This window comes from Dreissena polymorpha, chromosome 9, assembly GCF_020536995.1.
Source record: "Dreissena polymorpha isolate Duluth1 chromosome 9, UMN_Dpol_1.0, whole genome shotgun sequence".
NCBI lineage: Eukaryota > Metazoa > Mollusca > Bivalvia > Myida > Dreissenidae > Dreissena > Dreissena polymorpha.
In genome coordinates, this window is record NC_068363.1 from 79,959,890 (window position 1) to 80,031,978 (window position 72,089).

General features: G+C 35.3%; 4 protein-coding genes and 1 long non-coding RNA gene across 16 annotated transcripts in view; 2 read left to right on the forward strand and 3 right to left on the reverse strand.

Moving 5' to 3' along the window:
• Positions 1-2,735: 2,735 nt before the first annotated feature.
• Positions 2,736-35,150, reverse strand: LOC127844443 (unconventional prefoldin RPB5 interactor-like). 2 transcript variants are annotated; one of them, XM_052374650.1, is made up of 10 exons: positions 34,990-35,150; positions 31,738-31,816; positions 30,782-30,917; positions 29,088-29,179; positions 11,680-11,740; positions 8,042-8,125; positions 7,011-7,092; positions 4,929-5,280; positions 4,043-4,213; positions 2,736-3,287 (listed from the first exon to the last, which is right to left on the reverse strand). In XM_052374650.1, exons 1-10 carry the CDS (start codon positions 35,091-35,093, stop codon positions 3,000-3,002), a joined length of 1,449 nt encoding a protein of 482 aa, XP_052230610.1. In that variant the 5' UTR covers positions 35,094-35,150; the 3' UTR covers positions 2,736-2,999. The 2 variants fall into 2 exon arrangements, with proteins under 2 accessions (XP_052230610.1, XP_052230609.1); XM_052374649.1 differs by having other exon boundaries at positions 4,043-4,222.
• LOC127844446 (uncharacterized) lies at positions 14,477-19,437 on the forward strand. 7 transcript variants are annotated; one of them, XR_008032739.1, is made up of 3 exons: positions 14,477-15,086; positions 15,579-16,582; positions 16,892-17,907. XR_008032739.1 is itself a non-coding variant. In XM_052374652.1 (3 exons), the coding sequence occupies exons 2-3, from the start codon at positions 16,111-16,113 to the stop codon at positions 19,381-19,383; spliced, it is 825 nt and encodes a 274-aa protein (XP_052230612.1). In that variant the 5' UTR covers positions 14,482-15,086; positions 15,579-16,110; the 3' UTR covers positions 19,384-19,437. The 7 variants fall into 7 exon arrangements, 1 of the variants encoding a protein (XP_052230612.1); XR_008032740.1 differs by having other exon boundaries at positions 16,985-17,907; XR_008032741.1 differs by having other exon boundaries at positions 17,078-17,907.
• Positions 17,759-19,172, reverse strand: LOC127844447 (uncharacterized). The gene is made up of 3 exons (XR_008032745.1): positions 18,719-19,172; positions 18,068-18,625; positions 17,759-17,881 (listed from the first exon to the last, which is right to left on the reverse strand). It is a non-coding gene; the product is annotated as an uncharacterized LOC127844447 (long non-coding RNA).
• Positions 35,151-35,261: 111 nt separating the features above from the next.
• Positions 35,262-46,982, forward strand: LOC127844444 (39S ribosomal protein L3, mitochondrial-like). The gene is made up of 9 exons (XM_052374651.1): positions 35,262-35,405; positions 37,546-37,764; positions 39,127-39,217; positions 39,655-39,786; positions 40,221-40,320; positions 42,703-42,763; positions 44,292-44,400; positions 45,748-45,825; positions 46,622-46,982. Exons 1-9 carry the CDS (start codon positions 35,317-35,319, stop codon positions 46,877-46,879), a joined length of 1,137 nt encoding a protein of 378 aa, XP_052230611.1. The 5' UTR covers positions 35,262-35,316; the 3' UTR covers positions 46,880-46,982.
• Positions 46,983-65,540: 18,558 nt separating this feature from the next.
• The window catches only part of LOC127845307 (phospholipase A2 group XV-like), a 62,317-nt gene continuing 55,768 nt past the window's right edge, over positions 65,541-72,089 (reverse strand). For 3 of the 5 annotated variants that reach the window (XM_052376136.1, XM_052376138.1, XM_052376135.1), the window contains exons 3-7: positions 71,075-71,193; positions 70,584-70,682; positions 69,426-69,653; positions 67,672-67,863; positions 65,541-66,150 (exon numbers count right to left, since the gene is read on the reverse strand). In XM_052376136.1, coding sequence (XP_052232096.1) covers positions 65,825-66,150; positions 67,672-67,863; positions 69,426-69,653; positions 70,584-70,682; positions 71,075-71,193 — 964 coding nt within the window. In that variant the 3' untranslated portion in view covers positions 65,541-65,824. The remainder of the gene's footprint in view (positions 66,151-67,671; positions 67,864-69,425; positions 69,654-70,583; positions 70,683-71,074; positions 71,194-72,089) is intronic. The other 2 variants (XM_052376140.1, XM_052376139.1) reach the window with 2 other exon arrangements.

Genomic DNA, 72,089 nt, shown 5'->3' on the forward strand with positions numbered 1-72,089 from the left:
TCTCCCACAGTCATGTTGACAAATGACAACTGAAAACCATTTAACAAGGGTTTTACGTTTTTAAGTTCAGTGACCGTGAAAACGAAATTAATGACAGTTTTAGGGATAAAAAAAATTATAATTGAATGCATGCTAAAAAATTATTTAACATATATTTATCAGATTCAATAGTTTTCCTTGCAACGTACGACTTATATGTTGTCAATCATATTTTTGCAATTTATGAAGGTTTTTTTTTTATTAAAGATTTAGGGAATAGCAAAGGATTTTAAACAGCCCCTGAAGGATTCTCAGTTACTCTTAGAGAGGATGACATTGTAATTATTTTGGCATTATTTTATTGGTTGGTAGTCTATTATTAAAGAGCTTTTATAAATTACTTCATTATTTCATGATAAAATCTCAATTCTTAAAAAAAGGAAAATTTGACCATTGGAATTGTGAAAAGGTCATGACCCCAAGGTCAAGCCCTATTGCGCGGATGAGAACAATAACAATTTTTAGAAACGGAGCCCAAAAAGATAAGCATGCTGATTTGTTATTGCTTGGTTTGTAAACATTGCAATATTTCTATTTTGGTCCTGCAGCTTGCTTCAGTGTTCTTGATGGCAGTTGTGTTATTGATATTTTATGCTTATTGTGGCTGCTGTTAATTTTTGTATGTGATTAAAATATCAATTTAATTACAGATTGTCTATATTGATTTTATTGTTGAATCGACATTGTTTATTAAGTAAAACGTTTGATACTTATAGCTTTATCCTGGTTTAGTTGTCATGCATTTTGCAACATTTTCATCTCAATCAAATTGTTATTTTATCATGCCTTTCGGCTTACATGAGAACCAAGTGCTGGAGAGCATAGAATAGCGAACATACACAGGTCATTATTCTGACTCAATGTTGAGTGTTATATATCCTCAGTTTTTGGGATGACATCATGCCCAACTTGTTGATCACACATGTTTTGTTTAGTTTTACTCAATCCTAAGTTTGAGCAAGAATATATGATTATTAATATAACTTAGTGTAGAGATTTTTCGTGAGCTTACCGATATTCTACGGTGATAAAACTAAGTGGAAACTTAAACTCATATGAGACGAGCCACACAACTGCGAATGTTCTTAATACTATGTCATGGTGAGCTTTTCTGTTCCCCTAATGTCCAGCGTCCTGGATTGTCTATCTTCAAAATTTAGCTTTTTAAAACTCAAGAGGTAACATGTTCTTATTCAATCTTAATAACTCTTACTCAGAATATTTATCTTGACAATGTTGAGGCAGTAATCGAATCTAAGTCAAGTGCATCAAATATAAGGTAACAAGGTCATATCTTAGAAAACCCTTTTTACCACTCTAGAAACCACATGAATGACTTAATCTTGATGAAATATTGCCAAAATGATAATCTTAGCAATATCTAGGAAGACTTTGAATTTTGGTAACGTGCATCCAAAAACTAGTTCACGAGGTCAATGATATTTTTTGGAAGACACTCAAGAGGACATATTTATGACTCAATCTGCAACTAGGTCAGAATGTTTATCTTTAAAATACCAAGGCCAAATATGTATTATGGTTACATGCGTCTAAACTAGATCAAAAGCCAAGTTTTAGAAAAACCTTGATACCTCTCTAAAAGCCACATTTATAACTCAATCCAGATGAAACTTGCTTTCAATGTTTCTCTTGAAAATATCTATACCAAGCTTGAATTTGGGTCAGATGCGTCCAAAAACTAGGTTACCAGGTCAAACTAAATTTTTCTGTACATTTAATGCCATTTATACGACTGAAACTTGATGAAACTTTGTCAGAATCTTTATCTTGACAATATCAATGCCATATTTAAATCTGGGTAAAGTGGGGTTAAAAACTAGATCATTATGAGATCTCCTATGCAAGGTATGCATAAGCAACCTACACATACATAATTTCAATTCAATATCTCTATCAAAATTCCAGTTATTTACTGGAAAAAATGTATATTTTGACAACAGTTACCTTGACCTGACAGGCCTCAAATGAATTCCAAAGCTTGATCTGTGTGTATACGACCTAAACACAATTTTCAGTGCAATACATGCATCCAAACTGAAGTTATGAAGGGTAAGCCATATTTCAATTTTTTATGAAAGTGACCTCCACCAGACCAGCCCAAAATACAATCCTAAGCTAGGTCTTCATGTGTGTCGTGTTCTAAGAAAACTGTGCATAATGCATGTGCGTAAAGTGTCGTCCCAGATAAGCCTGTGCAGTCCGCACAGGCTAATCAGGGATGACACTTTCCGCTTGAACTAGATTTTCGGTAAAAAGGGACTTCCTTTAAACGAAAAATACCATTAAAGCGGAAAGTGTCGTCCCTGATTAGCCTGTGCATACTGCACAGGCTAATCTGGGATGACAATTTACGCACATGCATTTTGCCCAAATTCACAGAACACGACACATGTAAACATCAACACACGTAATATCAAACTTATTAAGCCGAAAATGTTTCTATTCTTCGTAATGTCAACCTTGACCCAATGCTCAAAATAAAACCTCAAGCTAGATCCCCATGCTTACTATATCACAAGTTTCACTAAAATCAGTTAATGCAAACTTAAAAGTTATAGACCGCAAACTATTTGTTTGACGCCGCTTTCCTCAGGTACCATTATCTAACATGATTTTAACATGCGTTGAAAACTTGGTTACAAATATGTTAATAGTCAGAGTAGAACAAAACCTGGTGAAAAATGTGTGAATAGTTTTGATGAGGAAGTATACTACTTTACAACTAACAGTACAATTACATGCCAGAAAATTTGAGTTTAATATGCACAGCAGGGAAGAATGTTGCTGAATTTGTTCACACTTTTTCATACTAATATTTGTATTATTGAATTCGAGATGAAGTTCAGCTACATAACAGTTTTTATCAGAGTACAATACCAGGACTATCAATTTGTATGTTAATGAAATAAGTAGGAAATAAGAAGTTTATGTTCACAGATTCAAGATTTATTTAATCTCTGAGCTTTGAATCTTGACACTGGTTTTGTATTTGCTTGTGATGATGGAACAGAAACGCTGACACTTGCAAACTGATCAGTCACTGACTTAACGGAGTCTGAATTTTCATTTAAAAACTGGGTCACAGTTGATTCAGAGGAATGGGTGTTGGTGGTACCATGTTCGGCTGCTCCAGAGGGGAGTTTAAATTGTTCAGTCGTCTGTCGCTCTAGCACTGCACTGGTGAAAGCTGGACGATTTTTTAACTGCATGTCTGATGTTGCCAAATTCTGAAAAAAGAAAGATTAAAATGTTTTTGACTACATAAACTGCCCGAGTTACAAGAACACAATTATCTCAGTTTCTGCTTAACTTCCTCAAAAGTTCTGTCCGATTTTCGCAAACTTATGATGGACTTGTTAAAAAGTTTAGTGAAACATGGATATGAGTTCCATTAATCTTAAGCCTACGTTTGCATAACAGCTAAAACAAGAAACCGTCGGAGACGGGTGATGCTACCCAAAGGTTTTTTTTGTCACAATATTGCACTATATATTCAGATAAAAGGAAACGTCTTGAGGGCACAGTAGTTGGGGGGGACAAGAATTTTTTATAGAAAATTGCAAAGGGCCATAACTCTGTGAAAATCATCCGACCAGAACCCGCTGATAATATGCACATCTCCTCTTGGTAGTGAAGCTTCCATAAAGTTTCATTGAATTCCGGTCATTAGTTGCTGAGAAATAGCCCGGACAAGAATTGCACTATATGTACAGTTAATGGAAAATTTCATAAATTTCAAAGGGCCATAACTCTGAAAAATCATCCCACCAGAACCCGCTGATACTATGCACATCTCCTCTTGGTAGTGAAGCTTCCCATAAAGTTTCATTGAATTCCGGTCATAAGTTGCTGTGAATAGCCCGGACAAAAATTTTGCACGGACAGACAGACGAAGCGGCGACTATATGCTCCCCCCAAAATAAATTTACGGGGAGCATAATAAATAGAATTAAAAAGTGTAAAAGCAATAATTAAAACACACTTTGTGAACTCTGTCCTCATCTGATTCAGTATCAAATGATACTCTGCTGTGATTGGTTGATTTCTTTTTTGTGAGCCGTTTCTGCGGTGGTGATTTCTTAAGTATTGACTTGGGCCGGTACATCCGCCGGTAGATATTGCCTGGAGTGAGCTGGTCTTCCGAATTGCCTTCCTGTGAAGGCTCAAAGAAAAAGACACATGGAAATCAAGGTAAGATCCATAAAGGAGCCTTGTACTGGAGACATGGGCTTAAAGTGTGGCCTCAGATTAGCCTAGGCAGTCTGCATAGGACCTTGAGCCTAAGTTGGCTTTTCGTTTATGAGAGACTTGCTTTAAACAAAAATCCCTAAATAGCTTTAAGTTTTGTCCCTGATTATCCCGTGCAAGGCGCACAGGCTATTCTGGAATGACATTTAACACAAAGGCATTAAGCCCAGTTTTCCCAGGACAAGGCTCAGTGAAACAACAGGTCCTGGCGCCCTGTTTGTTTCTGGACCCACAATCTGCCCCTTTATGCTCTGCCTGGATTGACAGACAGACAGACATAATGCAAACTTATATCCCCATGTGTTAACCAAGTTTCATAATTATACCTTACACGTAATATTATTTTCATTAGTTATTAAATATTAGGTTAAGTTCAATTTTAAGTAAGAGTCACATTGCCCTTTAACCCCTGATGTAAACCATGGGCTTTCATTATCCTCACATTGACCTATATAAGTAAACCAACATTATTCCAAAAACATCTGTACTCTTTGAGAAATCACACAATTTAGTTTCACCAACAAACAGAAAAACATGATGGACATAGGTTTAACCTAGACAAAAAGAAAACTTCAATGCTCATACATGTTTATTTAGGTAAATGAATTTTATACATTTACCTGCGGTTGGATAAGTGTGTGTGAAAACTGTATAATCTGTCCTTTTCCTCTGCATACATCAGCCTCATCATCCTCATCATCACTTTCACTGTATTCCTCCACTTCAATCTCGTCTTCATCATCTAATTCATCATCGTCAGAATCTAGCACATCTGATTCACTGTCTTCCTGATCTTCTGTAGTCTCCTGCTGATTTGCCGGTACCGGTACAATCTGATTTTGTTGTTGAAGACTTTCCCAGGATCCGTCCTCCCGCCGCTGATAAGCCAGTGGCTGTTCTTCATTATGCGTTGATGATGAGGGGACCCAGTCGGGCAATTGCTGCGATTCTAACTTGGACTCTGCATTTGTTCTGAAAAAATATCATATATATTACTGTTTAAAAAAGATATAACTGTTGTATATATATTTTCCTTTCAACCTTAATGCAAAGAAGTGGTGCCAACAAAAAAGAAAGATTGAGATAACACTAAGTACTATGAAATCATTTATTCGACAACAAGAAATTTCATGTGTTTATCTTCAATAAATGACTTTTGTGGACATCAACAAAATCAACAAAAGTAATGATCCACGGTTAAAAATGATTTTTGAGTACTTCATACACTTTAACACTTTGTCTTACATTCTTTAGACTATGAGCAAAAAAATGAACACAATCTTATAACAAGGGCAATGTTTGTGAAACCCCTCTGCACTTTTAAGAGAACATTTCACTGCTCAAAACTTCGTCAGATATCAACGGACCAGAACAACACTAAATCTGAAATTCATGTTGGCAGACTCACAAACCAAAAATCAGGAGAGAATAGGAGAGCGTTCCAGAAATTTTAAAGAAAATTGTTTAGCCCAAGGCCACTTACTTCTCCAAAAACTATGACTGGAAGATAACAAGAACCTAATCTTTACATGTATGTCATGTAGGTCGGTAAATATCTGAAACGGATGCCAGGCAAACGGACAGACAAACCGATGGACTTACAAAGCGACTATTAAATGCCAGCCTACCAAGGGAATAAAAATATTTTACATTTTGAATATACTGATCATTATGTATGATTGCAATAAAGTAGGTTAACACCTATGATAATGCATCAAATCTTCTAGAACAGCACATTTAAAGACAAATTTAATAAAGTATCCAATAAACAAAAATCTTCTTGCGTCTCTCTCTGGGAAAACCAAGCTTAATCCTTTCAGTGCGGGAACCGAATTTTGAAGGCCTTTGCAAACAGTTTGGATCCAGATGAGACGCCACAGAACGTGGCATCTCATCAGGATCCAAACTGTTTGCTATTCTGATAGTATTCTTTGAAAAAAATCGAAGAAAATGCTATTTTTGAAATTCAGCAGACAACATTTTAGCAGACGACAAATTTCCCAGCATGCAAAGGGTTAATGCATATGTCTCGTAGCTGATAAGCCTCTGCTGTCTAATCAGTTAAAAAAAAATCTGTCAAAACTTAAAGAGACTTACTTTAAAACAAGAGCACCGCATAGCGGGTGCCAACCCTCGGCTGCGGGTGCAGTTTTAAATAAATGAAAGCTTGTCAGAAGAATATTAGAGGTTGCAGTGACCTTGACCTTAAACCTAGTGACCCAAAAATGGGTGCTGCGTGCAGAACTCATCAAGGTGCAGCTACATTATGAAGTTTCAATGTTGTAGGTGGAAGCACTTTTAGATGTTAAGGTTTTAGCACGACGCAGACGGCGGACAAGCTGGCTATGACAATACCTCGGAGTTTCTCCGAAAACAGCCGAGGGTAAAAAAAAGACCATTAGCGCGGAAAGTGTTGTCCTTGATTGACCTGTGCAGGCTTATCTGGGAGGATACTTAACCCTTTGCATGCTGGGAAATTTGTCATCTGCTAAAATGTCGTCTGCTGAATTTTCTTCGATTTTTTTTCATAGGATACTATCAGAATAGCAAACAGTTTGGATCCTGATTAGACGCCACGTTCTGTGACGTCTCATCTGGATCCAAACTGTTTGCAAAGGCCTTTAATGTTCGGTTCCCCCACTGAAAGGGTTAATGCACATGCATTAAGGCCTGTTTTCACAGATCGAGGATCACTTATTTACCCAATTTTTGCAAGCTCATGTCTTCTGGACTCGATCTCTTCTAACTGATCAAGTCTTTGCCATAAATCTGCATCAGTGTTATCTGAAACACATTAATAAACCGATACTTAATCAAGAAATATTGACACAACAATATTTAGTTAGACTTTGGACAATTATTTGTATAAACAAATACATTTTCTCTTAATGATAAATCCCTTTCATATTCATATGGGCAAATAAATTCTATGAATTAGTCTAATGATAATTGTTGTGCAAAACTTTTGTTTCGATTGATAGCATATTTTCCTGAAATCATCTAGATTTGTATTATTTCAAATGAGAAACCAATTCAAAGCCTTATAAAAAGATAAGTTCCAACTTTAATAAATGAATGAATATGTAATAAGTATATTGTATAAGAGCAGCTTTATTGGGCTGTCCCTAAGCAAGCTCTTCAAATATATCCCATTAAACAAGATGTGTTTGTGAAACACAATGTCCCCCTATATGATGTTTGACCTTGTAGGATGACCTTGACCTTGTGAAGGATGACCTTGACCTTGACCTTTCACTACTCAAAATGTGCAGCTCCATGAGATACACATGCATGCCAAATATCAAGTTGCTATCTTAAATATTGCAAAAGTATTCATAAAATAAGCGATTTGGGCCACATATATTTGACCCCTGACCTTGAAGGATGACCTTGACCTTTCACCACTCAAAATGTGCAGCTCCATGAGATGCACATGCATGCCAAATATCAAGTTGCTATCTTCAATATTGCAAAAGTATTTATAAAATAAGTGATTTTGGCCACATATATTTGACCTCTGACCTTGAAGGATGACCTTGACCTTTCACCACTCAAAATGTGCAGCTCCATGAGATACACATGCATGCCAAATATGAAGGTTGCTATCTTCAATATAGCAAAAGTTATTGCAAAATGTTAAAGTTGGCGCAAACAGACCAACAGACCGACCAACAGACAGGGCAAAAACAATATGTCCCCCACTACTATAGTGGGGGACATAAAAAAGTCAAACCTTTGGTAGTCACAGGGGTGTTACTTTGCTCTGCCTCTGCCTTCAATTTATGTCTGTAGGCCTGAACATTTTTCTTGTGTTGGACTGAAATGAAATATGAAATTAAATGGGGCACGAGGGCCAGATTCAAACATCACCTTGAACTTGTCAAGATAAAAATTCTCACAAAGTTTCACAAAAATTGAGTTATACATCAGGGGGCTGTTTCAATAACGATAGTACGGCAATTTTAACTTACGAGAGAATTTTGTAATCTTAATAAGTAGACAAACTAGCTCGCCATGCTCGTCAAATATATACGGCGCTTGAGATGCAAATGTAATTAATTAAGTACTGAATATTTATAATCATATGATATGAACTTTAGCAATTATGTATCTTCGAAAAATGTATCGTATCGTAAATGTGTAATACGATGTTTATTGAAACGGTCCCCTGGCCTCTAGTGTGGTAATATGGGTATCCAAGATTTGACCTGGTGATTTTATTTGTAGGACACATGTCACCTGGATTCAAACTTGGTGCATACCAGTATACTGTCATGATAAACATTTTGACCAAGTTTTGGTTTGTAGAGTGGTAACAAGATTTTTCCACCTTTTATCTAGTGCCCTACTTTTTGACCCAGAATAAATCTCTGACTATATAACAGTATGACAAAGTTTAATACATATTGCCTTAAGAATGGTAACAACGTGTTTCTATGATTGTACATGGTAACCTAGCTTTTGAACACAAGTGACAAAGATTGGAACTCAGCCTAGATGTTGTCAAGATAAGAGGGCCAAGATGGCCCTAGTTCGCTCACCTGAGAGGAGTCGATTTATTTAATCTTTACCAAATGTCAAACTTTACCTAGATATTGTCCAGACAAACATCCTGGTCAAGTTTCATCATTATTGAACCAAAAAACTGGCGTATGGAGTGTTTTTGTTTTTTGTAAGATTTGACCTGGTTACCTATATTTTGAGTTGACCCCCTTTACCAAACATCAAAATTTTCTTACAAAAATAAATATTATGACCAAGATTCATAAAATCTGAAACAAAATTGTGACCTCTAGAGTGTTTACTAGGATTTTGTATAATATAATGAAAATTTGAACAATCTAAGGGCAATAATTATGGCAAAAATTATTTGATTTTGCTCATTATCAAACTTGACGGAGATCTTTCAGCAACTTTAATAAAGAATGCTTGAGAAATGTGAATGCTAGAGTGTTTACGGACAGCGGACAAAGACCAATCCTAAAACCTCACCTGAGCAATCAGATGAGCTTAAAAGTGTGTTTCACCGATTTGAGCCATTCTCCAACTTGTGCAAGAAATCAATAAAACCAATGTATTGACTAAGTTTCACGATGATTTGGCAAAAAATGTGACTTCTTAAGTGTTCGATCACAAGGTTTCTCTCTAGTCACATAAGAAAAACTGTCGGCCATGTTTTTCATCGGACCGAAACCACTTTTGAACTCAACCATTATATCATTAAGGAAAGCATTTTAACCAAATTTCATGAAAATTGGGCCAAAAATGTGACTTCTAGAGTGTTCACATGTTTTCACTATATACATATAGAGAACAATGCCCCGCCCTCTGGCGGCCATGTTTTTTCACCAATCTGGACTATTTTCGAACTCGTCCGAGATATCAATAAAACCAATGATGATTGGGCAAAAATTGTGACTTCTAGAGTGTTTACAAGGTTTCTCTATAGCCAAATAAGGAAAACTGCCCTGCCCACTGGCGGCCATGTTTTTCAACGTACTGGAACCACTTTTGAACTCAACTAACATATCATTAAGGCAAACATTTTGACACGGTTACATGAAGATTGGGCATGAAATGTGACTTCTACAGTGTTTACAAGGTTTTTCTTTTTTTTTTACCTAGTGACCTAGTTTTTGACCCAGCATGACCCAGTTTCAAACTCAATCGAGATATCATTGGGACAAATCTTCTGACCAAGTTTCATGAAGATCGGACAATAAATGTGGCCTCTAGAGTGTTTACGAACAAATGTGGACGGACGACGGACTGACGACGGACAAAGACTGGTCACAAAAGCTCACCTGAGCAATCAGGTGAGCTAATAAAAATTCTAACCAAGTTTCATCAAGAAAGGGTCATCTATGTGGCCTCAAATGTTCTAACAAGGTTTAAATAAGATTTTACCCGGTGACCAGTTTTTGGAGTCAGGTGAGCCAGATTCACACTCGGCCTAGATATTTTCAAGATAAACTTTATAACAAAGTGTCTTCAAGATTAAGTCATAAATAAATTGGTGGGGATGACAATGCGTTCCTTTTTTCCACAACCTTCTGTATCTGTTGAAAATGCTTTCAGGAAATTCAACAAGAGGGCCATCATTCATGGACCTGAAACACTCACCTGCATTCAATGTGCACAAATAGTCAAAGACTTTAACGGGTGACATAGATTTCGACCCTGATAAAAGCATGCCATTGCCTTGATAAACATTCTGAAAATGTTTAATTAAGATTGAGTCATTAATGTGGCCTCTAAAGTGGTCATAAAGGATTTGTAAGATTTAAATTGGTGACTTATTTTTCGGATATATGTGATCAAAAATCAAACTTTGCCTAGCTATTGTAACGAACCATTCTTACCTCATGCTATCCAGGCTAAGTTACAAATGTGGCTTATACAGTTGGAAAAATAGTTTTCTAAGATATGACCTTCTTACTCAGCCTTGATATTGTTAAGATAAAAATTCTGACCAAGTTTCATAAAAATGTATGCATTTATATCTAAAATTTGGCCTGCTAACCTAGTTTGTTAATGACCGTGACCCAGATTGGTTCCTGGTCTATTGTTCAAATATACAGTCTGACTAAGTTTCATTAAGATAAGAGTCATTAATGTAGCCTCTAGAATGGTAAAAAGGTTTTTCTCAGATTAGACCAAGTTTTTGAATGCATATCAACCAGTGACCCAGATGCATACTCATCCTAGATATTTTCAATATAAACATTCATTAAAAATTTCTTTCAGAATAAGCCATTAACCCTTTCAGTGCGGGAACTGAATTTTGAAGGCCTGTGCAAACAGTTTAGATCCAGATGAGATGCCACAAAACGTGGCGTCTCATCAGGATCCAAACTGTTTGCTATTCTGATAGTATTTTTTGAAAAAAATCGAAGAAAATGCTAATTTTTTAAATTTAGCAGACAACATTTTAGCAGACAACAAATTTCCCAGCATGCAATGTGGCCTCTAAAGTTGTAATAAGGAGGTTTCTCATAAAAAGGTTAGAACTGGTGACTTAGTTTTAGTACAAACATGACCCATATTGAAACATAGCCTAAATATTGCCAAGATAAACAGTCTGGCCAGTTTTCATCAAGATTGGATGAAAAGTGACAGTTTTAAAATTGCTTGCTTTAATCAATGACATACAAGTGTCAATTATTTTGATACAGTTTTTTATGACTTGCAAATAAAAACATGATTACAAAAAAATAAATACATACCAGTGTATAAGGTAAAATACTGTACATTATATTAGTATTTTATTTTTAATTATAAAGTAATCACTTCTTTAGCAAAAAAAACTTCCGAATAACCAATCCTCCGTACTAACAGTGAAAACAATCCCCCATCCTTTTCAAGTCGTACCTTTCCAGGTCTTTTCCTTTTCTTCATCATACTCTTCTCTAATATCCTGCACTTCTCTATCCTGTATAATAACAATAAGTATCGTGCTGGGATAACTGAGCTTAATGCATGTGCAAAAAGTGATGTCCGCAGATTAGCCTGTGCGGAAGACACTTTCAACTTTTATAGAATTTTTTGTTTAAAAGGACATACTTCTAACCGAAAAACCAGTCTATAGCGGAAATTGTTGTCCCTAGTCAGCTTGTGTGGCTGCACAATCTTACGTGGGACAAACTTAACACACATGCATTATGTCCACTTCTTCCTCAACGAGGCTTGCAATAAACACAAAATAGTCATCTTCAGAGGTACCAGTACTAGCATACGAACGCTAGTGCAATAGCTGCATATATGTGTCTTGTTCTGTGAAAATTGGGAAAAATGCATGTGCGTAAAGTGTCGTCCCAGATTAGCCTGTGCAGTTCGCACAGGCTAATCAGGGACGACACTTTCCACTTTAATTGTATTTTTGGTTTAAAGGAAGTCCCTTTTTACTGAAAATCTAGTTTAAGCGGAAAGTGTCGTCCCTGATTAGCCTGTGCATACTGCACAGGCTAATCTGGGACGACACTTTATGCACATGCATTATGCCCAGTTTTCTCAGAAGACATGTACGATGGATATAGCGTCATTCTTACATGATAGATTGATCTTGCTAAATTTTCAAATAGATCGAAATAGAAATGGGCATTTTTTTCCACAGAACAGAAACAAAACAAGGGACAAAATTGTCACAAAACCAGATTTTCAACTCAAAGTGTGACCTTGACCTTGGAGATATCAACGTAATTCTTTCGCGCGACACCGTCCAATGATGGTGTATAAATGTGCCAAATGATTTTTAAATTTCACAATCAACGACATAGTTATGGCCCGGACAAGCTTGTTCTGCCTGCCCGCCGACATTCACCAATCTAATGACCAGTTTTTTCCTTCGGACAACCTGGTTAACAATTATGGTATTGGGTTGGCTTAACTTTGTTTAAATACTTTTTTACAAGTCCAACCTTTAATAAGAATATACAGAGACAAGCATTAGTGTTTCCACTTTATCTTTTACAATATCTTTTCTGTAATTTTTTTTTATTAAAAGAAAATTTATCAAATATGATCAAATGTTACAACAATTATTGCAAACACAATTATTAATAACTTGAATAATATGAATTATTTTTTTAGCACAAGTCATTGAAAACTCAACCTTACGTTGCGTAATATTCCTTTCATTTTATAAACTCATACATTTTTATTTTCTGAAAATTCTGTCATGTTCAATTTGGAATTAATAATGAGTCTATCAAAAACAACAGCAAATTTGTTGATTTGATATCCACCACCAAATAGATTTTGCTTATGGATGGTTGCAGAACTATAAGGAACAAAGGGAAACAACTATTATTTAAGAAAGCATGGCACTTATACTCGTTGATGTTTATACACCAATGAAGTTGCATGTTTAAATCTTGTATCGTACCTAAGATATTACCCTTAAACATCATACATGAACAATAAAGGCCAATAACTCTTATTTAAAAAAGTGCAGGGTTATGGTTCTTGTGCACTTCTCCTAATTGATATCTCTATACTTATGAAGCTTCATGAATATCTCTGATAATTTCTGAGATTTAGCCCTTAACAAAATTGTGACAGATGGACAGACAGGCAGACCTTTGGCGAAGGATAACAGTAAACTCCTCGAAAAGTTGCCTGCAAGTAAGGAAATACCGTATCGCGAAACCAGCGAATGGTATAGTAGGTTTTTGTCTATTTATATGTATTTCACTGATAAATCAGGCCTGTATTTTTTGCAAGATTTTACACATGGTCATAATAAATTGGAGTTTCCATTGCAGTTGCAAAATAAGTGGTTAACAAGTTCATTCCTATATGCCCCCCTAAACTTTGCTTGTGGGGGTATAATTACTCACTGGGCGCTAAATTTTATGCTCAATTAATTAATTTAATTCACATACCCTAAATACATGTAAACCTTTAAATATACCTTGTAACATAGGTACACCTACCTTAAAGCAACATACACGTTTCTTTTCCTTATTTTTGGTTGTTGTGTTTCTATCCATATATTTATGTACTTTTGTAATTTTATTCCATGTTGGTGAACCTTTAAACATATTTATTCACACCACCCATAGTCTTCATAGATGCTTTGCACCATAATTATAACGAAAACAAATGTTAAACGCCAATTAAAAGGGAACATGTTAAACAATCAGTAATATATTGAATATCATGTAATTTTACACATGACATAATTTATTTTCCACACAAGTAAAATAGCAGCCGTGCCTTAATAGAAATGGATAATTTTTATGCATAATTATCAAGCGATTTATTTTGTAACTTTAAAGAGTGTTTGTAATACCTTTACCAAACATTTGAAAAATGTGTATATAACTAACGTGCTGTTTGAATTTTGTTGCAAAGCATTAAAGCCTCAGTAGTGTTGTTGAAGCATGTTAGATTTTGCTTCCTTAATCCTGGGCACAGCAATATTTTGTATCAACCTTTTTTTACTTGCTCTTTTAATAAGTTAAGACAATTGCTGATATTATATTTTTTAATAAGTTAAGACTATTCATGATATTATATTCTTAATATTAGACAATTGTTAAAATTTACATTAAACAACCTTTTGTTTCAATTTAAAAATCTGCAAACGAGTACCTTTAAGTGAATGAAAGTAGTAAGTTTAAACCATTTTCTGAAAATGGTTTATACCAATGTTATCTGCAAAACAAATGTTATCTATGTAAAAGATCGTTTTGTGACTTGACTATGGACATTGTACTTAAGTGTGTATTTAAAGTGGGTTGTTAACTTAGCTTAAACAGCCAACATAAAGCCTTTACGCGTTTAAATTTCAGGACATTGTGAATAATACTTACTTAAACCTTTGCCTGTCAATTTGCAACACATTCTGGTTTTGATATAGCTAATTGTATTTCATAAAAGTAGTCAAAAAAATAGTGAATTCACAACTTTTAAATAGAAGACAGTTCTCAATGCCCTTTGAAAATGGCAACTTCTGTAGATTCAGTTCATAAATCTTCAGATTCAGTGAAGGACTATTTTTGTAACCCTTGCGAAAGTAAAAATAATATAGAAGCAAGTGCTGAAATTTTTTGTGAAACATGTTTGAAGTGTTTTTGTGAAGAATGCCTTCATCATCATGATCATATATTTGTAAACCATTTTAAATATGGAAGAGGAGAAACACACAAATGGCCTTTAACAAAGACAATGGAGGATTTGCTACTGAAATGTGATTTTCACAACAAAAAACTGAAAATGTTTTGCCAGGACCACAGTCAGCTGTGCTGCTCTGATTGTGTTTTACTGAATCACAGGTAAGTGAAACTGGGAACTAAAGTTACCCTAATAACTCTAAGTTTTCGGACACACTAAATTTTTAGACAACCCTCTTTTTAGCCCAAATAATTATTTTTTTCTGACTCTAAATTTGTGGACATTAGGGTTTTCGTCCATAATTAATAACTTTAAATTTTTTAACATTAAATTGTATAGCGCCATTTTATAAGATTATTGCCCTGTTTTCACATATCTGGTGACCCTTCGACCATGTTTTTTTACAGTGGGATTAAGGGGATAAACCTGGCATATGAATGCCTAAGCGCAATTGACCATTACATTTATGTCTTTGGTTAAATTGCCATGAACACCAGTAATAAATAATTGTTTTATCCAAACAGCATTTAAAATGATATCATATTAAGGAAGCAGTAAGTTTTAAATTTTTTAATACCATTTAAGGTAAGAGATTGCAAAGATGTGAACTTCATTTATTTATTTCAAAGCAGAGATGTATGTTGCTATTTCAGACAGTGTACCATTTTGGCTCTAATTTCTGAATCAGCAAAAAAGCTGTCAGTGGATATGAAGCAGTTGTCGATCAAAATTCAAACCATTCTTGCTGAAATAAATAAGTTAAAGAGAACACAATAGAACAGCATACAGTCCGTGCAGGGATCATATAGTGAAAAACTAGAAGATATCAGAGACCTGCGTAAGAAATTAGATGCTGCTTTGGATGAACTCGAACAATCTACTTTGAAAGAATTGGATAAAATTAGGACCACATTGCAAATCTCTCTTAAGAAAGATGTTGACAACTGCAGCAGACTTAAGGATGAATTTCAACAACTCAGTGAAGCTGTACAGGGCCTTTGTGATAAGAGCAAGAAAGAAATAGAGTTCATAGCCAGCAGGAAATGTCTGGACAAAATACAGGAATCTGAGACATATCTACGAGAGAACCATGTGAAGGTTAAGAGTTCCCTGATATTCCAGGCAAACACTGACATTGAGCTGTACCTATCCCAACAGTCGAGTCTAGGGAGGATTGTAGACAGTATGCAGTCTCTCACACTCAAAAAGATACCCGATAAGGTGATGACTGTGAAGAGGAAGATCGAGTATAATGTGAAAATACCAAGTGACGTAAGTCAGATTTGCTCTATCATTGGCATTTGCAGCCTTCCTAGTGGTGAGGTCATTGTTACAGATTTCCTAAATAACAAAGTGAAGCTGTTGGACAGGCATTACCATGTGTCCAGTCACTGTGATGTGTCTGGTTCTCCAAGGGACATTTACCAAATAACATCCAGTAAGGTGGCTGTAACTGTTAATAAAGATGTGCAGTTTGTGTCTGTGAGCAATAGGCAGCTGGTGAATGGGAGGAAGTTACCGTTACCACATCAAGCGGTAGGCATTGCCCACCATCAGGGAGCATTGTATATCACCTCTTGGACTGCTCTCTACCACTACACCCTGACTGGGACACTTGTGAAAAAGCTTTATGAGGATACAGGAGGTACAAATACAGGTAAATGTATTGTACATATATTTAAATATTGAAGACATGAACATTTACTACACATTTATATATCATTATTTAAACATAAAATATTATAATTGTTGTACTGTGGATATTAAAACAATAAAGAACTTTCATGTCATTGACATTATTTTTAGATTTTTAAAAAGTGTTTATGTCATTATTTCTTACCTGATAGTATCTAACATGTTTTATGTTTTATAGTGTTCAAATGTGCACTAAGTCCTGATGGTGAACGGATCTTTGTCACTATCTTAACATTACCTGATAGTATCTAACATGTTTTATGTTTTGTAGTGTTCAAATGTGCACTAAGTCCTGATGGTGAACGGATCTTTGTCACTATCTTAACATTACCTGATAGTATCTAACATGTTTTATGTTTTGTAGTGTTCAAATGTGCACTAAGTCCTGATGGTGAACGGATCTTTGTCACTATCTTAACATTACCTGATAGTATCTAACATGTTTTATGTTTTGTAGTGTTCAAATGTGCACTAAGTCCTGATGGTGAACGGATCTTTGTCACTATCTTAACATTACCTGATAGTATCTAACATGTTTTATGTTTTGTAGTGTTCAAATGTGCACTAAGTCCTGATGGTGAACGGATCTTTGTCACTATCTTAACATTACCTGATAGTATCTAACATGTTTTATGTTTTGTAGTGTTCAAATGTGCACTAAGTCCTGATGGTGAACGGATCTTTGTCACTATCTTAACATTACCTGATAGTATCTAACATGTTTTATGTTTTGTAGTGTTCAAATGTGCACTAAGTCCTGATGGTGAACGGATCTTTGTCACTATCTTAACATTACCTGATAGTATCTAACATGTTTTATGTTTTGTAGTGTTCAAATGTGCACTAAGTCCTGATGGTGAACGGATCTTTGTCACTATCTTAACATTACCTGATAGTATCTAACATGTTTTATGTTTTGTAGTGTTCAAATGTGCACTAAGTCCTGATGGTGAACGGATCTTTGTCACTATCTTAACATTACCTGATAGTATCTAACATGTTTTATGTTTTGTAGTGTTCAAATGTGCACTAAGTCCTGATGGTGAACGGATCTTTGTCACTATCTTAACATTACCTGATAGTATCTAACATGTTTTATGTTTTGTAGTGTTCAAATGTGCACTAAGTCCTGATGGTGAACGGATCTTTGTCACTATCTTAACATTACCTGATAGTATCTAACATGTTTTATGTTTTGTAGTGTTCAAATGTGCACTAAGTCCTGATGGTGAACGGATCTTTGTCACTATCTTAACATTACCTGATAGTATCTAACATGTTTTATGTTTTGTAGTGTTCAAATGTGCACTAAGTCGTGATGGTGAACGGATCTTTGTCACTATCTTAACATTACCTGATAGTATCTAACATGTTTTATGTTTTGTAGTGTTCAAATGTGCACTAAGTCGTGATGGTGAACGGATCTTTGTCACTATCTTAACATTACCTGATAGTATCTAACATGTTTTATGTTTTGTAGTGTTCAAATGTGCACTAAGTCCTGATGGTGAACGGATCTTTGTCACTATCTTAACATTACCTGATAGTATCTAACATGTTTTATGTTTTGTAGTGTTCAAATGTGCACTAAGTCCTGATGGTGAACGGATCTTTGTCACTATCTTAACATTACCTGATAGTATCTAACATGTTTTATGTTTTGTAGTGTTCAAATGTGCACTAAGTCCTGATGGTGAACGGATCTTTGTCACTATCTTAACATTACCTGATAGTATCTAACATGTTTTATGTTTTGTAGTGTTCAAATGTGCACTAAGTCCTGATGGTGAACGGATCTTTGTCACTATCTTAACATTACCTGATAGTATCTAACATGTTTTATGTTTTGTAGTGTTCAAATGTGCACTAAGTCCTGATGGTGAACGGATCTTTGTCACTATCTTAACATTACCTGATAGTATCTAACATGTTTTATGTTTTGTAGTGTTCAAATGTGCACTAAGTCCTGATGGTGAACGGATCTTTGTCACTATCTTAACATTACCTGATAGTATCTAACATGTTTTATGTTTTGTAGTGTTCAAATGTGCACTAAGTCGTGATGGTGAACGGATCTTTGTCACTATCTTAACATTACCTGATAGTATCTAACATGTTTTATGTTTTGTAGTGTTCAAATGTGCACTAAGTCCTGATGGTGAACGGATCTTTGTCACTATCTTAACATTACCTGATAGTATCTAACATGTTTTATGTTTTGTAGTGTTCAAATGTGCACTAAGTCCTGATGGTGAACGGATCTTTGTCACTATCTTAACATTACCTGATAGTATCTAACATGTTTTATGTTTTGTAGTGTTCAAATGTGCACTAAGTCCTGATGGTGAACGGATCTTTGTCACTATCTTAACATTACCTGATAGTATCTAACATGTTTTATGTTTTGTAGTGTTCAAATGTGCACTAAGTCCTGATGGTGAACGGATCTTTGTCACTAACTTAACAAACAACAAGCTTCTCACTCTGGCCAAAGATGGAGCCCTACTGTCGACCTTCACTGACTCTGATCTACAGAAGCCACATGGTCTACATGTAACACCTGCTGGACAGGTCCTTGTTTGCGCACAAAGCTCCAATACTGTGATACAAGTGGATCATGAGGGAAGAAATAAGCTAGCAACTCTGGCTTCAAATAAAGATGGAGAGAGCGGACCATTGTCTGTCTGCTACAATACCAACACTGACGAGATCATTGTGGGAGATAGTAATAACAATACAATTATTGTTATGGACTTGCAATAGCTCTTCAAGTGGAAAAGAACACATTAATATAAACATAATACAAAAGAAATATTTCCATTTTTTCTGTGCATTGTTCATTTAGTCAAGTCATTTTATATCTAGGGAACAAAAAGGGCACAATCATCAGGGGAAGATCCAGGATTTCTGGTTAGGGGGGGCCGTATTTTGAAAGATTTACTGGGGGTCCAGGGGGACCGCTAGGGCCCCTGGTGGGTTTGCCCTGCAAGGGGGTCCAGGGGGGCGAAGCACCCTCGGAAGCTCCACGATGTTAGTAATTTTGAAGGCTAAAAAGAGGGATACATCAGAATCGCAAAGTTCGACTTGAAACAAGAGCACCGCCTTGCGGGTGCAGACCGCTCATCTATTTTCTTTTTAAAGGTGAAGGGACTCTCATTTTCAATCACAAAGGAGGGAGGAGTGGAGTGAAGAGGGGTGTATAGTGTGGGGTTGTGGACATTTATTACATTATCTTCCAAAAAAGCGAAAAAAAAAAATAATAATAAAAAAATCGGGGGGGGGGGGTATAGTGTGAGGGTGTGGTGATAATTTGTGAGATGATCTTAAAAAAAAAAAAAAAAAAAAAAAAAAAATCAAAAAAAAAATTTGGGGGGGGGGGGGGTGGGGGGGGTGGGGTGGGGGTATAGTGTGAGGGTGTGGTGGTCATTTGTGAGATGATCTTATAAAAAAAAAAAAAAAAAAAAAAAAAATAGGGGGGGGGGGGGAGGGGGGAGGGGGGGGGAGGGCACGGGGGATGGTTTGGGTGAAGTCTATTGTGGTATGTCAGGTAAGAGTAGTTTCATCAAAGTATCAATCAAATCTAATCATAAATAAAGAAGTTATGGCAATTTTAGCAAAATTTAATAATTTGACCTTGAGAGTCAAGGTCATTCAAAGGTCAAAGTAAAATTCAAGTTGCCAGGTACAGTAACCTCATGATAGCATGTAAGTATTTGAAGTTTGAAAGCAATAGCCTTGATACTTCGAGTGGATCGAAACACAAAATTTAACCATATATTAAAAGTTACTAAGTCAAAAAAGGGCCATAATTCCGTAACAATGACAACCAGAGTTATGCAACTTGTCCTTTTACTGTACCCTTATGATAGTTTGTGAGTGTTCCAAGTATGAAAGCAATATCTATGATACTTTAGGGGTAAAGTGACCAAAACATAAATCTTAACCAAATTTTCAATTTTCTAAGTATAAAGGGCCCATAATTCCGTCCAAATGCCAGTCAGAGTTACATAACTTTGCCTGCACCGTCCCCTTATGATAGTTCATAAATCTTGCAAGTATGAAAGCAATAGCTTTGATACTGTAGGAATAAAGTGGACCTAAACACAAAACTTAATCAAATTTTCAATTTTCTAAGTATAAAAAGGGCACATAATTCTGTCAAAATGCCAGTCAGAGTTACATTACTTTGCCTGCACAGTCCCCTTATGATAGTTAGTAAGTGTTGCAAGTATGAAAGCAATAGCTTTGATGCTTAAGGAATAAAATGGACCTAAACACAAAACTTAACCAAAATTGTCAATTTTCTAAGTATAAAAAGGGCACATAATTCTGTCAAAATGCATGCCAGAGTTATCTAACTTTGCCTGCCCAGTCCCCTCATGATAGTAAGTAAGTGTACCAAGTTTGAATGCAATAGCATTGATACTTACTGAGAAAAGTGGAACTAAACGCAAAACTTAACCAAAATTTTCAATTTTTTAAGTATAAAAAGGGCACATAATTCTGTCAAAATGCACGCCAGAGTTATCTAACTTTGCCTGCCTAGTCCCCTCATGATAGTAAGTAAGTGTACCAAGTTTGAATGCAATAGCATTGATACTTTCTGAGAAAAGTGGACCTAAACGCAAAACTTAACCGGACGCCGACGCCAACGCCAACGCCGACGCCGACGCCGACGCCGACGCCGACGCCAAGGTGATGACAATAGCTCATAATTTTTTTTCAAAAAATAGATGAGCTAAAAATGGGCGACAGAGAGTCTAAAGTTAAAACATTTAGCGATTGTCTGTGATTAATGGGAAATGTCGTGTACAAAAGAAGAAAAATGAGTTTAAATAGGTGATTTAAATCTAGCAAGTGTGAAACATCAAATGAATTGACTTTACTTTGGCGATTTTAGGTGGGGCGTATGCCGCGTCCACCCCCCTTGGATTCGCCTATGTTCATAGAGTTTATCTTTTATAATTAACATTTTAATAAAACTTTTTTTGAAAATAAGATATTTTAATGCACCTAAGATAACACCATTTAAAACAAGCATGTATGACATCTATCTATGTTAATGCATATTAGTAGTTTTGTCTGGCTTCATGTTTGTGCTGTTTATCACAAAACAATTGCTATAATTACAGTAACATATAACATGTATTATGATAATTAATTATTAAGATGTATTAATATTCCAGTATTTGTGTCATTATCGTATGTGCGCCAATCATAAACCTATTGCAGTGATTTTTTTCACCCAATTGGGAACAGGCCGGTACCCATGCCATTGGGAATTTTTCGCGTCGTGAAATCACCAAATTGGGAAAAAAAACGAGCCGCTAAACCTTCCAATTGGGAAAATACAATTTGTAAATTGTACAAATTGAAGAATGGTATTTTAATGACTTTGATTAACTTTTGTCAGCTTTAAATGACACAGGAAAGAAACATCAATTTTTATTCACAGTCTTGCATAAACAACAACATGCTATCGGAACACAGATTGTTACAGACAGAGTTCTCTGTTTGTGTCTTCTTTAAATATATCAAGAATGGCGTCTTTCTGGGCTGATGAGAGTCCAGACACCCCAGGCTGCATAGCCTTATCAGAGCACTAAGTGTGCCTTGTCCGAGTCTGTTTTGTTTGTCTGTGCAGACTGATGAACTTTTTACGAAGCCAAAATCTCTTAACGATTTGCTTTTCACTTCACTAGGCTTTCATTTTTTTATGTAATACTTACTATTGTGACTCATGGCAAATATTGCAAGAAGCGTAAGAAAATTTGGACTGGTTTATATTTCGTAAAAAGTTATTAATAACATTCACATATTTAATGTACGAATGTAACATTAAATATTTAAACCAGTCAATGATTGAGAAGTCAAATTCGGCCCCAAGTTAAAACGGTCTCAAAATACGTCAAGTTGGCGTATTCAGTGACTGTTTACTCAATTTTGATTGGGATTTTTTGTATTTTTTTGGAAATTGGGACGGGTCCGGTTCATTTTGGGAACGGGTCCGTAGGTCATTGGGAATGGGTTACCGGACCCGTCCAAAGAAGAAAAAAAAATCACTGTATTGAAGTCATTATTCTACAAGGCTATTGTTTTAGAAGATCAATACTCTGAAATTCAATAAAATGTTATAATTAGTTGGGCACATTTCTTGACAATTAAATAACTTAATGTACTAGTGAATCAAAATTTTGAAGTTTATTTTATCACTTTAGTAATACTATGTTACAATTGTTTTCTGTTAATGTTGCTTTCTTTATTTTGTAGTTAATCCAAAGATAACCTAAATATTAATTTATGCGTTAAAGTTGTCCTTATTTTTGTAAAATATATATTCATAGCTGATATAATTATAAAATTGCTTGCAATTACTACAAAAATATACTTTGAAAATGAAAAATAACATATATAAAAAAAATGCAATGGTTAAATGGTGGTTGGGGTACTGAATTAAACAATGGCTGTAGCAAAAAGTAAGTGTGTTGATCATTTAATTTCTTTACTTTTTTATGCTGATGTTGTTTTAATTGTTGTAATACAATGCAATGGCAAGCACTTTTGTATAGAACAAACAGAAACAAGAGCTGTCACCATAGGATGACATATGCCCCCTATAAACGCTTTGATAGAAGTTATGAGCATTTTTCGAAACCTAAACGCAGATTTTGAAACCTAAACGTGGACCCTAAGTTCAAGGTCAAGGTCAAGGTCACAGGGGTCAAAATTTGTGTGCGTATGGAAAGGCCTTGTCCATATACACATGCATACCAAATATGAAGGTTACATATGAAGCGACATAGAAATTATGAGCATTTTTCGAAACTTAAAAGTGTGACAGACAGACAGACAGACGGACGGTGCGATCACTATATGCCCTCCTTCGGGGGCATAAAAAACACCTTTATTGGATATTCAAAGGGCAGGAAAGTACTCTAAATATCTATTCTGTGTGTTTATTTTTGCTGTTCAGTTTGTTCAATATAAAAAATGATCTATTTGTTGTTTATTCTTTTAAATATTAGATGCATGCTTCAAATTTTTATATTTTACATACTTTTTTACGACCAACCCTTATCAGGCATTTCCAAATTTGTGATTTGTAAAAAAAAGTATGGCATCGATAAAACTGCATATTTATCTAAAAATAATTACCCCCCACCCCTATTTTTAATCCCACAATTTTCAACAGGCAAGAAGTGACAATAAGCATTCAGCATAATTATTTTTTTCTGGATAGTTTGAAAAAATGCCTTGAACAATCATACATCCATAACTAATATCAACCATGTTGTTGATCAAACTATTTGCAGAGATATACAATAAATACTGTTAAAGGCTATCCTCCTAGAACAGAACTAAAGACTATGAAGCAGAACAGATGGAAATGTTTTGATAAAAGTGCCATTTGGAAGGTGAAACACACAGGTTTATTATCTCACTTTTAAACATCATGAGCTCATGTCTCAATCACCGTCTTGTGTTCTAATTAACAATATACTGGCTGGATTTAATAACACTTAGCAAGAAGGTCCCTTCAATAGTAATTTTATACATTCATTTAAATCATCAAAGTATTTGCACAAATTGGATTGAAAGGTGGTCACCCAAGGATCATTCCTGTGAAGTTTTATTACCGGTAATATCTGCCCAGCAGTGCAAGTCAGGAGAAGTTCTTAGAAGACAAAAGTTAAAGAACGGACCAACAAACTGACCTATGACGGACAACACAGTATCTTCAAAGCTTCGCATGAGCACTATGTGCTCAGGTCGGCTAAAAATCCTATAAAGAGTAGAAGAGTTATGGACCAGACATACAAATGCAGACTCAAACCTTTGACATTGAATTATTACCATGACCTTGATCCAACTTAACAGAATAATGCCTTCTTCACATAGTCTGAATGCCCTCAACAACTGAGGCAAGTTTCATGAAAAGCAATCAAAGGTAAAGGTGTTGTAAGTGGACATGAAAGTGTTATAGACAGACTGACGGACTGACTGAGTGACTGACAGACGAAGGGCATTCCTATAACCTCCCCAACTGCTTTGTGGCGGGAATTAAAAAACGACTGAGTGACTGACAGAAGAAGGGCATTCCTATAACTTCCCCAACTGCTTTGTGGCGGGCATTAAAAAATGACTGAGTAACTGACAGACGAAGGGCATTCCTATAACCTCCCTAACTGCTTTGTGGCGGGCATTAAACAAGAGCTGTCAGAGGACAGCGTGCTTGACTATTCGAGTGCTTGACAGTATAACGTAAGCCATCATGGAGAGGGGGTGGCGTATAATGTGGGTGTGTGATCATTTAATAGATGATCTTTCAAAAAATAAGAAAACAAAATTTTTTAACTTTTTTTTTGGGGGGGGGGGGGAGTTGGGGTGGGGGTGGGGGGAGAGAGGGGGGTATAATGTGGGTGTGTGATCATTTTGTTTTTTTTCTGGGGGGGGGTTCTGGGGGGGGGGGGCGTGGGGAATGGTTTGGGTGGAGTGCATTGTGGTATGTCAGGTAAGTGTTGTTTTGTCTAACTTTAACATAGATTTATCAATAATATGCATATTCTAAGTATAAAAGGGGTCATAATTCTGTCAAAATGCTTGATACAGTTGTCTGCTATTGTTTATAGGTTGGGGTCATGTTGGTAAACAAGTATGCAAAATATGAAAGCAATATCTCAAGGGACACAGGAAATATTTGGGGTATGCAAACTTTAACATTGATTTATCAAGAATATGCATATTCTAAGTATTAAAGGGGCAATAATTCTGTCAAAATGCTTGATACAGTTGTCTGCTCTTGTTTATAGGTTGGGGTCATGATGGTAAACAAGTATGCAAAATATGAAAGCAATATGTCAAGGGACACAGGAAATATTTGGGGTAGTACGCAAACTTTAACATAGATTAATCAATAATATGCATATTCTAAGTATAAAAGGGGCCATAATTCTGTCAAAATGCTTTATACAGTTGTCTGCTCTTGTTTATAGGTTGGGTTTATGATGGTTAATGTCATGATGGTTAACAAGTATGCAAAATATGAAAGCAATATGTCAAGGGATACAGGAAATATTTGGGTTAGTACGCAAACTTGAACATAGATTTATCAATAATATGCATATTCTAAGTATAAAAGGGGCCATAATCAGAGCTCCAGATAAGGTTTTGTGAAATTCTTAACGTTACTGCCAGATTTTCAAAAATAATTCTTAACTCTGAAATTTTATTCTTAACATTACTACTAAGTTTTGGAAAATACTTCTTAACTTTTCTAAATGACCTAAAAATAAATAATAATGGTTTTTTTCATGCAAAAAATCAAAATAAACATACTAGCAACTTTTTTATACGAGTTCAACAGTGTCTATTCAGTATTATACAATTTTATTTTTCAAATACTTTCATATGTCCAAACTATGCTTAGATTGCATGCCTTCGATGAATTTTTACATATTTCACAATTAAAACGAGTCTCCCCTTCAATCTTTTCAACGATTAGCCACGGGAATTGTCCCTTCCACTCGTTCAATGTTTTTTTGTTGTTTAAGTTTGGACCCGACGTGTCACGTTTTTTAGCTTTTCCGACTGTGTCGGCAACTGAACATACAACAACGTATAAGATCTTTTCTATAATGTCTTTCTTAACATTCAACTTTGGCTCACTTTGCGTACAATATGTTAAAAGCGTGTTTTTGCACGCTTTGCAGTTTTTTAAGACGCTCTACGGGCGCCGCCATTGCTTTTTGACACGCCGCTTTTATAGGACAAAATGCACTTTGTTAAACAAACCCGATAACCATTCTATATAAGCACCGAAAAGATCTTTAATACGCGAAAAGAACTCAATAAAAATCGATACGAACCGATGTAAAAATAATATTCGTAACTTGATTTTGTAATTCTTGATGGTACGACAAGATTTTAAAATAAATACGTAACGGACTTGAAAATAATTCGTAATTACGAAAATACGAGCCTTATCTGATGCTCTGCAAAATTCTGTCAAAATGCTTGATACAGTTGTTGGCTCTTGTTTATAAGTTGGGGTCATGATGGTAAACAAGTATGCAAAATATGAAAGCAATATGTCAAGGGACATTGGAAATATTTGGGGTAGTACGCAAACTTTAACATTTGCACGCTAACGCCAACGCTAACGCCACTATATATATTTCATTTTTAATAGTCGAGCTAAAAATGACTGAGTGACTAACAGACGAAGGGCATACCTATAACCTCCCCAACTGCTTTGTGGCGGGGAATTAAAAAATGACCGAGTGACTGACAGACGAAGGGCATTCCTATAACCTCCCCAACTGCTTTGTGGCGGGCATTAAAATATGGTTCATTGGTTCAAGAGTGTTTATAAGTCTCCAGCCACTTCATTGAATGAAACAATACTCCTGGAACAATTTACCAGAGTAATGTTACCTATTTATTCCATAGGACTACAAAAAGATGTAAATCAAAAGTTTGCTCAACCTCTGTAAATAAACATAATTATAATATATTTTAATGATGAAGTTTGGCCAGTATTTTCAAAACTGTTGTAGCAGCAACCACTTTTGTCTCTGAAAACAAATCTTACAGTTTTTTAGTAATTGTTTTACAAAAAAACATAACAAGCAATTGGAAAAGTGAATACTTCTTTATTTTCACTTAAACCCAAGACATTGTGTCTTTATGTCAAAATAAATATCTAACATTGTATTTGATATTTGATTAAATATTCATATTATTATTAGCTGATAAACATTTACTGAAGACATATTTTTTATTTTAAAACTAAACTAGAGCTCTGTCACGTATGTGACTAATAATTCTACCCTAACCATTCTGAAAACTATGTAAATAGCTCTAGAATGTCAACATCACTGGCAGTGTGTTTTTCACCTTTGAGAGAAAGGTGGAAGGACCCTTCAGACATGGACATTTTTGGCAAAATAAATATTTCTTTAATTAGATACACATGTCAGATTAACCGTACATGTTTATATTAATATTGCTTATAAAACTAAATCTCAATTAGACAAGGGCTGTTTGTAAAACACGCATGCCCTCAAAATGGGCTGTCAGTTGTAGTGGCAGCCATTAAGCGTTCTTGAGTTACCGGTATAATTCGGAAACCATTTGACTGTTTCGAGTTACTGTGACCTTGAACTTTGGCCTAGTGACCTGAAAATCAATAGGGGTCATCTGTCAGTCATGACCAATGTCCCTATGAACTTTCATGATCCCAGGCATAAGCTTTCTTGAGTTATCATCCGGAAACCATTTTACTGCTTCAAGTCACTGTGACCTCGAACTTTGACCTAGTGACCTGAAAATCAATAGGGGGTCATCTGTCAGTCATGACCAATGTCCCTATGAACTGTCATGATCCCAGGCATAAGCTTCCTTGAGTTATCATCCGGAAACCATTTTACTGCTTCGAGTCAATGTGACCTTGAACTTTGACCTAGTGACCTGAAAATCAATAGGGGTCATCTGCCCGCCATGAGCAATGTCCCTATGAACTTTCCTGATCCTAACCCTAAGCATTTGTGAGTTATCATCGGGAAACCATTTAACTGTTTCAAGTCACTGTGACCTTGACCTTTGACCTAGAGTACTGAAAATCAATAGGGGTCAGGGGTGGCGAAATCTAATGTCTGAGTTGCCCGAGTCTAATTCTTGTTTTTCAAAAAGGTCTTTTTTGCAATCACTATAATACATGGATGGGCTAATGCTCTCTTGATTTTATTCCTACATTTATGTACACAAAAGAAGTGATTGTAGAGAAAAATGTACAGTGCCGCATAGAGTAAAAAGAATGCAAGTCATTCTAACTCATTTTCAAACAAAATATGTGTAAAAAATAATGTAACAAGAGCTGTCACCATAGGATAACTTATGCCCCCTATAAACGCTTGATAGAAGTTATGAGCTTTTTTCGAGACCTAAACGCAGATTTCGAAACCTAAACGCGGACCCTTAGTTCAAGGTCAAGGCCACAGGGGTCAAAATTTGTATGCGTATGGAAAGGCCTTGTCCATATACACATGCATACCAAATATGGTTATATCTGAAGGGACATAGAAGTTATGAGCATTATTCGAAACCTAAACGCAGATTTCGAAACCTAAACGCGGACCCTATCTTAAAGGTCAAGGTCACAGGGGTCAAAATTTGTGTGCGTATGGAAAGGCCTTGTCCATATACACATGCATACCAAATATGAAGGTTATATCTCAAGGGACATAGAAGTTACATTGTGTATGAGCATTTTTCGAAACCTAAACGCAAAGTGTGACGGAAAGACGGACAGACAGACAGACGGACAGACAGACAGTCTGATCACTATACATGTATGCCCCCTTTTCTTCGAAAGGGGTCATAAAAATATGAGGTACCATGGCAATTCAAACTTATAAACTGCTGGTTACTTTCAGAATTGTTAAACAACAGAGACCAAATCAACTCACTCTACTCATTCCCTCCAACTCAGTTGTGAAATCTAGTCTTGGTTGTAAAAGGCCCAATTGTTTGTTCAGATCCTCAAGCTGCTTGTCAATACCTGAAGGCAATGCAAATGTATACTTAACAAGCAAAAGTTGCATGTGATTATGTAATAGTTATCAAACGATAAAATAAGCAACATTTAACATCCAAAATCTATCATCATGTCGACTGTTAAGACTTATGAGTTTTTATACAGGATCTGACACCAGTTGCTGATAAGATAAAACAGGTAACACTGAAAATGCCACAAAACCAGTTGTTAAAGCTTTAACTATTAATTTAATTTTTAGAAATAAAAAGTAAATCCGAAGCAAAGGTATGTATGTAATCTAACTGCAAACAAAATTTCAGAACAATTCATCTATCAAAACTAAAATTATTCAGTAGAAACAGTTCTTCTATTTTGAGTTACAGTGACCATGAATTTGATCCAACCGGCCCCTAATACAATCCCAAATATGACTGTATGTAAGATATCAATGCACAAAAATGGCAGCATAATACATCCATCAAAACTCAGGTGATTGAGTAGATACAGTACTGTTTATATATTTTTAGATACAGTTACCTTGACCCAAATGGCCTTTAATGCAGTTCCAAGCTTGCTTTATTCTGTATCACCTAATGAGAGGGAATCATCTTTAGTATTTAACTTACTGTCACCTTAGCTTATATAAGCTATCTCTTCAAATACCATTCCATACTTTGTCTCTATTTCAAATTTTCAAAATGATTGGTCAATGCAGTGTAAAGTTATGATCCATATTTTGGCCATACCAAAATCAAACCACCATTATTTTCAATTTTGTTGAAAAACCTGGACAAATATTGATAATGCTTGTATAACTCAACAGACAAGGTAATGCATTTGATTAATTTGTGTCTATGAATTTAAAAAAAACTCATGTTTCCCTTTTTTTGTGGTAATATAATAATAATACTGATGAAAATACTCATATTTATTATTACTATTATAATTTATAAGTGTTATTATTATTACTAATATTTATAATAAAATATTTTTCAGATGCAAACGTATTAAGATACATGTATTATAGCGACAGTAAGAAATATGTATTCAAACAAGGCATCGCGTTAATAAGATTACCTTCTTTCTATTTTCTGAGAGAAAAAAAGTAATAACAAGAGCTGTCACCATAGGATGACTTATGCCCCCTATAAACGCTTGAAAGAAGTTATGAGCTTTTTTCGAAACCTAAACGAAGATTTCGAAACCTAAACACGGACCCTCAGTTCAAGGTCAAGGTCACAGGGGTCAAAATTTGTGTGCGTATGGAAAGGCCTTGTCCATATACACATGCATACCAAATATGAAGGTTATATCTCAAGGGACATAGAAGTAATGAGCATTTTTCGAAACCTAATCGCAGATTTCAAAACCTAAACGCGGACCCTAAGTTCAACGTCAAGGTCACAGGGGTCAAAAGTTTTGTGCATATGGAAAGACCTTGTCCATATACACATGCATACCAAATATGAAGGTTATATCTCAAGGGACATAGAAGTTATGAGCATTTTTCGAAACCTAAACGCAAAGTGTGACGGAAAGACAGACAGACGGACAGACAGTCTGATCACTATATGCCCTCCTACCGGGGGCATAAAAACATTAAGAACAGAGCCAGCAATTCCTTACTTTCTATTCTTCTGGTCACAATGTCTGCAGCCTGCTTTGCTGACCTTTCCACAAACCAGTTATCACCTAGCAGCACCAAGATCTCATTTGTATGAACTAACTGACCTGGCATGAACGCCATCTTTCCAATGGGAACCTATAGCGAAGCAAAACAAATATGATCATTTAAATGCTTCCCTGAATTATTCCTGACTTTCATATGGTTATTTCAGTATCTGGATGAAAATGAAAACATAACTAGGATAAAACCATCCATACACATCTTTGACAATGAATATGACCAATTAATCTGACTTCAAGCAATGGTGATGTAAGGTTTAATATCAATATGACTACATGTATGCCTAGGACCATCATCTCCATCAGGACCACAACTGCAAATTGGTACATGGAATGTCTGGACCATGTACGATACAAGAGAGACAGCACAAGTGGCAGCAAACCTGTCACCGGGACCTCAATGCAAATGCTAAGCAATTAGCAAAATGTTGGGGAAGCTGGAGAAACTCGCCGACAACAAAGACCCCTTGATGAAGCTGGTTGGCGGGACTACAGGTGAAGATGATGTTTTCGCTAGGCAATCGTCACATAAAATTATGCATGTGTAACTTATGGAGCAGAAAAAAACCCACAAATATTTGACACTTGACATTGTCTTTCCCGTATAACAGACAGGCATTGGTCATGTACACAGTACACAGTCTGCTGACTTGGATTGTTAATCTTAAGTTATATTTTAATCTCTGACATAAATGGACTGAAAGATGGACCAATAAGCATGACATCTCTCTGTCAAGAAGAAGAGATGTAGTCGCTCTAGGAAAACTGAAATTGATACATGTAAAGTGTCAACTGGGATATGTAACTGCACAGGATTATCTGGGATCACACTTTACATACATGCCCTAAGCCCAGTTTTCCCAGAATGAAGCTCTAATGACAAATAAGATCATTACCATAACATCATGGGAAAGATTGTCAGGAAGTGTTCTTAGCCTTTCTCTCAATGCACTGTAATCAGTCTTGAAGGAAACCCTGCAAAAGATCGATCACATTTGCTAATGCTGTTACATATTTAATAACTAATGAAAAATATATATGATGATAGAAATGATTTTTTAGAATATATTTCATGTTAAAAACATACAATAATATTTAGTGTTTTATGGCTATTTTAAGGTTTCCCTAAATCTCATGCACAATGGAGTTGAGAACACTTTATATCTGCCGATAGTCTATAATGACTATCACTTGTAGAATAAATTTAATAAACAGCCTCAGGGCTTTTCATCAAGAAATCGGGAAGAGGCCCTAGCCTTTCAAATTGGAAATTTCATGCGCGATAACTGCTCATTTTGGGAAGACCGTGTTTTTAAGTTTTTGAAACAGGGTCTTTTTCATTGTGCTGAAGTATTAACAGAAACATTGTGATGCATTCTTAATCATAATAGAGCTCATTGCTTTCAATTTGGGAGATGCCCAACATGTCTAAGTAAAAAAAAACAAAATACATTTTTTTTTTTACAATTTGGGAAATTCTTCTGCCAATGTTGGAAAAAAATGACATTATTTTCAATTGGGAAAGGGCCGAATATCGGCCCCATTTAAATAAGGTTGAATTGCCTTGATAAATGATACAATGTATTCATCAAACAAGGGTGTTATTCAGATTATCTAAAAACATTACTTTTTTTTTTTAGCTTTGGCCTTTGCTGAAGGCATGTATGTAGGATTGCTCTGAATAAGAAATATTATTGTTACAGAAATTATTTCCTTGTGGCTACAGAGAAAAACTTGTTTATATGCAGTGTTTTTGGTCCAGACTAATATAATGTTTTATTATATAGTAACATGACCAGAGTTCTTTGATTCTTGTGATATAAATGGGTTTGCCATTTTAGTTACTCTAAAAATAAAGATTTTATTATCAAGAGTGAATGGCTACGTGTAGTACGTGTATTTCCTTACGCTTGAGAAAATACTTATTATTGTTATGCCATTGTTTTATCATGATATATATGTATTAATGATATTGCACGTAACGCGAATATTTACATCTGATTTATCAATAGGGATGTTCACCGGGTTATGGAAGTTTTGGTAAATGACAAGTTCGGTAAATTGATTTATATAGTAAATGCCGTGGAGGTTTCGGTAAATTGGTATAAATAGGGATTATCGCACCTTTTGTCGATAAGCAAGTACATTAATTGAGTTGTTTGACACTAATTAAATTATCTGTTTAAATGTTCGGAGTTGATTTTATCAATTTAGAGATGTTTGCAAAGTGTTAATATTATTATCCAGGCTTGCAACCTATTAATATTCTAATCAAGGGAGGTAAATTATATATTAAAAGTTTATCTTTAGGTCATGATCGTTTTGTATTTTATATATGTTTTTAAACAATTAGTTGATAAAAACCTTAATTAAAGCCTATCAGAAAAAAAAAAAAATTTAATGTGGCTCTTACAAGAGGTTGCCTCCACATGGCAAGACCTGGGCAACATATTCATTATGTTGGCAAACTACCTCATGTTTATATAATGAGAAATTTTCGGTGGTTTAAAATACTAAGATCCAATATGTTTGTTTCTTATATAAATAAATTTCTCGCTTCTTTTTCCTACAATCAGGTCAGCACATACGGTATTATTCTTAAAATAATCTAGATATGTATGTTTAGATCGTGAACATGCTTTAACACTGGTGGCCGAGTTTTTACATACACGACCAGTAACTTTCAAACTGTGAAATAAACAAACGTCTTGCTTCTTTAATCATGTTTACAAAAAAATACTGGTGGTGACATCAAAGGATGTTAATTTGTGGTAAAAATAACATTATTATGTAATTGGGTAATTATAAAATTATCATGGTCATTTTCAAATAAGAAATCAAAGAGAGGATGAAGAGAAGGTTTTCACGGGTTATCAAGTAATAAAGGTAAGTGTTGTTGCTCAATTGTTAAATGGTGTATATATGCAGGTGAATATATATATTTATATATATATATATATATATATATATATATATATATATATATATATATATATATATATATATATATATATATATTGCTTATTTATAATATATGGTAAATAAAACGGATTACAAAGTCAATCAGTTATTTATTTTTTTATTCAACGGATTTGTTCAGGCTAAAAATGATATCAGTTATTTTGGCCGTAAAACCCATTAATTGTTCCAGTACAGTAGCCAGGTGCCTGTGTATTAAGTTGATAAGATAGTGATCATCACAGCAGCTTGATATTACACAGTGTATTAATTCTGCTGGCGTTGTGTTAGATGTCATTTTTATCAGTTTTCAATTATGTGTATCTCTTCGCTTAACTCAACGTTCAATGGCATAACATAATTATAAAACATAACACGTATCATTATATTACTTTTTATTAATTACGTACACGTATTAGATTTTATATATTGTGTTTTTCTTGTGTTTTTCTCAACCAGAAAGAAATAATAAAACATGTAATATAAAATTCAACATTTGGCTCTTACAAGAGGTGGCCTCTACGTGGCAAGAGCTTTGGTTTCATATTCATTATGTTGGCAAACTACCCCATGTTTATATATTGAGAAATTGAGTGTTTATCGGTGGTCTAAAATACTATTGCGCTTTATATTTAAACTGAAATCGTTTTTATTAAATCATATTTTACAAGAAACTTTTTTAAATAGCATTAAACTTAATTAAAGATCTTACATTGACTCCGCCATAAATCATTATTTATTATTACTATTATGTTATTTAAATAAAAGCACCAATTATAAAATAACAACAGTATTGCGTTATTTAAATCGTAAATTTACCTACAATTTCCTAACAGTATTCGTTTTTCAGAGGTAGCTCATTCATTTCCCTTAATTCTTTACCTTAGGCATAGCATTAATTACTCAACTCAAAATTAATCCGCAGTTTGCAAATAAATGCCCCTAATGTTATTGTAAGCCAATAATAGGTGTCATTAACACCTCGTTGTTGGTATACCACCTCTATAAAACCAATTTACCGAAACCTCCACGGCATTTACTATATAAATCAATTTACCGAACTTGTCATTTACCGAAACCTCCAGCACCCTGTACCCCTCCACTCGTATATCCGAAATTATCAATAGACGAATGATATGCAATAGTTCGAATTACTTATAATTAGATAAATAAATGATGACATGTCTTACCATTTATCAATTTGTAATTTTGTATTACTTATGGCATTGTTTTGTTCAACCTGTAATCGATTTAATTGTTCTTGATACTGATTTGATGCCATTTGTGAAAACATTGAACAGAAAATGTGATTTCATAAGAGGCCGCTTACATTCTTAATTTGTTCGGAGAATATATATGAAATTTAGTGTTATATATATACATGTTTTGATACTGTTCAAATTAATTATGTATAATATAAACTGTTTATTTACATGGTGTATTCAATAAATAAAATCTTATTTTTAACGTAATACAAATATAGTGTACATGTAGTTAAAAACATAAGCTGCAAAAGCATGGCCGTCAGAGGACTTTTTAGAAGTTCACTGCAAATATTGACGCAACGATCTCTGCCTTTTAATGATCTGCACATAAAACTTGCAGAGTATAAGATTGTGTTGTTTGTACTTGTATAACCTTTGATTGTCCGGTTTATAAACATCTTAAAACTATTGTTGTCATATATGAGTACAATCCGGATAAATTCTCCTTTCGGATTTGATCATGAACATGAAGAGCTAAACATTTACATGTAATGCCTTACAATTTCACTTGTCCTGCAAACACATGCACTGTATACAAAGTGTTTCCTATATCATTGAAATGGTGTCTACTCAGATTGTTCATGCTAGCTGATCATGACTGCCTTAATATTCTTTTTGATTAATTCTGAACATTGAACATTTCACCCACCATATCAAGAAAGGGGTGCTGGACGTTTCGTGCCACAACCAGTTCGTGCCACTGATATTTGTGTAGGAGGGCATTGGACGTTTCGTCCCACTGATAATATATAGGTGGATAGGTGTGAATAATACCATATAGAAGGTGTGAATCATAACAGGAAACTTACGCACATTTGATTGTAACAACTGTTCAATGTTAAAACAAAATTGTTTTATTTCAAGATTGTTTAAGAGTCAATTTACATGCTTAATTTAATACATTAACAATAAATTACATAAAACATATTCAATATATTGATATTAACCATTTCAAAAGTGAATGCATACATACAATTTAACAATATCTAGATTGATAACATAAATATATTCAAACATTTGTAATAAATTGACATTAACAATATGAGAAGTGAATGCATACATACATTTTAAAATGTTTTAATACACATATACAAAAGTACACAAATATGTCAACAAAAATACAACAGCATACTACCCTATCCTATGAATACACAAATCAGATATACAATGTATTGCATTTCAGAAGTCCTCATCGTAGATGTTGTCATGGGTTGTGCTCGGTCCCAGCCCGATGAGTTGTCATGTCATTGTCTTGGTACTTCTCCCAGATCTCGAAGAGTCGCCCATGCACTTCTTTGAATATTTTCCTGTGTACCCGAGTCAGGGCGTGTTCCAACACTAGGCGGATTGTCAGATCCACTGTTTCTGCCTCACGGCGCAACAGGAGGATGAGCACATAAAACCCTAGGTCGGGACGCCCTGCTCTACCGTTGACTCATTTTAAATTGTATTATTGTTCATTCATGTTATTTTATTATTTATGTATGTAGTACATACACACGAAGCATAAAAAATAACAGCACTTCATGTTTTATATTTATTAAACATAATGAACTATGCACACATGTTTTTATACAACATGTTTTACAAACACATACACATGATGCATAAAAATAACAACACTTTATGTTTTATATTTATTGAACATAATGAACTATTTACAAATACTATATTGTTGTAATTTTCTACATTAATATACATCCCAATATTATTCACACCTATACGGCATTATTCAGGCCTATATATTATCATTGGGACGAAACGTCTACCTCTTTTCAACACAAATAACAGTGGCACGATTTGGTAGTGGCAGGAAACGTCCATAAACCTCTAGAAAGTGTGTATGTCTGACATTTTGCAGACCAAACTCAGACTGTTTTCAAAACACATGGTAAGATAATGCTCTGAAAAATCAATACTTTGGGTGGATGCAGTCTTAAAATTTATTCAGGATGCAGTCTTGCATTCCAACGCTCACCTGCTGTTTCAAATTTGGTATGACAACTTCTGTTTTAAGTTTTTCTTTTGGAGTTTATATGCTTTTAGAAAAGTTATCAGGTTAAATGAAAAAGAATCTTACTGGTCAAAACATACATGGTTTAACATCCATTTTTTCACTTGACCTTTAGTTTAGGACATGAGCTTATAGGAACTTCACTTGTTGTTTAAATTTCACTGGGCAATACAAGTAGGTGAGGGGAATTTTTTGTACCCTGAATTAACACAGACCATTAGCTGAAACATAACTTTAATGCAGGAATCACGTGTGTCTTTATATCCCTCCTCCCCCACTGAAATCTCATTTTTAGGTGATTTTAAGAAAATTCAAACAAACAAGTAAACACATTTTGTGTTAAAATATATTTTGCTTATTATTATTGCAGTATACTGATTAATTAGCTTTTTTGTTTGCACACCAAAAAAAGATTATGTTATTAAGATTCATACCCTAGTAATTGTATCAACAAATACCTCTTCCAGGCAAGTTTCCTATACACAAGTCAGAGGTACTAGAAGCTATAAACGTCCCTTGAGGCATCAACCTCGCCCATGGCATATCAAGAAAAAGGCAAGTTCCATGGAACTTTACGTCACACCGGAGAACAAAGCATTTCTCAGGGAAGCAGCAGTTGCACATTACAACAACACACCGAGTCCCCTGCGAAACGAGCCATGGCCAAGAAATGAGTATACATCAGAGTAGGTTAAAGTTGAACTTGATCGAACATTTTTGTTTACCCATAAAACATCTAATATTGCTTGAATTTTTTCAGTACTTTTGGCAGCAAATTAGTTAGTTTCTTTGAATTATAAGTTTTGCTGGTGCATAGATGCCATTAAAGTTTGCAGGCCCAAACCAAAGATTTCTGAAAATTCTACGGGGCACATGACATTTGACCAGGACCCATTAACACTATCAGTACTATTACCACACACATTTTAAAATGACCACTTAAGTCTGAAAAGTGGCTGGTGTGTCCACTTTAAAACTTTCAGTCAAAATCTCAACTTTTGAGTACAATTTCCTGGACATTTGACCTGGTGGCATTATTATCTTATAGTGATAATGCTAAATATATAAACACAAATGACTTACATTAAAACAAATCTGGCCAATATTGATGATGAATGTGTTAACACTAAAGTCTTTCAGAAGTAAGCAAGCTTGAGGGCATCATTAATTGAATAGTGGAATATGCCTCTATTTGACGTCCAATCTAGACTGGGTAAATATTCCAATTGCGTATATCAAAAAGTAATTTGAGAGCATTTGGCACTTTAAGTCAACGGACAAGTGAATTTAAATTTTGTTAGGGTATTGTTGTTATCAGGACCTGATAAAGCGTTAAAAGGGATTAACAGTTGATTGACTGAGACATTTTTTATCTGAGTGGAAGGCTGGGTAAGGCCTCTCGTACCTGGGACAAACTTAGAAAGACCAGGACTTATGACATGTACAGAAGTAGATAAGACATGATACAGAGATAATAGAGTTTTATTTCTAATTTTAAAACATATGAAACTGTTATCAGTGTTTTTTTTCACCATTTTGGGAATAGGGCCGGGTCCCTTTGGATTGGGAAAATTCACGGCGTTTTGATCAAAATTTGGAAATTAGTGTTGTTGTTGTTTTGCTAACAAATGCTTCAAAATTGAGGATACAAGTGTGTCCAGTATTATATGTACTAAGGTTGATTTTATATGGATGGGAGATGAACAAAATATTGATCTAAAAAAAAAAAAAGATTTTTTTTTGGTTCCATTGGGAATTTTTAGCTCCCATTTGGGAAAAATATATACTTTTCCCATTGGGAATGGGTCCGGTTACCGGACTCGATTTTGAATGAAAAAAAAACACTGGTTATTAGGCGAAATAACACCTGGGCAAATTATGAACATCCAATCCAACTTCGGTTTACAGATATCTTACAGGATGCACCCTATTTTCACACTTAAGTATCAACATAAAAATGGGCTTTTATTTGGAAAAATATGTTTTATGTGATGAAGTGTTTCAATTTTATGTGGTGATTTTATAAAACAGCATCAAACTGTTTGTAGAACAATCAGAACAGGTGTAATTGGGGTCAAAATTGGAGTTATTCCACAATGGAAGAAGGACGGGACAAAGATATTGTGTCAACTTATTCAGGTAAATTTGTTTTTACACCAATGTTAATCAGGTTTCAATTTTTTTATATACATAATCAATTCTTATATTATTATATTATTTAGTTAAATAAATAAATAATAAAGTATTTTATCATTACATTCTCTCATTAATCATTCATAATGGTTTACTCTTTCACTTGAAAAAAAGCATTAGTTGTAATGTAAATAACATTTATCATGACAAAGTAAACTCTTTTTGTGCAGTTGCCTAAAGTTTGGTCCCAGATTAACCTGGAATTGGATTTGAAATTTGATGTTATGCTTATCAAGGATGACACTTCCCGCTTTAACGGAATTATTTGTTTGAAGGATATCTCTTCTAAAACAAAATCCAGTTTAGCCGGAAAGTGTTGTCCCTGATAAGCTTGCGAACGACACTCTACACAAATGCAGAATGAGGCTTATTTTATATTACAGGTGGTAGATAATCATGTGATACGTTACAATCCTCCAGAGAAGTTTGAGACGGCCCTGGGGTTCAATCCTCACTGGAAGCACAAGGGCATTGGTTCCGTGGTTGTTGGGGCTCTGAGCTGCACTCCATTCAATGTATGATTCTTACAAAGGAATACATTTTATGAGAGTCCTCTGCATGTGCAATGTTGTGTTTTGTTTGTCAAGTTTGGGTTTGTTCTTCAGCCCCTTTCCCAATGTAAAAAAATACATATTTTTTTCCAAATGACTGCCTAAAATTCTCATTTACAGGTAAAAAAACAACCATTTAAAAAAATGCAACATTTATTTATATTTCTTATGCTTCTCTTTTTGTTTAAATTAAGTAAATGTATTTTGGAAAACTTATTTTTAAGTCTTTGCTTGCAAGCAAAAATACACCATTTGTCCAATTTTAGTTAAAACGACGTGATTTTCCCCAATCCCAATGGCCCTGGCCCCATTCCTAAAATGGTGAAAAAAAGATACGTAATTAACCATTTTCTGCTAGCTGTATATTTCCATTTTCTGCAAACCTTGTGTGATTTCAGTACACACGCAAGTACACGGGTCTGTTCAGTGAGGCAGGTGTCCCACCCAAGAGGATCCTCACCAAGTTTTGGATCACGCCAGATGCAGCAGTTCAGCCTGGTGAGATTTGGCATACAGCACGGGTCAGACAATACTTGAAATGGTCTGCATTGGTGTAAGGGTTATTGTTTTGACTTTGCAGCAGGAAGGTCCTGTGTTCCCTCTATATTGCCAGGTGACAGGGTTTTTCTCCCATCTGTGTGAAGCGGCCTTTGGACTCTCAATTTGTGAAAAAAGTCATTCTTGAACTTTTCAAATGGGTGAAAAAATGAGTCACAAATGTGTAGGTCCCCCTTGTTTTGCTGGATGTCCTTCAATGACCCCTATTGAAATTGGGGTCATTAAGTCAGAGGTCAAGGTCACTGTCACACTAAAAGTGCAAATTGTTTCCGATCAATAACTTGTTAATGGATTGACCCATTGGCTTGATACTTCCCTTGAGCATTGGCCTTTGCCAGTAGATGACCCTTATTGAAATTGGGGTCACTAGGTCAAAGCTCACTGTCACACTAAAAGTGAAAATGGTTTCTGATCAATAACTTGTGAACGGATGGTTTGATACTTCCCATGTGCATTGGTGTCAGACAGTAGATGGCCCCTATTCAAATTGGGGTCACTGTGTCAAAGTCAAAGTTACTGTTACACTAAGTGTGAAAATGTTTGCAATCAAAAACAGAATAACTTTCCAACTGATTTACTGATTGGCCTGATACTTCCAATGTGCATTAAAATTGTGGTCACTAGGTCAAAGTTCAAGGAAAATGGTCACAATAAGTGTGAAAATCGTTTTCGATTAATAACTCGTCAATAAATTGACAGATTGGCTTGATACTTCACATGTGCCTTTGCCTTGGAAAGTAGGTGACCCATCTTGATATTGGGATCACCAGTTCAAAGGTCAAGGTCACTGTGACACTAATATGATAAGATAAACTCTTATGGTCAGTTTTGTTGCAATAAATCCTGTGTCAAGACCCTGCTTGGGGGTGGGGGGGCATTTGTCTCCAATTGTGGAGCTTTTGTTCAAAATTGGGAAAAATGTTAAGTTTCTAAGAAGGAAAAAAGGTATGGTTTTTTTTTGCATACAGCACTGTTAAGACATTGCTTTAACAGGCTTACATGAAAAACACCATTCAAACGTGATTGTAAGTGCTGTATTGGTGTAGTAGTGATGGTTTGACCTTGCAACAGGTAGGCCCTGCGTTCAATTCATACATCAATTTGAGTTTTTGCATACAGCACTGTTTAGACAATGCTTGAACAGGTTTGCCAATAATGAACACCTATCAAACTTAAGGGCTGCATTGGTGTAATGGTTATAGTTTTGACATTATAACAGGAAGGTCCCATGTTCCTTCCCTACCATTGGGAGCATGCTGAAGAGAGATCTTTCAAATGACACCCGTGTTTTTATTAGAAAAGAGACCACAGAGATTCTTTTTACAAGTTTATAAGCACAAGCCAAAAAGCCGAGAACAGGGAAATGTTTACTCTGGCTTGCTAAGTTCATTAGTTAATATAGCTGGGCTTGTAACATTCTATTAGTCTGAAGTAAAAATATAAGAATTTGCATTTATTTGGAGGAACTGCCAATGTCCACGAGATAAGTAATGAACATTTCCAAAATTATGAGTAACTAGCAGATTCACTCCTTGCCTGTATAATATAGTAATTATCTTAAAAAAAACGAATGGTTATTTTTACTGTTCAATGGTTGTAACTTTAACTATGCAGGTTTTAGTAAAACATTATTTTCAATGTCCATTTAATTTTATCGCAATATTCAATTCTATGCTGTCCATTAAACTTTCTTAGGCAGTTTGTTTAAAATTTGGGGTCGGTAAACCAATGTAAAAAGTATATATTTTTCCCAAAAGGGGACTTAAAAATTCCCAATTAAAGGTTTCCAAAAAAAGATTTGTATTTTATATTCGATTCCAACATATAGTTCATCTTCTATCCAGCTCTATAAGTAGAAAATAAGTTATTATAATATTGAAAACATTATTATTGTCAATTTTGAAGGAATTGCAAAACAACAACAACACTTATTTCCCAATTTAAGCTGTGATTTTTCCCAAACCAAATGACCCGGCCCTATTCTCAAAATGGTGACTAATACACTGAACTTATAGTAGTGATGATGCGAATTTTCTGTTGCTTAACCCTTTCCCACTCAGAAACAAAGAAAAAATGTGCAAACAGCATAAAACCAGAACAGCCTGCATGTAACTCACAGTCTGTTCAGGTTTTATGCTCTATGCTGATCATCAGTATCTAAGGGTTGGAAAAGAAGCCTTTTAAACTTGAATCTATTAAGAAAGGTCTTTTATTACATTTAACTTTCTAAGCAACCACAAATGCGTCAAAAAACGTTTCTAAGGGGTAAAGGGATAATTATGCCATTGAAGTTGCACTTTGTTGATATTTCTATCATTTTAGGAACGCCATTGTCTGTGATGCATTTTAGAGCTGGGGATTATGTGGATGTCTCAGCCAAAACGTAAGTATTATTAGACATGTATAGCATTTGTTTACACTTTGAGTTACACGTACATTTGTTTAAGTAGAACTAAGCATTTAAAGAAATTATAGGAAAGGTCTTTGAAAAATCTTATTACCTTACTCAAGTCCAATAATTTTTGCCCTAACTGTTTAACGAACTGTGAGTTACAGCGTATAGCCAGATCCATGTATAATGCGTATGCGATTTTTTAAAGCCAAAATGGAGGAAAAAATAATTAAAAACCCTGAAAATCAGATAGAAAATGGTCGCCGTTTTTATATTGCGCAATCAATTAATCCGGGTCGTTGGAAAGTTTAATTATGCACTCTTCAACGAAGAAGCGTTTATATGATCAGGAGCATGTAGTATTTGTAGTTTATTAATTATTAAAGTACATTCAACTCAGGTGGCATGAAACGACTGTAAGTTCACAGTCAGTTTCACAGAGCCATTATACAATGAATTTACAAATTTCGCATAAAACTGCAGTCACAGTTTTTACATGACTTTTGTTGATTTTTATGCAGGCAAGTTTCAAGTTTCAATGTTAATTGCTATATGGCCTCCAGCCCTTGCAAGTACAAATAACATCGAATAACCACAACATTTCAAAAACACCGACAAAATATAAGCAAACATAAATATGTAATGCAGGGATTTTTTACCTTATATAACAGACGCCGAATATAGGCGTCTTCCCCCACCAAACTAGGTCGTTTTTTTTTCCTTTCAGAACCAAAAATTCCCCTTAAAAAAAAATCTTGCCAAACGTAATAAATAATGAAAAAAACAATGAATATAGTGCAAACATGTACAAATGTATTGTAATAATGAGAGAGTAAGTAAACAAATCCCCCAAAAAGGGGAACGATGCGAAAATTCCCACGCGCACAATTTTTCCCCACAGTGGAAAATCCCGCATAAAATTTCCCCCACATAAGGGCTCAAGGCCCCTTCCCCCACAACCCCCAAAAACCCCTGTAATGGTACAGTTATTTATAACTAACTGCTATTCAGTAACGCATTTCTTCTTTCAAAAGCATAATACAAGAACATAGAAGTACCCCTGATCACCTTTTATTCTCTGGAGCTCATGATTATATTAAATTTATTTATATAGTGGGTGTATAATACTTAATTGGTATATACCTTTCTCGGAGGTCTAAGTATGTTGTGCATATTAATAGAAAATGAAATTCATTTTCAATAACAGTTTTGCAAAAAGGACAGAACCTTTGGTCCCTGTCTATATTCAAATAGCGGCCCTTTTCAATCATGAGCTTATGGCAAAAGCTGTTTCAGAAAACAGCAAACAAAGCTATCTTTTTAATTGCAAAATGTGTCATATCATAATAGAAAACAAGTGAACTTTCAATTATTACTTTCATAATTTTGGACAAAAAAATCTTTGTTTCTTGGGCAGGTCCCATTAAAAAAAAGTGTACATTGTATATAATTTAAAAATTATTGTTAAAACAATAAGTTTGAAAGAATTGTTACGAGTTTTTGTGGTGAAATCTTTCAGGGTTGCTCGTGGTTTCCAGGGAGTCATGAAGAAATGGGGATATAAAGGAGGACCCGCCTCCCATGGGTCTACGAAGTTCCATCGAAAAGCAGGGTCGGTGCAAGTCGGGGTCAGTTGATCAGTTGAAATGCCTTTGCCTTATACATGTAGTAAAGCTTGCAATAGTCCTATAAGAAATATTTCACAAAGTTTGAGTGTAGGATTTGATCAACTGCAAAAATGCTTTGCCTTACCACCATTGGGTTGGTCTTACTGGTCATTTTGTACCTGCATTGAAAAGAAACTTGTATTCCACCATTGACACCCTAGTTGTGGACAGATCTGGACAATTATACAAAAAGGGCTTTTTTGGGGAGAAAAATATGGAATCTTGATGTATAATTTTCACAAAATGTCATGTAATGCCTCCTTGAATATGCATATAAGTGCATATTTTTTTCAAAGTCATTGAAAGGTAAGAACAAAATCGAGGCTTTTTCTCAGATACAAAACAATATTTCAATATGAAACTTCATGGGTTTATTGCTATCAATGAGGAGGTGCCATGCACAAGAGCCATAGCCTTACACTTTCTAAAGTAAGAGTTATTTCCCATTGTTAAGATTCTACCATACTTCAACGGATTTGCGCCCTTCCATAAACAAAAATTATTTGGCAGGGAATATCAATTCAACAAATCTGCTTGTTTTACACAGTTTTGTTGCACCCTGGTACTGGCTGGTAGTCCTTGTGCAGGGGAATTGTCAGCCTGACGATCAAATACACTATCAAAGCATAAGAATTGTTGAGTATGCTGTCTTAGGCCAGCTTTTGTTTTTTTTATAATGCTCTCTGAATGTGGGGGAGCATATAGTTGCAGCTTTTTCTGTCTTTCCAAATTCTAATTTTAATGAAAGCCTGTTTGAGTCTTAAACACTTTTTTCTTCTTTTTATGTCCATCCTTCAGTTCTTATTTTATGCTTTCTGGTGGTTTATAGAGAAAGATCAGTGAATTAAAACTGATAATTTCACTGTTTCAAACAGTGAAAATTATCAATAATTTTCACTGTTTACTGTGAAATGACGTCATTTTTTTACAAAATGACGTCATTATCCCAGCGAAATTCTTAATTGAATTCTAACAATGTATATAAACTGTGAGAAAAAGCATAAAATAAAAAGAAAATGTGTTGGATTCAGTGGAATATCGATTTTAATTCATGTGTGATCATAGAAAATATTATTTTCTATGATCACATGCGAAATAAAATCGATAATCCACTGAATCCAACAAATATCCTCTATATAATTCAAATTTGATGAAACTTTATTAGCTTAGTCCTTACACATTTTACAAGTGTTGTTTTCAGGGAGTAACAGCCCCTTGAATAATAATTCATTTCCAATGAATCAACCCATACATCTACTAATCATTGTGTCAGGAAGCATTCAGTTTCACTGATGTTCTTATTTTCAGAAAAAAGAGGGCTTTTGGAAGGGAAAGAAAATGCCTGGAATGATGGGCGAGAATTGGCGCAAAACAAAAGCGATCAAGGTACGTCATTTGCAAATAAAATTTGTGAAAGTACATTGGTTCCTATAAAATGTGTATTCATTTGTAGTTTGATTTGAGAAATTAGCCATGTATGTGATGTGAAAAATGTGTTGTGAATTTCAATAATTACAAACAGTTTCGAACTAGAATCAAATTGTAACTGGTAATATTCAAGTTTAATTTTACAATTTAACATGCAAGAACTTGACAAATTCATTTGATCGCTCATGCAACTTTAAAAAAATTAAGAAAACGATAGTTACAATTTCATGATAAATATGAGCCATGCTCTGTGAAAAAGGGGTTTAATGCATGTGCGTTATGTTTCATCCCAGATTAGCCTGTGCAGTCCACACAGGCTAATCATGAACAACACTTTCTGACTAAACCAGATTTTTGCAAAGAAGAGACTTTCTTCAAACGAAAAATATAAAGGCGGAAAGTGTCATTCCTGATTAGCCTGTGCGGACAACACAGGCTTATCTGAGACAACACTTTACGCACAGGCATTAAACCCCCTTTGACAGAGCACAGTCCATATCCATTATTGAATTTGTGAATTTTGGTGATTAATTGTGAAAATTGCTCATTTTGGTTGTTTGAGTGTGCCCAATAAACAGCACAAAAAGAGAAGAAAAAAGTAATTGAAGTCTAAACTGGGAAAAACCTTTTGCCCATGCATAACATCGAGTTTTCCGAGAGGGAGGCACATTGAAACTAAGCAAAATTATTGTTAATGCAATTTCATTAATCAATGGTACGTGTTTGAAGTAATTATTGGCGTTATTAATGAAAGATCTGGCGGGTGAACACGAAGCTCAACCTGCTGTACCTGGGCACGGGGGTCCCGGGTCCACACCATGGTTATGTGCGTATCTACGACTCGAGGTGCCACAAGCACCGCGTCGGAAAGCTGGAGAGAGGCGGCAATGTCCCCATGCCAACGTTCTACGCTGACGACATTGTGGGCGAAATTCCTGAAGAAATCTATGATGATCAGCTATATAACTTTGCTGATCCCTCCGTCGAGTTTTCTGCTGAGCAGTCCAAATGAGGATTGGATGTACATGTTTGAGTTGATTGATGGTGAAAAATATGATTGCACAGAAGTTCAGAATGTTCATGTCAGTCATTTCAATAAAGGCAGATTGGATTTACACATTTTTTTAGTTATTTTTAGCTCACATGTGCACACGGTGCTCAGGTGAGCTATTTTGGTGGGATTGTAGCTGGCGGCCGTTGTTGTGTGTTGTCGGTCATTTTGCATCAGTTATCATTCGTAAAAATTTTGCATTAAACAACATCTTTTCCCAAATGGCTGGTCTTCACAAAACTAGGAATGTATCGTATCTATGCACCTGGTTGCCGGGCAGCATGACAACACAACACTTGCTGCTGTCATGCCCATTGCACGACTGACTCAGGCTCCAGATCTGGGTGGTATTCCAGAAACATCTTAAGTCATTTCTTAAATAATTTCACTTAAGTTCAAAATTACAATCTTTTGTATTTCTTTACTAAATAAGGAAACACATGTTTTTTTTGGTATTCCTTAAATAACATTGGCATAATGATGTTATTTAAATGTATATCTTGATGCCAATCTATTGCAATATGAAATGAAACACTTAAGAAAATTTCCCAATTTAAGGATAAGAATAAAATTTAACTTAAGATGCTTCTGTAATACGACCCCTGGGCTAAGGGTACCACCATGATGTAAGGAAGCTCTGCAGCAGTCTGAAGGACCCCCAGCACACGCTACCTTTGCGCAGGTAGAGATTGGGCATGCTCATGCGATTGATCCACAAGGAGAAGAAGGAGACTTAGTATCCCCTTTCAAAGTTGTTCAAATTGAGTCCGCTACATATTTAGGCCAATCTAGTAATGGGTTAAATATTTTGTAAGTAACATCATATGGTGATCCTCTACATCGTTTTTTAAAAAAACTTCTTTGGTCAATAATAACCCATTTAAGCCTAGTGGACTCACCCATCCTTCTAAATTGGATCAATTTATTTCCAAAATTAGGGGTGTCTAGTACATTTATTTCTATATTTAGAATATTTCTAACAGAAATTCCTTTAAGCAAACAGCGTAGACCCAGATGAGACGCCGCATCATGCGGTGTCTCATCTGGGTCTACGCTGTTTACCAAGGCCTTTTTTGTAAGACGCTAGGCATAAATGGGTTATCCACACCCAATGGATTTCATAATATACACGTATTACAAATTTATATACTATAGAAGTTATTTATGAAATTGTAGCAACAACAAGTCCTAAAGCCTTGATATTTGGTGTGTAATATCGTAAGTTGCCTTAATCACGATGATAGTGCGAATACCACAACTTTTCCGCTCACCGTCGAAATTTTATACTTCTGACAAGAGCACCGTATCCTTCTGTCAAAAACATGGCCGCAAACTTTTTGGCGAGTCCAGAAATGAAAGAAAAAATCGAGAAATGTAGGTACGTTGATGATAAAAAGATATTCCATCGAACGAAGTATATACTTTACATCTAATAGCCTTTTACCGAATGAACATTTGAGTCGCTATTAACTTCAAAATAGTGAAAACAATTTGAGCATGTCTTGAAAGAAGTGACTTTCAAGACGCGAAAAATCGTATTTTTTGCAGATTTTAAAAATTTTAAACGAAAGATTTTTTTGTTAAACGGTATTTTATGGTAGGAGAATCACTTTACAACACATTAAGGCATGTTTTATTTAATATAACTGTGATTTTTACATATACACGTGTTAGCAAGTACGCACCGCTCAACACTGACATTATATAAATATGGACACCGCTCAAAAATGTTCGTAAAAGCACCGCATCTTTATGATTTTTTGGCACCGCTTTATTCTGATATTTTTTCTTTAGAAGGAAGAGACGGTTTGTATTATGCCACAAGAGCTGTCGAAAGACAGTGTGCCCAACTATTCTCAGTGCTTGATAGCATGATAAAGCTATTCTAATTAGAAAAATTGTGGTATGTTTGGGGTCATAATTGTTAACAAATATAATGCAAAATATTAAAACAATGTCAATTAATGGCTTCATAATTTGAATCACGATGGTAAACAAGTGTACAAACGGTTTCAAAGCAATATTACAATGTACTTTGAAAATATTTGGTTTTCAATTTTTTTATACTTGACGGAAATAACTACATGATTTGAACCCTTTACATCTCGTTAAAACGGACCGCGCTGTAATTTCTTATCCATGGAGACATGCACTCACAAGCTTCTATAGACAGTCTCAAAAAAGTTGTTTTTTATAATTGTAACCCCTTTGTTTCTGATATAAGTAGTCGAGAGCATCTTTGGTATATATCTTTGGTTTTGGCCACAAACACCAAAATCATATTTCAGTAAATATGTTACCAATGCAACACTTTAAATACATAACTAAATTTATTATTTCCTTCGGTTAGTTTTACACCTACATTTGCTTATACCTTTCCATAAGCGTAGATGGACATCTTCTTTTAACGGATTATGAATCTGAAATCAATAAATAATAATAATCAATAATTATTTTATTTTACCACAACAACATAGATCAATTGAAACATGAGACTTCAACATGTGCCATCCAAGTACTGGAAAGCAAGACAGTCGATCCCGGTGAACCTTTTTGGTAGAAAGCATGCCATCATTTTCAAGATCAATTCTGGGACATGTAACTTTGATAAATGGAAGATTATCGGAAATAAATTTAGCTTACGATGGCTTGTTCTAGCTTATCATTTAAAACCGTGTGCAGGAGTTAGCGGTGCCACGAAACTCAGTTACACGAAATATAAATACGGTGCTTATAATCAGTGTTGCGCGGTGCGTCGATATTTATGTAAGTGATGCATATTTTCACCAAAATATTAGGCCTTTAACAGATATTGAAACAAACAGGTTCGTATGGCATGTTCTTTTTATATACTGTATACAATGATTTAAGTCTGTCACATTAGGTCTGACACATCGACAATCATCTGATTATTACATTTGTTCTCACAAGAACGAATGGTATCGAGCGCGACACGACTTTTCGTAAACACTATTTCAAAGTCATGCTTAATATTTTACGACTGGTAAACTTTTAAATGGACGACATATTGGTTCAGAAATTCGATGGAGTGCTTCGCAAGTGGCAGTCATATTGCAGTGTCTTATAATAAAACATTTTGTCACCCACTTATCGGATATTTCTTCGTCCGCCATGTTTCTTTTCCTCAGAAGGATACGGTGCTCTTGTCAGAAGTATAAAATTTTGACGGTGAGCGGAATAGTTGTGGTAATCGCCTTATCACCGTGTTAATAGTTGCTCTACTAAGTTTTCCAAATCATACACTTTGGGTCAAAACTTCAGAGGCAGGGGCGTAGATAACCTCCAAATATTGGCGGACGGAAGGTCCCGGCTCTGAAAAGAATAACATTGTTAATGTAATAGATTTTGTGTTAAATATTAATGATAATAATAAAAACACATAATTTAGCAACAATACGACTATTATTTTTATGTTTTTTCGTTCTAAATTTCGTTTGTATTAAGATCGACGTTAGGTTCATAAAAGGTAAGAACGGTAGCACATTAAAATTTAATTCTAATATACATACCTCATCGTATTGGAGCCATGTGAACGAATCAAACCAACTAGATTGGAATGAACGCTTTTCTGGCTTTTTTCCCGGATGTACGCTTACGAAAAGCAAAATTTCGAGGCTGATTATGAATACTCATTTTGAACATTAAACAATTACGTATATGATAGTGTTTCAATTATTTCTAATTAAATAATAACTGTTATACTTAGAGAACAAAAATATTTTCAATCAAATTAATGTTTTTCACGCGTTTATTTACTCAAAATTGTTTTAAGTGGCAGTTACCTTTGAATTAAAGCGATCAATTAAAATTAAAAGTAAAGCCTGCCCGTAATCAAAACACCGACAGTGCAATCACGGAAAAGAACAATAAAACAATTAACGCAATGGCATTTAACCGGGCCCTTGGTTTATGACACCTAACAAGGGATATTGACACATCACTATTGGCAACCTTGGAGCAGACGGAGAGGGGACACGTGGCTTCTGCACTGACGGCGCGTGATTACAAAAATACTGGTTTTGGGGCGGCGATTTTGGGGGATTTTACGTTTTATTTATATAACGACGACTAGCCGAAATATTAGGGAGGCGGCCGCCTCCCCTGCCTCCCCATTACCTACGCCCCTGAGTAGACAATAGGGCATGACTCAAGCGGTACTTGTCATGCTCCGCTGCATACGGCGAGCTTTCAGAGGGCTTTTCAGCGGAATGCGCAGATTGTCGCCTGTACAACAATTAGAGAAGGGCGTTTGTGTAGTCGTATACCATGAAAGGTAAACAATTTATTGAACAGCACCAAGGCTCAACACAATTGAAGGGTAGCACTGTTTTTGAAGTCTTATGGATCGTATAATTTGACTAAATGCTGTTGAATACCCTTACAGCTCATGGGTTACAAATATTAAACGTCATATGAGCCTGGCTCTGGAAAAAACTACATGTGCGTAAAGTGTCGTCCCATATTCGGCAGTACAGTCCGCACAGGCTAATCAGGGACAACACTTTCCGCCGAAACTGGATTTTTGCTATGAAGAGGCCTTTAAACGAAAAAACTACAACAAATAAGTGGAATGTTTCGTCTCCGATAAGCCTGTATGGGCTGCATTTGCTAATTTTGGATAATAATTTACGGACATATCTTCAGCCTCGTTTTCCCAGATGGATGCTCACATGAGATTGTGTTCAATGTGTAACACGGTGTCTGTGTGTTCAATGTGTAACACGGTGTCTGTGTGCTCAATGTGTAACACGGTGTCTGTGTGTTCAATGTGTAACACGGTGTCTGTGTGTTCAATGTGTAACACGGTGTCTGTGTGTTCAATGTGTAACACGGTGTCTGTTGTATTATCAAACTGTATGACAAATGTTTGAATTCAGCTTTTAGCCCATGTCCACCGAACATTATTTTACGCGCCTTACACTGTCATCAGTTACTAATGCTCGATTGGTCATTTTCGGTTCGGTACTGCTTAAATGTACCCCGGGTACTGTTAAGCATACTTAAATGTACCCCGGGTACTGTTAAGCATACTTAAATGTACCCCGGGTACGGACAATAGACTAACGCGTAACCGGCCTATTTAGACTGTACCCGAGGTTTCATTCCCGCCCAAAATCCGATGTCGATAAACGCGCTACGGAATACGAAACAACATTCTTTTTAAATAAAGCATGCATTCACCTGCTTTTTTAGTAGGAGTTTCGATAATATAGAGTTCATATAACAAGATATTTAACAAGATATTGGCATACATATGAACATAATTAATTCGAAAAATTAGCCGACAACGATCAAGTTAGCGTTAGAATTATCGGGTACGTTTCAGTGTATGTACCGTACCGGGATACATTTAAGTATACTTAAGAGCACCGGGGCACATTTAAGTAGTACCCGAGCAAACAATGACCAATCGAGCGTAACTATTGGCTCTGAACGGAAATTTCGTTTATTTTTTGAATGAGAGACTTATATTTTATTGAAACGTGTTTCGATTATAATCTTTATATTTATCTATATTTTTGTTCGGAAAAGATTGGTACGAATGTTGTAATTAACCCATCTTTGCCTAGCGTCTAGAAAAAAGGCATTGGCAAAGAGCGTAGACCCAGATGATGATGCGGCGTCTCATCTGGGTCTGCGTGTTTGTTTAAAGGAATTTCTATAAGAATTATTCTAAATATAGAAATAACTTTACTAGACATCCCTAATTTTGGAAATAAATTGATCCAATATAGAAGGATGGGAGAGTCCACTAGGCATAAATGGGTTAGATCGTTTATCGTACGCTTGTTATGAAAACAGTGTAAATACACGATTTACCCGCAGAGGAATCAAATGCTGTCGCGTGTATACAAACTACACAATGAATTACCAAATATATCACCAGCACGTTTTTTCTTACTGAATAAAATTCGGTTGTATATCTTGGTCGGTAAGATTGTGAGGCAGAGGAACTTCTAATCCTCGAATATTTTAAAACAGTATGTATTTGAAGAATCAGGATATAATAAACCAGTGCAAAAAAACTGATTCTTACTATGCGCCTTTCTGAAGTCGTGCGGATCCCCACACACCGAAACGTTCTCTCGTATCCCCAGCGTACCATGGCCGTTATGGTTACAGCAATTTCCGTAAAATATACAGTAATTTATTTGGCTGATAAAAGTAACGATTTAAATACGTTTTATAACAAATAATTCCGTATTATGACAAAGATGAATGGCAATAGTTATCATTTATTAAGTTATTAATGTTATTTATCAAGCCTTTATTTTATATTTGACACAAGCTTTCCAAAGGAAATAAAATTTAATTGATTTGTTTATTTATTTTTCTTTAGATTCGATCGCTTGGCATGTGTTTATCTCGCCCATCTGTTGAAACAATATTTTATTTACAAATAAAAATAATAATACTTGTAGGTCACAGTTTGTAGTCGAATTTCACTGCAACCTCTTGCTTTATATGTGATCGGACGGTCGTAACGCAGAATTGTAGGCTTACATGTTTGCAACTGAAATTTATTACAAAAAAATAGACTAATCGTGTTCAATACTCGAAAACCGGGAGCCGTCCAGCTTCTGTACGGGTAGTACCCGATGACCCTGACGAATTCTGCACAAAGATCGATGTGTATGCCTCAAAGTCGCTCCATCAATAAACGCCGTCCTCAATCCGATAGTGCCCGGCCGTAAAGCTATGAGCTACCTGAACCAGATAAAACAAAATCGCCCGGTCGTCTTTTACTTTTATGAATATTTTCACATTCACGCAGTTCTTTATGTCCCAAAGTATGAATTGTCGCCCTCTTTGGTGTGGGACCAATGCTTGTTAACATGTTCACTTCAAACATTTAAAGGGGCCTTTTCACGTTTGGGTAAATTGACAAAATTGAAAAAAGTTGTTTCAGATTCGCAAATTTTTGTTTTAGTTATGATATTTGTGAGTAAACAGTAAAAGTGAACATGTGCCATGCTCTAAAATAACCATTATATGCATCTTGTGACGATTTAAAAAAAAACGAAAATTATAAAGCGTTGCAATGCGAAACGAATTAATAATTTGGAGAGTTCTGTTGTTGTCGTAATATTCTGTGAAACTTACGAGGATAGCTAATATAAAGTTTAAAATACATCAGTCATTGTATCTGGAAGGATGGCCGAGTTGTCTAATTGTCTAAGTGGGTACTACTTTTACTCCAGGACTCCAGGGGTCAGTGGTTCGAGCCCTGCTGAGGCTTTCCTTTTTTATATTATTTTATTCTTGATTTTTTACTGGAGCTTTTTATATCATAAGTTTACATTTATCGATATAATGCATTTAATTACAAACGTCAAAACATGCCAAAATCTTTGAAAAGGCAGCTTTAAAATGTCAATAATTCTTTTTCAGCGATGAATGTAGAATATTGAATAATTTTAATATGATGTATTTTTTAATATTTGGAAACAAAAGGAAACTTCTAGAACATAGTATATATTAAAACCTTAAACCTAATATAGCATGTTATAGACTTCAACAAACATGTGAATTCAGTTATATACAATTTTAAAGCTGCCCATTGCACAGTGACCCCTGGTGCAATGTGATGTTGATGGCTGTTATTTTGGTCTTCACTTTTCTGCATATTTGTATTAAGGGTTTTGGTTGTTACTTAGTTACTAAATAATGGTCATTCTTAATGAAATTATCTATAAGTTGGATTTTCATTTAGAAGTTACTTCATTAAAAAAAAAGTTATACAAGCAGAAAAATTCTTCCCTGATTAGCCCGTGCGTCCGAGGTTTCCCAGTGCTCCGCTCATAAATGTAAATATGAGGATTAACTTAAGGAAATCCGTACATTAAAGGGATCTTTTCTGGTTTTGGTAAATTGACAAAATTGAAAAAAGTGGTTTTAGATTCGCAAATTTTCGTTTTAGTTATGATATTTGTGAGGAAACAGTAAAACTGAACATTTACCATGGTCCAATATAGCCATTATATGCATCTTTTGATGATTTAAAAACCCGAAAATTATAAAGCGTTGCAACGCGAAACGATTGAATAATTTGGAGAATTCTGTAGTTGTTTAATTTTGTGAAACTACAAAGATTGCTTATATAAACTATAAAAAACGTCTTTCATATATACTTGGCAGGATGTTAAATTGCTAAAATCTTACACATATCATGCACTGCATCTTTTTTTTTATATTTATATAACAATAGGCGTGAAAAGCTAAAAGCTCACCTGTCTCGGTTTTAAAAACGTTAATGATACCAATTTTATGTGAGATTATAATGTTTTAATGCATATCCATGCAATTATTCGATTAAACCCAACGTATTCAGCGAGTATACAGCCAATAACAATGCCGAATTTTCGCACTTCGCGATCGAGTCGACATTTTTGTTCAAACAAATGACGTAGTAGGGCACCACTTGCTTCAGTTCATAACACAAGAATCGATATCAGCTGTTGTTATATTAAAGATCGACATATATTTCGAAGGGTTGTGTAAGTACACGCACATGACGGCGTATCTTGATTGTTTTAAGTATTGATTTACGATTTAATCACACAATTATAATTGACACATAATGAACAGATACAATTATTACCTGAAATTGATCGATGTTCGATTGGGTACTGATACCTTATGTACCAGTCTTTTTATGTACCACTTTGAAACTTTATGAACCACCTATATCACTGTGAATGAACAAAAACTGTCACGTGACCACAAAAGTTAACGTCAGTAGTCATTTTATGACAACAAAAAGCCGCGCAAGGTAGTTTTTTTTTCCAATATCTTTGCTGATCATCCTCTGACTTTCATACGACCTAGTGCACGCAATATGGCATGCATATAGCTTTCGATCGGTATATCTAAATTGAGTTTTATGCAGATTCCTTCATACGACACAAAGACACTTATTTTGTTCCAAGGATCATTTCGTAATGTTCAAACAAGTAAAATAGTATAAGTCACAAATCAATAATATTATTTTATAAAAGTGATATTATGAATTGAGCTGAAAAAATTAACAGGTCAAAAGAGTTAGTTAAAATGTGGTTAATGACCAATTATCTGCAACGCATCTTGCTACCAGTTGTTTATATTATGTTATTAAATGATTATGGATTTTCATATATATTCGAAAATGCAAATATGATTAATGCAAAGTCGTTTTTATGTGAATTAAAATGTAGAATTGTAGATGCTTTTAAACAAGAATGGTTTGGCAATATGAACGATATTTCTGTTTTAGATATGTATAGAATATTCAAAACAACTCTTGAATACGAAACTTACTTAGATGTACTGCCAAAAAATTTGCGTACATACTTTGTTAAACTAAGGGCTTCTGCCCACCCTTTGAGTATTCAAACTGGAAGATACGCACGTAATAATATTCCCCGTAATGAAAGATATTGTCAATGTTGTGATCAAAGGGACATAGAGGATGAATTCAACTTTATATGTAAATGTCAATGTTTCCAGCAATTAAGACAAAATATATAAAAATTGTTTACTATGTGAATCCATCAGTTTTTAAGTTCCATACTTTATTGAACTTAACTTGTAAAATTGAAATTATAAATTTGTGTAAATATATGAAGGAAGCTCTGGCCGTAAGACATTCTATCACAAATAATATGCCAGCGAAAACTAAAGTAGTTCCTTACTGCTAGTAAAACGATATATATTTAACTACGGTAATGTAAAGTCGTTCTTCTTTGTTAAATATACTTTGTCTCAAATTGTTATATTATATTTTGTATATTGTTATAACTCATACGTTGTAATATATAGACACGTGACAATATTTTGTATTATATTTTGTGTATTTAGACGATGTACATTTGTATAACTCTTAATAAACTGTCTGTTCTGTTCTGTTCTGTTTATAAAAAATATATATTATATTCGATAGTTTACGTGACTGGTGAGTCCTCTTAGTCGAAATGATCCGTAAAACAAAATAGTGTCTTTGTGTCGTATGAACGAATCTGCGTAAAACTCAATTTAGATTCAGATTGTAAATCGAATCATTCCTGTCGTCAGTTGTCAAAACGAAAGTACGGTTGATATTCAACAGCATTATATTTCTCTTTCCGGGATAATTTTTCAATATGTTGATTAACGAATATACGTGTTTATGAAGTAATCAAAGTACTGACAGTACTGGTGTGACGATGCTTTTGAGAGTATGGATATAAAAGCATCAAGTTAAGTTTATCTACATCACCACAATTGTGTATGGTGGTACGAAAAAAAATTGGTACAAAAATTGTTCGAAAAAAATTTGGGTATGAAAACAAATTTTGGTACGAAAAAATATTTGGGAACACAAAAATTGGGACCGAAAATTTTTTGGGTACAAACAAAAAATTGGGGATGAAAAAAAATGGGTACGTCAAAAAAATTGGGTACGAAAAACTTTAGGTACGGAAAAAAAATTGGGGGAACGGGAAAGTAGTACCTGTGGGGAACTTGACCCACACTCGCACATTTTCGGCCCTTTCCGACAAACATCAGATAAGTTCCTCGAAGGCAATAGTATGAATACACATTTCGGAAGCGGTAATGCGGTCCTACCTACGTGCGTTAAAATGTAAGCGAAATATGTACACAAGTCTGTCAGGAATGATTGAATTAACGAAGAAAATCGTGTATTGATGTAAGTGTTTTGAAGAAATGTGCAGAAAATATATTAAACAAGAGCTGTGTTTGTGAAACACAATGCCCCCTGCTGCGCAGCTTTGAAGCCATATATTTTACCTTTGACCTTGAAGGATGACCTTGACCTTTCACCACTCAAAATGTGCAGCTCCATGACATACACATGCATGCCGAATATGGAGTTGCTATCTTCAATATTGCAAAATTTGACCTTTTACCTTGAAGGATGATCTTGAACTTTCACCAATCAATATGTGCAGCTCTATGAGATATGCATGCACGCCAATATTGAAAATGTTATGGCCAATGTTAAAGTTTTTGGACAGACAGACAGACGCTTTATATTTGACATTTGACCTTGAAGGATGACCTTCACGTTTCACAACTGAAAATGTGCAGCTCCATGAGATGCACATGTATGCCAAATATCAAGTTGCTATGTTCAATATTAAAAAAGTTATGGCCATTAAAGTTTTCGGACGGACGGACAGACTGACACACTGGCTGACTGACTGACAGTTCAACTGATATAGGCCACCCTACCGGGGGGCATAAAAAACAATGGCGATATTTTTCTCAGCCACATAATTGTTAATAGTTTGATATCACAAAATGAAAGTGAAAGTAGAACTGTCAAAAATGACAACCTGTCAACGTGTTGTTTTTGCTGGCACGAGAGGGCGATTACACTCAATGTGTTCACATTTTGACCATAGGCTTTGACCTTTATAGTTTGGGTAGCTTTGATATTATTTATTGCTATCATGTAACTGCATGATTGTGTATATGTTTACAATACACAAAGCATAAATAATGATATAAATATACTGATTGAGCTTATAATAATCTGAGAACTATAGCCAGGTCAATTAAGGACTTAAAATACAATTTTGTGTCCTGATTTCATGAAGAAATGACCATGCATGTCCTAGATTTCAAATTCAAGGCCCTGGTGTGACACATTGGTAGCATTACCGTTAAACTATTACCAGGCTTATGAAATTAGTTTTTATTGAACTATCTAAGGAAATCTAAATCAGGCACTGATTTTTCTTGTTTTAATACAGTCATAGATCAGTTGTGGCCTCTGGGTAATGACCAATTTTTGCTTACTTGTCACACCCTTAAAACTTTCCACACGTCTATAATAGCAAATCTGGATTTAGGTGATCTTCAATTGTACATTTAAACTTTAGCTCTGTTACAAGAGTGCTAGTTAAGTCCAGTCACATATTTAATTCTAGGCCATGTCAAAATCTAAGTGTCAAAGACAAATGAACGATGCGTTCATTAATTATTGTCCAGTTGTTTACTACTGCTGTAAGTTTTTATATAATATGACTGATGAACATCATGTGAGAGAAAATTCACATTATCATTTTATATCAGGTTTAGCAGCCTTTTAGATAACAAAGTATGCTAGTTTTCAATGTCGCTTCTGGGGATCAAACCAGTAGGGCTTTTAGGAAGATTCTGAAATTTTCGATCCCTCGAGAGCAACCAAACCAAAAATTAGGTCAAATATTGCCGACTCGGTTTTTTGAGTCGGTTTATGAGGGATAATGGAGCTCGATTGGTCATTGTCGGCTCTGGTACTACTTACATGTACCCCGGATACTCTTAAGTATACTTACATGTACCCTGGGTACTCTAAGTATACTTATATGTACCCCAGGTACGGTAAATAAACGTAATTGTACTCGGTCCATATTAGACTGTACCCGAGTTGTATTAGCGCCCAAAATCCGATGTCGTAAAACGCGCAACAGATTATCTTAAACACACATCACTTCAAAAAAACAGTGCATCAACATGCTTTTTGAGTATGTGTTCCGATAATATAGAGGCCATTCTACAGAAAATTGACATAAATGTGCAGGGCTTAACACTAAGGCATGTCCGAACGACATTCACTGCCTGTACCTCGGTCCGGGCTAGCCAATGTCCCAGGAACATGCCCGACCGGTCGTGTGTATTTTGGGCGGGATTATATGTTCTATATCAATAAACTGCGTTTTAAATAAGCTTTTCAAAGATGCAAAAATCTTAATACAGTACGATCAGTTGACAATTAAATCCAAGAGTGAGTTCGGAGACAACAAACGGATCGTATCTCGAAATAGATTCGGAACCCCCTGATTGCAATCAAAAAGACAATTCAGAAAATCCCCGGCGGTTTTCCTGGTAAAACACGTCAGTACCTATTTTTATACGGAATGCCGCTAGACACGTTTTGATTGGTTTCCTCGAAGTGACATGTTTTCTACGTTCGAAACTAAAAGCCGGGATCGCCCAGGATCGTCCGGAATGATGAAGGTATAAAACTCGACATTAACACAAAGTAACTATAAAATTAATAGTTATTCATAAATTTTAAATAATTTGAATTTGTTGTCATTATGGAAAAGTTATTCCATCCTTTAGACGATTAATAAATCCATTTAGAGGAAGATAGAGACTTAATTTAGATTAGAAGTGTTTTTACAATATTTTTTACGCAATTCAATTAGCAAAACTAATATTAATGGTCGATCCCGGCTTTTAGTAGAGAGTTAACCCTGTACAATTGTTACAACTACCGTAACACGTTATTTTGCTAAGATTCACTTACCATTTCTTGTAAGACGGTAACCGGGCAATCTATGTAAAAAAGTTTTTAACGTTCATGTTGTTGTTTAAGTTTGGCTTTACGGGTGGGGATGGGGGTTCCTCGGATACGAAAAGAAAAGGGAAGGAGGAAAGTAAGAGAAAGTATGAGGAAATAAAAAAAAACAAGAAAATTTCTCCAGAAATGGCGTGAAGATTGCGTATAGATGTCTTAAATAGATGAATATTGAATTCAATAGCATTAGTAAGGCAAGCTAATAAGAATGATTTAATCATAATTGCGCATCTCCAAGCACAAGAAAATACAAGTTGAATGATAAATATAAAGGTTTTTATAATACTTGGGTCAGGGCACATGAAAGATTGGTCAGGGATAGTAGGTTCTGCATTTACTAGCCCGAACGGGCTAGTTGAAAAAAAGTTAGTGTTAAGCCCTGATGTGTATATATAATTATTACAAAAAATAGTCGACAACTACTGATTTAGGGTTAAATTTCCCGGGTACATTTTAGTATATTTACCGTACCCGGGATACATGTAAGTATACTTAAGAGTGCCCGGGGTACATGAACGTAGTACCCGAGCCGACAATGAACAATCGAGCGATACTGGAAGGTGCAACATCTCTCACGCCCCCTAGCATCGCCTTTAGCAGTATTCAATTCTCAACAGGAAAGTGCTGGAGTCATTGATCCCGAGGTACAAGAAAAACAATTGATTAATGTTCGAAATAAATAATTTGAGTAATGACAATTCTATTATTTGAGCCTGGTCACAGGAAAAGCGCAGTCAAATCAGTATCCAATTAAATTATTTGTTATTGTCAGAAAAACGCTTTTAAGCAAACGGCTTTCAAGCGACTGCAGGCTGATCTAGATCCAAACTGGCCACAACCGCCTTAATGTTTCTTTAACTGTGACACAGTTCATTTAACTTTAAAATGATAAAAAGTACTAACACTAAGAAAGAGTATACAAACCAGTAAAGAGTTTGAAATCAATTTTGAATTTCAGGACAGCTTGGTGATCTGCAAATCCCCGATGAAATGTTGATATCGGGTATCATAGTCATTCAATAAGTCGCAAAATGCTCGAATACAATTTACAAAGCACAATGTGACTTATATTGATAACTAAAAATACCAGTATGCCAGTTTTGCCGTGTCAAGATGTTACGATCCAGAAAGTCCTTCATTCACATCGAGTATATATCCTTCGAATTCCAACTATTGTTGTCATAAGCGGAGATTTAGTAAATAAATAATTCATATATCCTAAATGACAGCTTCTAAATAGCGAAACAAGCCAATTTATGCAGTAAGAAAGTTTTGAATCGAGACTCTCATGGTGGCGGCCATTGTTGAATGTTGAAACACGAACGACAACTCTGCTAGGAGAATGTTATCAATGACGAGCAATCTCCTACGCAGTGGCGAATGCAAAAGGGAAGTAACTGAAAAATCGAGTTATCTCAATCGGACTGGCTCGGTCTTTTACATAGGTTGCCATTGTGACAAAAAAATCATGGTTATGATACCTTGGACGATGCTGTTCGCATCGTCAAAAACACCAAAAATAAACAACGGTTGCGATAGACACCTAAAAACTGTTAGATGCACATAATATCACTTAAACATTAGTTCAATTTTGTTGTTGCAGAATTTATATATGTCGTGCATTAATTTATGACATCAATCTTAACTAGTTATATCTAATTTAAATCTAAATTAGCATAAATTATATTGTTTCACATGTTTGTCATTAAATTAAATTGCATTTATTCGGCTACTGCCGTTTGCATATTTTTGCTACTGACGTTTGCCATTCCTAAACGTACTACTGACGTTTGCCATATTTGTTTTCACTCTTTAAACGTTAATTCAATATCTGGTAGATATTTGTGTTTGTTTATGCATAGACATATGTAATATATGTTCGTCCGGTAAAGCATAGACAGTTCTGTGATCGTTAATTTTCGAGAACACTGACTCTTTGTAATTTTATTACTGACGTTTGCTTCTTAAAAGGAAATTTGCGCCGAAGTGTTCTCGAAAACCAGAGCAACACACAAAACGCGTAATATACCGATCGAAAGCTTTATGCATGCCATATTGCCTGCACTAGGTCGTATGAAAGTCAGAGGATGATCAGCAAAGAGATTGGAAAAAACCTACCTTGCGCGGCTGTTTGTTGTCATAAAATGACTACTGACGTTGACGTTTGTGGTCACGTGACAGTTTTTGTTCATTCACAGTGTATATATTATGTAGGTGTTAATGTCCATTCATTCATAGCAGTATGATTGGGCAATAATTACCTGTGCAAACAACATTGATTGATTTGACTCAAGTGTTGATTGAGTCAAATTTGAGTTAATCAAATATTGTTCCCACTATAACATTGCAATTCACTGTACTGAGGAATCATTTTTTTCCTGCTATCAGAAGTTTTAACAATTTGGAAAAAAGTTAAATAAAACTGAGTAACCTAGTAAATAAAATATTACTGAATTATTTTTTAGCTGTTTTGTTATTGCACGTCCAAACTAACCGTTCAAATGAACACTTCAACAATGTAGTCACAACAAATATTGTTGATTTAAATGTATTAATCTTACGAAAATGTTGCGTAATTTAAAAGAGAATCATGAATTAATAAAAAGACAGTTCCGCTCGGTAAAATATCGAATATAGTATATATTTTTTATAAACAACTGGTAACAAGATGAGTTGCAGATAATAAGTCAATTACCACATTTTAACTAACTCTTTTGACCTGTTAATTCTTTTCAGCTCAATTGTCTTTGATATTTGTAAATTGTTTAGAGGTGTCATTAAACAAATAAGCAGATAACGTTAATCAATCCACACTTATATTATGTCACTATTATTTATTGTGCTGTAACGTTCTATTAATTTTATGCAATATCATTTTGAACTTGGACTTGGTTTGATAACATAATTAGTTCAACAAGGTGCTGACGGGCTTTATCGATTGCAGTTAATCGGGTGCCGTTTGTCCGGGTATACAATTAAATCGGGTGCCGATTGTCCGGGTCGACAAATTTACAGGGTGCCGACTGTCCGCATATGCAAAAAAAACAAAACACTGGGTGCCGATTGTCCGGATGCCGTTTGTCCGGATACCGCACCGGGGTTTGTACAGAGAATGACGGTGTTAACATAAAACTGAAGAACACAACTTCACATGATGCAAATAAAACTGTGTATACATGTATATTGAAAACTCGGTACTAGTGAGTATGAGTGACAAATATCTAACAATTTAACACACATCTATCTTTATACATATTTTTTTTAAACATTATTTACTCCCGTTGGTGTCAAATGTAAATTCTTGTTTTTATGATGTCGTTCGTGCATTGCCGTAACATAAAATCTTCATACAGAATGACGTAGTTTTAATTAACTGATACCCGCTAAATACGTTAAATGTTTTTACGTAAATTTTATAATTATTTAATACTTTTTTTTCATAAATTAAACGGGCTAGTATCTTTACGGTGTACAATTTTTGATATTCAATATTGGGCATAACTTTTAATTTGTACAATATGTAACATATCTAATGTACGCAACTGTTAAGTATGCCGGAGGTAAATTATTCAACCAAATGACTTCTTAATACTAACAGAAAGAGACGACATGGTGGCACCATCGTGTTTAATGACCAGACTGTCATCTTCCACCCAGTGTGGTTTATGACACCATGTTGTTAGTTAAGTATAGATAATATCTGATCGGTTTATGCAGAACAAAGGGGCAATTAAACACTGGAATGCAAAGGCTTACACGATTTTAAGATTGATTCAAATAATCAAATGATAAATATTGCATTTAATTTAATTAAATGTTTTTTTAATATGTCAACTTGTTTATTTTCCTAGACAAATACCTTCAAAAATGCATGTTTTTCAAACATTTTTCTGTTATAATACTAGCTTAACACTAGCTTAACATCTCCCCTAGCAAAAACACTTTATTTCATAAAATTTGCATGACAAACAAAAACGTTTTACAAAATGAAAGAAATTCATCCGTTGAATTATCGGTGCTCTCTTATATATGTTACCGGTTGTAGGTCACATAACCCCCAAACCGGAACTCCTGTTTTTAGGGTTACATTTACATGCAGTCAGTTTGATACTTAGCACACATTGTTGAGTGCATGCTGCCTAGGAATTGTAAAATACATTGCAAATGGTTAGTTTTGGTATCAACTTGAAGGTATATTTGTAAGCAATAAGAAAAAAAAGCCATTGTTGTGCTCTTCTTTTTCTGTTGATGGTTCCCGGCTATGAAAGTAGGTCATACTATTTGAGCCCAAAATGGTCGCATGCACAGCTGTCAAAACCGGTGTGCCTATTCTAAGGTGAATATTTTGAGTTACAACCTATAGAATTTAATGACATCCATTTGTTAAAAAGATTATGCATTTATCCAATGATGTATGATGATATAGTGGGTCATTGCTTGATCATGGTAAAAATTGATATCGAACTTCAACTATTTAATATGTAATATAGAAGGAAATTAATTGCGCATGCGTTACCTGTAAGGCAGTAGTGTAATGGCGGACGCGGAGAGTTTTCAGGGGAGATAATTGGGTAATGACTAAATTCTGGGACGATCTATAACAATGGAGTCATTAACCACACTGGGTGGCAGATGGCAGTCTGGTTAATAAACACGATGGTGCCACCATGTCGTCTCTTTCTGTTAGTATTAAGGTCGCCGTGGTTTAATGGATGGATATGGTGTCCGCCCAGCGACCGGGAGGTCACGGGTTCGATCCCGCTGTGGGAGCGTTCTTTCGATCTCCCATATAGACACCAAGTACTGGTTCTAGGCCCAGGAAACGGACTCGAGAGCATTTAAAATAAGTAGGAATTACTTTCTATGCAATCGAGCTAAAATAAATTGGTTTAAACTAACACTGGAGGTCGTTCTGGATCATGCGCAGTGGTGCCCGACAACGTCATCGGGGAAAATAGCGGCGGAAATTGCCGAACGCATTACGGAAACTCCCGATCATCAAAGTCATCGTTTTTTACCTCTAAATATATATAAAAAAAAAATTATTTCAATGTTATTATACGGTATTCCTTTACAAAATATGATTTTTAAGTCAGAATACTTCAGGTGATCTTGAAGTTACAATAAATATTTTGTTCCGATGTATTTGGCTCTGTAATTTTGTACATTACTCATGAAAGTGTGCGATGTTTGTATGCGTTAGTTTGAATTTTACAAGAATTATTTTTTGATTTGTATTGTGTTTTTTTCTTAAAAAATACTCACTTACCATATCTATTGATGCTATTTATATTTTACTAAGTTTTATACAAATGTATATCAACAAGTCAACCTATCGCAAACATTTACATCCGATTTGTGGTTAACCGCTGTTTAAAAGGTTTGTGCAATTGTTCGTAGAAAGTAAAACTAGCATTATTCCAACTGAACTTTAAAATCTGTTTTAAACATTCTAAATAGTAATGTTATCAAAGGTCGAGCATCGTTTCGTCATATGTATTGCCCTTCAAATATTCCTCCATACATCAATGTGCGCTATGAATCGTTCGTCATCTTCATTTCTTTATAAGAACGCCCTTTATATAAGCAATCACGTCTTTGTGGTGCAGTATGGCCAAATGTTCGACACCGTGGAAGGTTTTGTGGTAAACCGTCTGATTCTGTTGGTCTCGCAAACGAAGACAGCCGAGGAGGCTGCGAATGTTCACGGTGCCGTCTCCGTTGTCCTTCACATATTTTGGATTCTTCTTTAGCCACGTGCTTTTATCATACAAGAACCTACCGGCCGTAGGAAAATCCACGCCGTGTAAGCAATGCATTTCAACCTGCGGGGCCTGAAGAGGGTTGACCAGACCCTTAGTGTCTTCCCACGTCATGTAACCTACATATGTAAGGAAACACTAAGTGGTTGTTTTTTATTGCTCAATATGTCGTCGTCGGCCCAGGTACTACTTACATGTACACTTAAAGGGGCATTTTCACAGATTTGGGCATGTATTGAAGTTTTTCATTTAATGCTTAATATTGATATATGTTAACATTGAGTCTAAAAATCTCCATTAAAAAAAACAAGAATTCAATTAAAGAATTACAAAAAGTAACCCTCAACGGGGCTCGAACCACTGACCCCTGGAGCCATGGAGCAAAAGTCTACCACTCTATCCACTAGACCATCCACTCTCATACCATGACAAATGTATATTTTACTTTATATATGCAATCCGCGTAGTATCAAAATATACAACGACTACAACATAATTTTCCAAATTATTCAATCGTTTCGCGTTGCAACGCTTTATAATTTTCCGGGTTTTAAATCGTCAAAAGAAGTACATAATGGATATTTTAGAGCATGGGAAATGTTCAGTGTTTCTGTTTCCTGACACATATCATAACTTCAAGGAAAATTTGCGAATCTGAAACAATTTTATTAAATTTTTTCGATTTACCAAAGCGTGAAAATGCCCCTTTAAGTATACTATAATGTACGAAAAATACACTTAAAGGCACCTAACCATACTCCGGGGTACTTTTTAGTCTATTTCCGTACCCCGGGTACTTTGTAGTATACTTAAGAGTACACGTGGTACCTTTAAACAGTACTTGGTCGACAATGGCCAATCGAGCGTTATTATAAGAAGGGATACGGCCAGACGAGGAATACGTCTATGATATTAAAGAGAAGGAGAATACCTCGGGGTACTTTTTAGTCTATTTCCGTACCCCGGGTACTTTGTAGTATACTTAAGAGTACACGTGGTACCTTTAAACAGTACTTGGTCGACAATGGCCAATCGAGCGTTATTATAAGAAGGGATACGGCCAGACGAGACATACGTCTATGATATTAAAGAGAAGGAGAAAGTTTAACAGTTTCATGTACATTTCCTATAATATGACAAATCCAAATAGATTGTCTCTATTGACTTTATTTGTTATCGGTTAGTGACAAATAAATACATTTTCAAAAGATATTTCACTTCCGACTAGAGTAGCAGCATAAGGGTGCGAACAATTGATCATTTTTTACATACTTTACGTAGGCGGATTTCAAGAGACGATGACAGTTACACTTCATTAAGTATATAGCTGGGGTTCCCAAACAAGATGAAACCAGCTTACGACAAAGCATAATTTTAGTAATGATTAGAATCATTTAATTATTGAAAAGACTCACATGCTTGTACTTGTTGTTTTGTTGTTGCAAGTTCTCGTTTAAGAATGTCTTTATTTTAATGACATCGTTCCGTCTATTCTACTGTCATAAAAGCATTCTACCTCACGCGATGAAAGAGCTATTATTGAGCAAATCGCCCCATTGGTGCAAGAAGGTACCATGTGGCATTTAAATTAGAAGGCACGTGATACCTTTTTGCACCAAAGGGGCGAAATGTAAACCTACCAGTCTCATAGTCAATATCCTTGAAGAGCTGCTTGTAATCTCTGACCGTGTAGTTTCGGGCAGGGGAGACTACCAGCACCTCATCGGGCTTCCAGAACTCATCAGAGGGCATGAGCCAGGCGGTACTTGTCATGCTCCGCTGCATACGGCGAGCTTTCAGAGGGCTTATCAGCGGAATGTGCAGATTGTCACCTGTACAACAATTTGAGACTTTCGATTGTGCAGTAATACACTATTAATGGTAAACAATGTATAGAACAGCAACAAGGCTCAACAAAATTGAAGGTAACAGTGTTTATTACGTCGTTATTTTACGAGCTCATAATCTTGACTGTTATAATTGGGTACAGGATCTCGTCGCTTCGTGTGGTTCACATTTACACGTACATGGATGTAAACATACCGGTAAGTAGTGCTAACTAGCTTTTGAAATAGCTGTTTCAAACATATTTTCTTCAGAATTTCACCTAGTGCATAAAACACAGTTTTAAGGCTGCTTTTGGCAATGTGAAATCCGAAGTAGTAAAGATCGCCGTGGCGTAGTAAGATCGCCGTGGCGTAGTGGATATGGTGTCCGCCTAGCGATCGGGAGGTCACGGCTTCGATCCCCACTGTGGGAGCGTTCTTTAGATCTTCCCCATAGACACCAAGGAAACGGACTCGAGAGCGTTTCATATAAACTTAGGCTTGTTACGCAATCGAGCTTAAATAAATAGGTTTAAATAATAAAAAAAAATTATTAAGCCGAAAATTCAATGTGTACAACATTCATGACCACGGTTATGCTCCACGCAATGTGAATTGTTTTCACCGATTTCAGATGTATTCAAGGATTTACTCTTAGCTCTTAAGATATCCCACTGCTAGAGAAACTGTCTTTTATGTTGTAAGATTTTTGCAAATGCATTTCAATAACTTGAGATATTGGCAAAACTAATCTTCTTAAAGGTATGTTCACATTCTGTCCTGCCCGCGTGTAAACCCTTGTGAACCCGTTGATCCTGCACCATGATAATAGAGGCATTCTATGTCTGTAGGCGAAACCTAGGCCGGTACTCATCAACCAGTTATTTGTTTAAGAATAATAAATTAGTCGTGTTCTGAGAAAACTGTCATAATGCATGTGCGTAAAGTGTCGTCCTAGATTAGCCTGTGCAGTCCGCACAGGCTAATCAGGGACGACACTTTCCGCCTAAATTGGATTTTTGCTAAGAAAAGACTTCATTTCAACGAAAAATGTCATACAAGCGGAAAGTGTCGTCCCTGATTAGAGGACTGCACAGGATAATCTTGGACGACACTTTACGCACATGCATTATGCACAGTTTTCTCAAAATGCGACTCATATATACAGGATACAATGCTGCTTATATCATTACCATACTGCTTTTTAACAAATAATAATACAATTAAAGGTGCTAACTGCCACACTTGACTTTATGACCATTATGTGACTTTTAATTGTTATATTACATAAACGTTTTCAGAATATTCTTTATGTTGAAACTGGAGTCTAAGAATCGGTTGGGGAAAACAGGTCCAGTGCCCGCTTATCATAGTGGCTCGGTTATTATTGACATATGACGTACACGTGATCCCTGTCAGTATAGTGTTACTGTAGTAACATAAGGAAACTAATAATAACGGTTGTTGAGATTGTAAAACGAAGAATATACATGTATATTAATTTTTTCCATTTTAAGTACAACGGTTCGTGATTGTAATAAATTATTTGTCAGAAACGTCCACTCTACCGGTTATCATCAGACGAATCGGTTTGAGTGCGCCGCCCCAGACCCCGGCCAGTGAGATAAAGCCCATAATAAACTTGTCCTTCCACGCCTGAGTCATGTGATTCAGTAAGTACAGGGTGACAGGGCTGCCCATGCTGTGGGTTATCATGTAAACCCGCTGGTGGTTGTTGTTGTAGTACGCCCTCTCTATCAACTGCTGGAGGGCGGTCAGATAACCGTTCAGTTCATCTGCGTTACACATATTGAATGTTTTTCAATTTAAATAAGTCTGGCTCTGGGAAAACGGGACTTAATGCATGTGCAGTCTGCACAGGCTAATCAAGAACGACACTTTCCCAATTTACTGGATTTTTGTAAAGAAGAGACTTCCTTTAAACGAAAAATAACGTAAACGGGGAAAGTGTCATCCCTGATAAACATGTGCGGACTGCCATGCTAATCATGGGAGACACCGTACGCACATGCATTAAGCCCTTTTTATGCCTTACGTCTAGAAAAAAGGCCTTGGAAAACAGCGTTGACCCAGATGAGACGCCGCATGATGCGGCGTCTCATCAGGGTCTGCTCTGTTTGCTTTAAGGAATTTCTGTAAGAAATATTCTTAATATAGAAATATATATACTAGGCATCCCTAATTTTGGAAATAAATTGATCCAATTTTGAAGGATGGGACAGTCCAATAGGCATAAATGAGTTAAATCCCCTTTCCCGAGCCAGGCTCCCATCCGAGTTTGTTCCATGTATTACACGCATTGTATTCCGTTATCAATATTTATATCACATGCATGACCTTCGGAAAACATTTAATGTGAATTACAATGGCATCAGTCCATAATGAGTGTGAACGAAAATGACGTTTAATTTATTGGTTGAAATAAATAATTGACAACTATATCGATTATAATCTAAATTTTTATTTACGTTTATGTTCGACAAGAATTGGTATGAATTTAGTTTTTAAACTTTCAAGGGCTCGATTTTTTTCCGGAATCAGTACTTGATATTCAAAAAACAAAATGAACAAAATGTGTTTAAACGAATTCAATGCGGTTTTGTATCTAGGGCGGAAAGATTCCATATAAACAACATTACGGGTAAGTCGAACGTTTTCTGGTCGAATGTTTTGTGTACAGAATCAGAATCTGAACTTCTTCTTACTAGGCGCTTTTCTGAAGTCGTACGGAGCTCCAAACACCGAAACGTTCCTCTTGTATCCCCATTCTACCATGGCCTGTACAATGTCGTTGAAGTACTTTGCTGAATAGAAAGCAGCAATAATGCGTGTAAAATTTACAAAAGCATGCCCAAGTATGGTCACAATATATGGCAATTATCACAAGATATAATTATACTAATTTATTTGGCTGCAAAGGATGCGATGTACATGCATTATAAACAATACATGTATATACCCGATAATGATTAATGTGAATAGCAATAATCATCATTTGTAACGTTATTTATTAAAGATTGGACATAAGTAGACCAAAGATATGCATGGTAAATTTTGTCCGTTAGATGCGCTTGCTCGACACGTATTTATCTCGCTCCTCTGTTGGTTGCTTTAAAATGTTGAAACAAATTGAAATTATGGATATTAAATACAAACTATTTATTAAACTACGGTTTTCGTTAGGGAGATGACCTACTCAGAGGGATTTTTACACTGTCCAGATACTCCACAGTTTCAGTAGTGCCAAAGCCTGGGATCATGGTTTCCACTCCCGGAGAGTTCTTGGTGGTCCTCGTAACGTTGTCATACTCAAGCCTGGAACCAATCAACACGTTTTATGGACGTTTCTATAATGTCTCTCAAAGATTATTTGAGCCTCTTTTTTTGGAAAACTTTGCTTTAAGCATGTTCGTAAAGTGTCGTCCCAGATTAGTTTGTGCAGTCCGCGCAGGCTTATCAGGGAAGACACTTGCCGCTTTTATGAAATATTTCTTGTAGCGGACGTCTCTACCAAACAAAAATCCTGTTGTGTGCGAATTACACAGGCTACTGGGAAAACACTTTACGCTCATGCAGTAAGCCCAGTTTTACCAGAGCGCCGCCCATTTATCTGCTATATCATCCAATAATCGCACTTGGTCATCGGCTATTAAGGGGATAAGCTTTTTTTTATATAAAAAAGAACACTTGTATTTAGTTTGTATATTGTATAAATCGATTGTGGTTATGCATGTGATTAAACAATTGCTGCGCATGTTTTTTTAACTTTTCGTGGCAATCCTCCGATCCGTGAATTGCATGTTGGTGTCAAGTGTTGCACAATACAGCCAATTAATAACAAATACATTGCAATACGTTAAAGTGCTTTAAAAGCTAAAAACAACAACACAATAAAAACAATCAATCCACATTTCATGTACATCATTAAATTGTACGGAGTGTATCATGGTTAAAAAAAAATACTGTTATGTTTTCTTTTAAATATCTATTTTTTAGATACATATTTTAAAGATAAACTATTTGGAACAATCGGTTAAGACTGAAGAAAGATGTGATTAAAATTAAAAAACACACAAAAACATAACTGAGCATTTTATGTGAATTGGTCATATTGTTTTCTGTCTGATATCTAATTCGTTTTAAAGCCTATGTGATATAATTTTTAACTGTAACCGCTAACAAAACATGCGAACCGTTTAGAACAAATTGAA

What these genes read in the sequence shown, in the direction of transcription:
- LOC127844446 (XM_052374652.1), top strand. Translation starts at nt 16,111, where the DNA reads ATGCAGTCTCTCACACTCAAAAAGATACCCGATAAGGTGATGACTGTG. An exon ending in TACAGGAGGTACAAATACAG is followed by an intron (nt 16,583 to 19,030) that starts GTAAATGTATTG and finishes TATGTTTTGTAG; the next exon opens with TGTTCAAATGTGCACTAAGT.
- LOC127844443 (XM_052374649.1), bottom strand. Translation starts at nt 35,093, where the DNA reads ATGTTTTCACAAATGGCATCAAATCAGTATCAAGAACAATTAAATCGA. An exon ending in TGTGACCAGAAGAATAGAAA is followed by an intron (nt 29,180 to 30,781) that starts GTAAGGAATTGC and finishes CATTGCCTTCAG; the next exon opens with GTATTGACAAGCAGCTTGAG. An exon ending in ATGAGGACAGAGTTCACAAA is followed by an intron (nt 3,288 to 4,042) that starts GTGTGTTTTAAT and finishes TTCTTTTTTCAG; the next exon opens with AATTTGGCAACATCAGACAT.
- LOC127844444 (XM_052374651.1), top strand. Translation starts at nt 35,317, where the DNA reads ATGGCCGTCAGAGGACTTTTTAGAAGTTCACTGCAAATATTGACGCAA. An exon ending in AGATGCAGCAGTTCAGCCTG is followed by an intron (nt 40,321 to 42,702) that starts GTGAGATTTGGC and finishes CTATCATTTTAG; the next exon opens with GAACGCCATTGTCTGTGATG. An exon ending in CAGGGTCGGTGCAAGTCGGG is followed by an intron (nt 44,401 to 45,747) that starts GTCAGTTGATCA and finishes TCTTATTTTCAG; the next exon opens with AAAAAAGAGGGCTTTTGGAA.